The sequence below is a fragment of the Pteropus alecto genome, unplaced genomic scaffold (genome assembly GCF_000325575.1).
Source record: "Pteropus alecto unplaced genomic scaffold, ASM32557v1 scaffold25, whole genome shotgun sequence".
Lineage (NCBI taxonomy): Eukaryota > Metazoa > Chordata > Mammalia > Chiroptera > Pteropodidae > Pteropus > Pteropus alecto.
Window position 1 is genome coordinate 31,110,611 of NW_006441955.1, and position 59,691 is coordinate 31,170,301.

Genomic DNA, 59,691 nt, shown 5'->3' on the forward strand with positions numbered 1-59,691 from the left:
ATATCATTGAAAAAGAAATTGAAGAAGATACAAATAAATAGAAGCATATACTGTGCTCATGGGTAGGAAGAATCAACATTATTAAAATGGCCATGTTACCCAAAGCAGTTTATAGATTCAATGTAATCCCTATAAAAATTCCAATGGTATTTTTCAGAGAACTAGAACAAATAATCCTAAAATTTATATGGTACCAGAAAAGACCCCGAATAGCTACAACAATCTTGAGAAAGAAGAACAAAGTTGGAGGTATACTACCTGATGTCAAACTATACTTCAAGTCTACAATAATGAAAACAGCATGGTACTGGCATAAAAACAGATACACTGATCAATGGAACAGAATAGAGAGCCCAGAAATAAATCCATGCCTATACACTCACTTAATATATGACAAAGGAGGTAAGAATATACAATGGGGTAAAGACAGTATCTTCAATAAATGGTGTTGGGAGAATTGGAAAGATACATGCAAAAAAAAAAAAAAAGAGCTGGACCACCTTCTTACACCAGATACAAGAATAGACTCAAAATGGATTAAAGACTTAAATGTAAGACCCAAAACTACAAAACTTTTAGAAGAAAATATAGGCAGTAAACTCTCTGATATTACTAACAAGAATTTCTTTTCAAATACATCAGCTCAAGCAAGGGAAACAAAAGAAAAAATAAACAAATGGGACTACATAAAACTAAAAAAGTTTTGTACAGCAAAGGAAACCATCAACAAAACAAAAAGACAACCGACTGTTTGGGAGAAGATATTCACTAATGATAAGGGGTTAATATCTAAAATATATAAACAACTTATACAACTCAAAAACAAAAAAACAAACAATCCAATTAAAAAATGGGCAGAAGACCTGAAAAGATACTTCTCCAAAGAGGAAATACAGATGGCTAATAGACATATTAAAAGATGCTCAAGGTCGCTAACCTTTAAAGAAATGCAAATTAAAACCACAATGAGATATCACCTCACACCTGTCAGAATGGCTATCATCAATAAAAACAACCAGTGTTGGCAAGGATGTGGAGAAAAGGGAACCCTCATACACTGTTGATGGGATTGCAAAGTGGTACAGCCGCTATGGAAAACAGTATGGAAGTTTCTCAAAAAATTAAAAACGGATATACCTTTTGACCCAGCAATTGCACTTTTGGGTATTTATCCAAAGAAAACCAAAACAATAATTCGTAAAGATCTATGCACCCCAGTATTCATGGCAGCACAATTTACAATGGCTAAGATATGGAAGCAACCTAAATGCCCATCAACAGACAATTGGATAAAGAAGTTATGGTTCATATATACAATGGAATATTACTCAGCCATTAAAAAAAATAAAATCCTACCTTTTGCAACATGCGTAGACCAAGATGTTATTATGCCGAGTGAAAAAAGTCAGACAGAAAGATAAATACCATATGATTTTACTTACATGTGAAATCTAAGGAACAAAAAGAAGAAACTAATCAAAAACAGACTCACAACTATAGAGGACAATCTGGTGACGTCCAGAGGGGGTGGATTGGGGGACTGGGGGAATTGGAGTGAAGGGTTAAAGAAATACTAATTAGTAGCTGATAGATGGTCACGGGGATGGGGAGCACAGCATGGCATAGGGAATGCAGTTAGCATTAATATGATGGCTAGGTGGAGGGCCAGGGGAGGGAGGAAGCAATTGTGGGATCGTTTTATGAACTACGTAGATGTCTAACCAATGTACTGTATATTTGAAACTAATTTAAATAAATAAATTTCAAAAATCGATAGTTGACATTCTACCATACTTTTTGATATGCTTATATGAAAGCTAATTCTATTCATTTTTTACTGGGCAGGATTTTTTTTAATTTACTCTAATAACTTTATTAAATCTTTAATTTATCAAAGTATTTAAAGTTTTTAATTTAGATTTCAAAGCCATCTTATCTAATTTGGTGATATTTACATGTAATAATTAAATTCCTTTGTAAAACTGAAAAACATTAACATTATTATTTCCATTTGTTTTATTATGAAATTTTACCAATTTTTACATTCTACAGAAAATACAAAGTACATATCTACATTTAAGAAATTAACCAAAATTAGAAAGTATAAAATAAGCTTCTCAAGTTAAAATGTGCAATGTATTTTATAAAAAGACCCAATTACTTCTATTTTTATGATCACTTTTACAAAAATGTACAATAAAACAATCATGTAAACCGAAGTCAAATACTGTTCCACACATGTAATACTGACCTTTATACAGTCAACAAACCAAACCATAATCAGCCACACCTAATAAGGTTGAGGAGTACATATATATGGAGAGAGAGAAGATCATAGAAAAGCCTTTTGAACAAACCAACATTGAGGCCAGAAACAACTCCTGAACAATGGGGTTATTCAGGAATTGTGTCTTCTTCTTAGTCCTATACCTGCTGCCGGGGTCCAATACTTCCCTTGTTCAGCTGAATGCCAATGGCTTTGAAGGCATTATCATTGCTATAGACCCTGGTGTGCCAGAAGATGAAACACTAATTGAACAAATAAAGGTAAGAAAGAAATGAGATTTTTTTCTGCTTGAATTATAGAGAAGAAAAAAAATAGTAGTTAATAATTATTACAGAAACTTCTGAATACACCATAAAGTTTATAGCAGCATGATGCAGTGAGGATAATGCTGAAATGGATAGTGAGAATTGGAGGCTCTAGACAGGGTTCTACCCTGTCTCAGCATAAGATCAAAGACAAGCCACAGGGCCTCCCCGATCCTCAGTTTCTTCATCTGTAAATGAGCAGTCGGACTTGTCCATTCTTTAAACAATTATTTATTGAATGCTTATGGCAGGACAACAGTGAATGAAAGAGCCCCTGTCCTCTTGATGTGTTCATTCTTTTAAGATCTAGGTAATAAAAACGTGTAAATGTGTTGCGGGTTAGTTGGTAGTAAGTTGCTATGGAGTAAAATAAATCAGCAAAGAGGAATAGGCAGTATTGTTGGGGCCGGGGTAGGGGGAGAATATGGATTACTCATTCATGTAGGGTAGTCAGGGAAAGCCTCACTGTTGATGTGAAATCTAAGCAGGAACCTGAGATGAGTGAGGGAAGAGCCCATTGAAAATCTAGAGGAGGGAATAGAGGGTGCAGCAGCATAGAGGTGAAAGCATGCTTGATGTAGAAACAACTGTAAATGAGCAGGAAGAAGGGTGGGAGAGCTAAAGTTGGAGAGGTAGCAGGGTCCAGACCACTGGAAAGACTTGGGCTTTTACTCTGAATGTGATAAGCCTCAATCCATGGAAAGATTCTGAGCAGAGGTCAGGTGTGCTCTCTTGTGCATGTTCTAGGATCACTCTGACTGTAATGTTGAAGAAACTGTTGAGAGCTTCCACTTGTCATGCATCTTGTATAAGCCCTGTGCAGCACAGAGGTGCCGAAAAATACCTGATAGGAAGCTACTGCAGATGTGAAGTGATGGTGACTAGGAACAGGGATATTATGGTAGAGATCATAAAGTAGTGTGATTCTAAACATAATCTGAAGGAATCACAGGCAAATTTGCTGATGGTTTAGATGCTTGTGGAGTAGGGGAAAGTAGGAGGGAAAGACAGGAGTCAAGACTTTAAGGGTTTTTGCCTGAACACTTGGAAAGATGGAATTATCAACTGAGAAGGGCAAGACTTAAATGGAGATTATTGGGCAATTTAGACATCAGGAGTTAGTTTGAGACATTTGAATTTGTAGATGCTTACTAGATATCCTCATAGATGGAGATAGGAATCAGAGTTCAGGAGGAAAACCTGGAAGAAGATAAAAATTTGGGAATTATCGGTGTGTAGATGAGATTCAAAGCCATGAGAACACATGAGTTCATTAGGTAGTGCAAATGGAGAAGATAAAGGCTCCAGGACTGAACCAAGAATTGTATCCCTAAAGTTTATTTCAGCTATATCATTCCTTGAAATAGATTGGTTTTACAGCCATGTAAATTTGTTTCCCCTGTCCTTTACATCAACATCTACTAATTCTTTATATTTATTTCCTCCACTACCCTATCTAGAGCTTCCAATTCCCACTGTCCATTCCAGCACTGCGTTGCTAACTCTCCAACTTTAGCTCTCCCGCCCTTCCTCCTGCTCTTTTACAGCTGTTGTGTCCTTATGCTCACTGTTATATCAGCTTCTGCATGGGTGTTGTTACCCATCAGAAGCTGATAAGAATAACCTGAGTTGTGAGCAGGTGATTCTGTGGCTGCCATTTATCACTCATTCTGTATAAACACTCGCAGTATAGTGGTATTTATGTACTGATACCTTTTAAATTACAAGGTAAGGTAAATAGCCCTTTACCAAAGAACATAAGCTTGGATAGCAGTTAATACGGCTGATTCTGAGTGACGGCTTCTTAGTGTCCAGGGACAGTCAATCAGTTTCAAATAATTCTGAATCTCAGAAAGCAGTATTTGGAAGGATTATTTATAGGGGTAAAAAAAGTTTGCTAAAATGGTCTTTTAGTGAAACTATAAGTAAAAATTCAAGTTTTAGTAGACATTCCTAGATCACAAAATGTTTCATGACATTCTCTCAGCCCTCTACAAAGTTCTTGCATTTATAATATCACAAAACCATGTAAAAAGCTATCATCCACATTATACAGAAGAGAAAACTAGGATTTGGAGAAATTAAATAATTTTTCAAAGATTTCCCAGGTAGTGCAATTAGAGTAGAGATCCAGCCCATGGGCTTTGAAGACTCAGAGACCTTGGGTTTGAGTTCTGGCCTTTATGGTATGATAAAAATCATTCTTTTTTATAATTGGTGAACCAAACATGTGGACATATAACCTTATGCCTGGGCTACTACCTGACCACGATAAGTTTTATGCTGAATTGATTTATAATTTACAACCTGAGATGTCAATTGTCAACTTTCTTTATTCCTGTATTCATATATCTTTTTAGTTTGAGAGTACTTATTTTTGGAAACATTGATATCTTAATCTTCTCTGATCCAACTACAAAATTATAGGAATTCTGAAAAACAATTTACAAGGAATATTATAGGAATTCTGTTTGAAAAGTCTGCGTGAACCATTATTAGCCACTCTAGTGTGTTCCAAGAGATTATAGTCACCTGAAAGAGAGTTTCTGAAATACCTCCATGACCTGAGAACATACCATTACCCAAGGTAGTCACAAAAGGCCATGGAAACTCCAAAGTAAATGAAATCTTCTGGAATTATACAATGTACAACCCACACAACTGTATGCAGTGACCCTACTTTTCCAGTTGGTATCATAATTCAAACCACCACATACACCTTTTAAAAAATTTTGAGATGTAATTGATATGCATTAGTTTAAGGTATGTAATGTGATGATTTTATATTCATATATATTATAAAACTATCACCAAAATAAATCTAGTTAACACGCATCATAACATAGTTATAATATTTTTTGTGTGAGAACTTAAGATTTAATCTTTTAGCATTTTCAAATATGCAATACAGTATTATTAACTACAGTCACCATGTTGTACACTACATCACCATGACTTATTCATAAATAGACGTTTGTACTTTTTGACCCCCTTCGCCCATTTAGCCAACCCCACCTCCACATACATCCTAAAGCCTCTGGCAACCATCAATTTGTTCTCTGAATCTATGAGCTCCATTTTTGGTGTTTTTTCTTTTTCTTTCCTTTTTTTTTTTTTTGATTCCACATATAAGTGAGATTGTACAGTATTTGTCTTTCTCTGTCTGACATATTTCAGTGAGCATAATGCCCTCAAGTTCTGTCCACATTGTTGCAAATGGAAAGATTTCCTTCTTTTTAAGGCTCAATAATATTCCATTGTTTATATATACAATATCTTCTTTATCTATTCATCCACCTATGGACACTTAGGTTTGTTTCCATGTCTTGGCCATTGTAAATAATTCTGCAACTAACATGAGGGTACACATATCTTTTTGAATTAGTGTTTTCATTTCCTTTGTTTAAATACCCAGAAGTGGAATTGCTGAATCAAATGCTAGTTCTACTTTAAATTTTTTTTTTTTCAGGAATCTCCATACTGTTTTCCATATTGGCTGCACCAATTTACATTCCTGCCAAAAGTGCACAGGGATTCCCTTTTCTCCACATTCTTACCAATGAATTATTCATTATTTCTTGTCTTTTTGATAATAGTCATTCTAACAGATGTGAGGTGATAACTCACTGTCATCCTGATTTGCATTTCCCTGATGATTAGTGATGCCAAGCACTTTATTATGTACCTGTTGGCCATTTGTATGTCTCTTTGGAAAGTCTATTCAGATCCTGTGTGCATTTTTAAATCAGATTTTTTTTTGCTATTGCCTTTGCTTTTGGTGTAAAATCCAAAAAACCATCAGCAAGCTTACTGTTTATGTTTTCTTCAGGAGTTTTATGGTTTCAGGTTTGACATTCTTTAATGCATTTTGAGTTAGTTTTTATATATAGTAAGACAATGTCCAGTTTCATTCTTTTGCATGGATCTTTCCAGTTTTGCCAACATCATTTAATGAAGAGATTGTCCTTTCCAAATTGTATATTGTTGGCTCCTTTGTCATAAATTAATTGACCATATATGTGTGTGTTTATTTCCAGTCTTTCAATTCTGTTCCATTGACTCCTGTGTCTGTTTTTATGCCAATACCATACTATTTTGATTATGATAGCTTTGTAGTATAGTTTACAATCAAGGAATGTGATGCCTCCACCTTTGTTCTTTCTCAAGATTGCTTTGGCTATTCAGGAATTTTTATGGTTCCATACAAATTTTAGAATTGTTTGTTCTATTTCTGTGAAAAATACCATTGGCATTTTGTTAGGGATTGCATTGAATCTGCAGACTGCCTTGGATAGTATGAACATTTTAATACTATTGATTCTTCAAATCCATAAGTATGGAATATCTTTCCATTTATTTGTGCCTTCTTCAATTTCCTTCATCGATGTTCTATAGTTTTCAGTATACAGGACTTTCACCTCTTTGGTTAAATTTATTCTTAGGTATTTTATTCTTTTTCGATGCAATTGTAAATGGGATTGCTTTCTTAACTTCTCTCTCTGATAGTATGTTATTAGTGTATAGAAAGGCAATATTTTTTTCTATTGATTTTGTATCCTGCAACTTTACTAAATTCATTTGTAATTCTAATGGTTTATTGGTGGAGTCTTTAGGGTTTTCATATATAATATCATGCCATCTCCAAATAGCAACAGTTTTACTTCTGCCTTTCTGATTCGAATGACTTTTATTTCTTTTTCTTGCCTCATTGCTCTGGCTAGGGCTTCCAAAACTGTGTTGAATAAAAGTGCCAGGAGTGAGCATCCTTGTCTTGTTCCTGATCTTAGAAAGCTTTCATTTTTTTTTTCACCATTAAGTATGATGTTAGCTGAGGGCTTGTCATGTATGGTCTTTATTATTTTGAGGTATGTTCCTTCTACCCCAACATTGTTGAGAGTTTTATTATAAATGGGTATTAAATTTTGTCAAATGCTTCTATTGAGATTATCATATGATTTTTACCTTTCACTTCATTAATGTTGTGTCATGTTGATTGGTTTGCAGACATTTAACCATCCTTGTATCCCTTGGATAAATACTACTTAATTGTGGTATATGATCATTTTAATGTATTATTGAACTCAGTTTGCTATAATTTTGTTGAGAATTTTTGTATCTATGCTCATTAGGGATATCAGCCTATATTTTCTTGTGGTGTCCTTGTCTGGTTTGGGTATCAGGGTAATTCTGGCCTCATAAAATGAGTTTCAAAATGTTCCTTCCTCTTCTATTTTGGAAGAGTTTGAGAATTGGTATTAATTCTTCTTTGAATGTTTGGTATAATTCACCAGTGAAGCTGTCTAGTCCTGGACTTTTGTTTGTTGCTTGATGAGGATGGTTGATTACTGATTCAATCTCCTTACTAGTAATTGGTTTGTTCAAATTTTCTATTTCTTCATGATTCAGTCTTGTTATGTTGTACATTTCCTGGAATTTTTTCATTTCTTCTAGGTTTTCCAATTTGTTGGCATCTAATTTTTCATAATAGTCTCCTATGATTCTTCGCATTTCTGTGCTATTACTTGTAACATTTCCCCTTTCATTTCTAATGTTGAGTCCTCTTTTCTTGTCGGTGAATTCAACCACTATACACTCTCTTATCTCACGGGCATAGAGAGAGCCATTACTTCAAGCAGATGACAACAACCCATTGAGATCTAAATATCCTAAAATAAAAAGAGAGAGGAGGTATCCTTAGGGAACAGGTAGAGAATTCTTTCATCTGCTTTAGGCCAGTGATGAAGTAACCTCCAACTCACTTTGGGAGCTCTTCAAAGCACCTTTCCTTACTCCCAGTTAGTCCTCTGGGCCTTCAGTACTTTGAATTCTGGCCTTCTGACTGATCCCAGGCCTCTGAACCCAGTTACTTTGCTGTTCTCTTCAGTATATATGAGTCAGCACACTGGACTGTCTTCAACAGAACAGAGAAGAGAGCCCTGTAATTCCTGAAGGAGAACAGTTCTATTGTGCGTTTATGCTAGGTCAAGAAGCAACATGGGGAACAGACCCTCCCTCGAAGAAAACAACACCATAGACTGGGATGCTGCCAGCAAGACAAAGAGGTTGACATCATAATCCAACACCCAGGATTCCTCAATTTATTCAGTGGGTTTGATCATGTAGATTAAATTACCATAAAGCTCTTTAATCCATCTATTTCCCCCACTAGATATTAAGCTCTAGGTTAGGATTATTTCTTTTATTAATCATTATATTTTTAGGTTCAGGATACTGAACAAATATAAGATGATAATGTTTTCAGCTTGATAGTAGAGAAACAAGCTCTCCCTATGGTCCAAAAGCTCCACCTCTACTATGAATTTTTTCCATCACCTCACCCCTAGACTACAACCTAGCTGCCTCTACTGAAGGAATGGGTATGTAATGAAAATCCTCTCCCATAACTCATGCCTACAGACTGTTCTCCTCAGCTTGCATAAGCTAAGGCTGTGACTGATAAACAGTAATCAACCAGTTTTATGACTATCTTTGTATCAAGCATTTTATAACTCATTTCGTGTTTATGCCAACCTTAAAGATAGGTAGTAATAGTCCATTTGAGAGATGAGGAAACTGAGCTTCAGAGTGTATATAGATTGGCCAAGATCTATCACCCAGAAAGTGCTAATATCAGCACTGGAACCAAGCGGATGATCTTTATCATATTATGCAATTTCTCTTAACACCAAATAGATGCATTTGCCTTTTGCTGAAGAATTATGGAAGATTCACAACCTTTAAATGTACAGGACTAGGCTATAATTTTGGACTGATGGTGGCGGAGTTGGAATTCTGAAGCAGAAACTCTTTTACTAGTCAGTTGCTTTTTCTCTCCACTCTTAATCTGGGATATGCCTGTAATGAACCTCTGCTCATTTAGTCCACTGTCACTTGGCCATTCTCACATATTTTTTTCCTTTAATAATAGGACATGGTGACCACAGCTTCTACTTACCTGTTTGAAGCCACAGAAAAAAGACTTTTTTTCAAAAATGTATCAATACTAATTCCTGATAATTGGAAGAAAAATCCTCAATACAAGAGACCAAAACATGAAAGCTACAAACACGTAAGAATCAAAAAACTTCTCTTAAAACAGTACATTTTATGGCTCTCCTCAATTTTGTTGCAAATTGATTGTTTCAGAGTTTTTCAGACTAAATGTTGTCATTTTTATTTCTGATGTTTTAAAAATCTTTTTAAACATTCTCAGGCCGATGTTTTAGTTGCACCACCTACCCACCGAGGTAGAGATGAACCATACACCAAACAGTTCACAGCCTGTGAAGAAAAAGGAGAATACATCTATTTCTCTCCTGACTTTGTACTTGGAAAAAAGCAAAATGAATATGGACCAAGAGGTAGGAATTTTGGTTAACATATATTTTGCAATGCTTCCAACAAATATCTGTGTACCCAGGTTAAGCGTATATGCCCTGGAGCCAGAGTCCCTAAGTTCAAATCCTGACTCTCCTACTTCTCAGCTATGTATGACCTTGGACAAGTGAGCTAGCCTATCTGTGTTTACTTCCTGCGAAGTGGTGAATAGAGGAGTTCCTACTTTATAGAATTGTTGTGAATATTAAATTAGATAATCCGTGCAACTGTACTGAGTACAGTGTCTACAGAAATTTGAACACAGGGCAGCAATAATAAGTGTTTTCCTTAAAGCATGCTTTGTAGATCTTATCTCCCAGTTCTCCAAAGCTGGATATAAATCAATCACATGTCACCCTGATGGAAGGCAGTTGTGTGAAGAGCTGAAAGTAGCCAAGATTACAGTTCCTGGACAAGAGAAAACACTGCTGGGCTTTTAGTTGCTGATATTATCATTCAATCCATTTGGTTAAACAAGAATTTGTCTATAAGTGATAACTTTTACCTATAAAAATGGCAATTTCATCTAGTTCAATCTAAAAGTTAAGATCATGTTTCAAATGAACTAAAGCACATTCTTTCAGATAAAATGCAAATTATTGTGAAAGGAGGGCCCAACTCACACGTTGTTATGCAAGGAAAACCTTCTGAATCCGCATATTCCAAGATTACCTCTCTTTCTTCCACTGCCCCTTCAATCAGGTCTCTTGATTCTGTCAAACAGTCAGCTATCCCTGGTTCTCATCAGTGCCTGGACCTATACCGCACCCCAGTCTTGGAAGCTCCATCAACTCATCCCATCTCAATCTTAACTTTCCCTCATACTTTAGTCTGACCATGTTCACTTTGGCACAACTAATCCTTTGCTCCCTTCTAGCTATACTTTTTTTTTTCCTATGTAGCATGTCCAACAAAGTCAGTCATTTCGACTACAAGTATAAATAGCTCAACTCCCTCACCATTGTTATCCTTATGTTTTATTCTTATCAAATTAGGGTGGGTGTGGGAGGCAGGGCAACCTGCCATGAGCGAGAAAGAAGCAAGTCTGAGAGTGGACCACTATAAAAAAGAGAGCTACAGGTGCAGGCAGTTTTAAATTTTCTTAAAATTTGCCAAATTCCTATTGCAGTAACTGACATGAGGATTTTTTTCTTCCTATACTGAAGGTTATATATAATTTCACAATCACTAATTGCGTTCCATTTGCCTAGGAAATTTTAAACTAGTGTTTTTAAAGTTTAATGTGTAGAGGAATAACTTAGGGATCATGTTAATATGCAGATTCTAATTTAGTAGGTCTAGAGCGGGCCCAAGATTATGCATTTCTTGTTAGCTCCCTAACAAGGTGATTCTGATGCTGCTGGGTCAAGGAACACATTTTGAGTAGCAAGGACTTTAAAAAGAAAGATGACTTTTGCATGATACTGAAAATTTCTCCCTATTTTCAGATTTTATGAGTTAATTTGAGTTAGAGAAACATATGCTAGCAGAACAGACTTATTTGCTACTTCTCCTTCTCCATTTCTATTTCCTTTAAAGTTTTTCCTAACATTGATAAAACAAAAATTCTACTTGCTTTTCTTCCTGTATTTCAAGCTGTGGATTTATCTTTATTCTTCCATTTACCCTGAAATTCTTAGGAAATTTTTTTTTTTATTCTGACTTCCTCTCTGTAAGTTTATCCTAATGAAGGAATATAACTTACTCATCTTTATATTTCCTAGTACCTAGCATAGCACTGAATATATATAATTAATAGCAATTATTTTTATATAATTAATGTTTATATGTGTTAAGTAATATAAATTAATCACTTCATTTAGATACTCCCAACATTTTATATGGTCTATAGCAGTGTTTTTCAATCTTTTCTTTTAATTAAGTTTATTGGGGTAATATTGGTTAATACAATTATATAATTTTCAGGTGTACATTATCATTTGACATCTGTATATTCTATTGTGTGTTTACCACTCAAAGTCCAGTTTCCTTCAGCTACCATATATATGATCCCCTTAATCCTGTCTACCTCCACCCTCTTCCCCTACCCCACTAGTAATCACTAGTCTATAAAGCCTAAAGTCCATGACTATGAGTCCCTGTTTGTCCTGCTCATTTGTTGCTTTTAGGTTTATATCCCACATATAAGTGATATCATGTGATTTTCAACTTTTGCTGTATAGACATTTTTTTAACATTTAATTACACTCTCATGAAATTTTAGTGCCACAAATACATTACATATCTGTTTATGTTAGTAGAAGCGAACACTGTAGAGTTAAAAAACATTGTTATATCTAAGATTTTTTGCTCCCCCAGAACCAAAACCCAAAGCTCAGTCTATTCTGCCCATAGCATATACATAATAAATGTTTCATTGATTTAACATGTTGTAGAATAAGAAATAATATACCATTATAACATGCTATAATTCAATGTAATGCTATATGCTTTTTATAAACAAAAATATAAATGTTGGCAGTTATTTAAAAACAAAATATAATTATTTTTTTATTTAAACAACATTTCTTAAAATTTTTGAGGGGCAAATTTTGTCACTTGAATTATGATCATGTATTTGAAATATGTTTCCCACAGGTAGACGGTTTGTCCATGAGTGGGCCCATCTCCGCTGGGGAGTATTTGATGAATACAACGACAATGAGCCTTACTACAGTGCTAAGTCAAAAAAAATTGAAGCAACAAGGCATGACTATTTAAATTTTCTTCAATTACTTCGGGCTGTAACTTCTTGTTTCCTTAGTTTGATTTCTCTGAAATGCCAATCATTCATTTTGTCCCAGTGCAGATAATAGATGCTATATCACAAAACAGTGCTTTTCTGGGTTTAAGAAAATGTATCTCGAAGTAGCTGGTTGCCCATTTAAAATACTCATAACATCGAGAACATTTGGAAGTCAAGCTGACATATTTTTATATCTCTCCGCCATGGCTGCCAGAACTCATTTACACTGAAGTTGTGCTCTGTGTAAAGGACTGTACTATATGCTTGGAGATCAAAATTATTTTTATTACACAAGAATGAAAAAAATTGTTAATAAATAGTGGTAACTGTAGGCTGAGTAAAAAGTCAAACAGCTTAAGGAGCCACACAGGACAAACAAATTTCTTGGGATTTACAAAACTAACTTTAAAATACCAATCTAACATCACAGTTAATAATAGACAATCCTCTTAGTTCTAAGGTCAAGAGAGCAGATTGTTTGAAGAAAATCTATCTAAAATTGTGTGCCATCAGTTTAATCAATTTTAGATGCCCTGCTGGGGCTGGAGGCTTATCAAAAATGTGCAAACAAATGATATATGATTTTAATGAAGGCCCTCCATCAGCCCATAGCACCGGTTTCAGGACATGTAATTTAAAGAGTATTACATTGATTATGTCTATTTATATCATATTCCCCCTAATTGTCTAGTTTCTGCTGCAGAAAATTCATCATGATTGTTAACATAACTAACATCATTATATTCACTGAATTTGGGGGCAATAGAAGCATACGTATATGTAGGAGACTCCCTAAGTGACTAAATGAAATTTAATCATTGCTTCTTAAATTTGAACTGGAAACGCATTGAAAAGATGAGATATATTCACATTCCAGCATGTTTGTTATAATCACCGCCACCTGTGGCCAATTGCATGAAATGAAATATATATCTAAAATGCCTCCACCATTCTTGATTCTACTGTCCCAGGCAGCATCTCAGTCTTTTTCCTTAAAGCCACATTTCACTTTGGATAAAAATTCTCCTCAAATAACCAAAACACTTGTAGTTATGTCACATCTCATTCTTTTGGGGATATCTTCTTTGAAAAGAAACCTACAAAGAACTTTAAGCTAAGATGGTACCAAGGGTACATGGTTTCACAGGTTGCCTTGTCCAGATGCTTACAACGCATTTACCACCACAAGGCTACAAGGAGGGATGTTTGGAAAGGGGGAATCTACAGCCATTAGTATAAGCAGGTCAGCAGCAACTTTAGTCTTGATAGAGAACTCAGCCATTGTACATACTGGAGATCCCACTTAAAATTTCCTTCTGAAATTTCTTGGAAAACTGCTCTGGGAGAAACCTTTAAACTTTGCTGTCAAAATAGGATGTGTGTGATACACATATAAGAATAAAACCTTGCTATAAGGATCACTGTGAATAGATACTTAAGATTTTAAAAAAATGTTAACGGTTAGGTTGCCTCAAAGACTAACTGTCATATATTTTCAGGTGTTCCACAGGTATTACAGGTATAAATAGAGTTTATAAGTGTCAAGGAAACAGCTGTGCAATTAATAGATGCAGAATTGATTCTAAGACAAAATTGTATGAAAAAGATTGTCAATTCTTCCCTGATAAAGAGCAAACTGAAAAGACATCGATAATGTTTATGCAAAGTATTGACTCTGTGAGTATACCAATTATTACTTCATACTGTATATTTATAATCAAAGAACATATATCATATTTATAAAATATCTGGGCAGGTGACCTGAGAGATTAAACGCATTAATATAGAGTTCTTTGAACATTGACTGTTACATAGCAAACACTCAACTAGTGTTACTTATTATTACTATTATTGAAAATCCTCCTTACTAATATATGATTCCTCACTGAATCATATTTCATTAAATAAACAGCATATTTGTAGCAAATTTTTTCAAATTTGTTGTTGAATTTTTAAATTCGTCATATATAAAATCTTTTTTTTTCATTTTATTAACCTTTTAGGTCGTTAAATTCTGTAATGAAAAAAACCATAACCGAGAAGCTCCGAGCCTACAAAACAAAATGTGCAACGCCAGAAGCACATGGGAGGTGATCAGCAATTCTGAGGATTTAAAAAGCACCACACCTATGGTGGGACTACCCCCTCCACCTGTCTTCTCATTGCTGAGGATCAGTGAAAGAATTGTGTGCTTAGTTCTCGATAAGTCTGGAAGCATGGCGGTAAGTCCGTGAGCCTATTTTTCCGGGATGTGGCAACTAGTGGGTAGTTTAATACCTAAGAACACCCTGAACACTGTCTTTACTTGGGTTACTCTAACTTACATGGTGGCATAAGACCCATCGCTTCCTTTGATCATGACCACAGGACAGGCATTAAATATTGTAATGAAAGAAGGATGGCAATAAAGTTTAAAAGACCTAACTTGAGAGTCTCTGTTTGTTTGTTTGTTTTCCAGAAAATGGACAGTTTAATGAGGAGGACTTTTAGGCCCATCAGTAAAGATTTAGTTAGAAGATTAGAACAAAAGACTGAAATATGGAAATGTTTTCTTACTTGCCCCCTTTATCTACTGGAAATAATTGACAGACATGAGATTGAGTGAATTGCTGAACTCCATTCTGAGTCAGTCTTATTTATCATTTATATAAATCACCTCTTTATGATCAAAGACACAAACAAAGAGCAACACCAGAAAGAAGATATGGTCAAATTCAGCCATTCATTCCTTCTACTATCATTTAGTAAATAATAGGCATTGTGCTAGGCTCTAGGGATAGAGACCCATATCCTTGAAGGGTTCACGGTTGCATAGAGAAAACTGTCTCTCCCTTCCCATCACCTAGTTAACTCATTCTCATTCTTCAAAATTTGGTGCAGGCACTCACTTCCTCCACGAAATGGGCTGGTCTTCCAGGCTGGGCTAAATGCCTTTTTATTGGTCTCCCACAATGAACGGTGCAAACCTCTATTACTGTATGCTATATTGAAAATACTCATTTCTCTCCCATTAGACTAAGAGCTCCTCTAGTTTTGAGAACTGTATCCTCTAGGAACCATATCCTTTACTGCTTGAAAACATGTCTTATTAACCTTTGTATCCCTTTTGCTTAGAAAAGAGTTTATCACATGTAGGTGCTCAATAAATAATTGTTGAAATGAATGGAACACAAACCAGCAGATGTAATGTTATAAGGCACCTGAAAGGATGGCACATTTGAGGCAGGACTGAGCATGCTAAAGATCAGGAATAATGTCTTCAACAAATGGTTAATGAAAAGGGCAGAGAATGATACAGCTGAATGAAATAATCCAGAGAATGCTACAGCTGAATGAAATAATCCACAATAGCACATGGCTTTCAAAAGAGCATCAGAGTGCTAGACACCAGCACATAGAAGTGCTCTAGGAAGTGTCATTGGGGAGAGATGACATTCCTGATTGAGAGACTCCTAGACAGGGTGCAGGCAGAGTCAGGTTTAAAGGTAAAGCAAAATGGCAGAGAGAGCCCTCAAAGATGGGGATGTAGAAGTTTCTCACTATGATTTGTTCTAGGGAGTTCAGAGAAAAATTTGGGCATGTGTTAAGGGGAGGTACTAAAGATCAGTTGATGTTGAGGGACTGGAAAAGCAAATGTATGAAGAGGCTTACATCCTGGGCATTCACCTAGAAAAGAAGGATGTAGGTCTTAATGAGTTATCAAAGAACCAATTCCAATTAATCCATTGGTGTAGAAGTGGTTGGGAGAGGTTAGGAGCAGAAGAGGTAGTAACTAGGCCTCTCAGATTATAGCTGCAACTCGAGAAAGTTTCAACTTTTTAGTTTTCCAGTCTTCAGTGGATGGGGAGATTTCAGTCTCTAATTAGAGTCCATGGTAGTCTGGTTCGATATTGTGGGATCTGGGGAGTGGTTTCATCTTGTTCAACTAGAACAGAGGATCCCAGGACTAATTGAGAAGTCTCTAAAAAGTGAGTCATCACCCACCAATTCCACTCAACACCACCAACCTCCACCTGTAATTTGGGTGCTTAGCAGCCAAGAATCACCTGTAGTTAAAAGCCTGCGTTCCTTACTATGCTGTAAGTGTCCTGTAAAATTTAACTATATTTTTAAATTCTATCAAATAAAAAGTACTTGCTTTCTTTAATAATACCAATTACTATTGATAGAAAATTCTTTTTTTTTTTTTTTCCTACACCTACAGCACCTGGTCTTCCTAGGTACTAGGTTAGCACAAGTACTAACCAGGCCCGACCTTGCTTAGCTTCCAAGATCAGAAAGGATCGGGCTTGCTCAGGGTGGCATGGCCATAGACGATGAAATATTTTTAACAAGAAATTCTGCTTACTCATTTTATGTGATGTGCTAATATTTTCTAGTTGAAAACCACTTGATTGTTTTTCTTGTCCTTTTTTATTCAGAATTTTAATCGCCTAAATCGAATGAATCAAGCAGCAAAACATTTCCTGCTGCAGATTACTGGAAATGGATCCTGGGTGGGGATGGTGCATTTTGATAGTACTGCCAACATTAAAAGTAAGCTAATCCAAATAACAAGCAGCAATGAAAAAAAACAGCTCTTGAATAGTTTGCCTACAGTAGCTAATGGAGGAACTTCCATCTGCGCTGGAATTGAATCAGCATTTCAGGTGAAAATCATACTGCATATATAGTTTGTTTATTATTAGGACATTTTTCTGTTAGTGCTGCTGCACATACTTGCTCACTAATTTTAAGATAACTAATTCTAAGAAATACAATACTAAGAACATTAAAAAGTTCACTTGATGAATTTCTTAATGGATCAAGGCATCAGTGAACAAACTGATGAATGAGTATATTACTATAAAAATGCCACTAGTTTATAAACTCAATGAAGTCAAGGACTTTGTCTTTTTGCCTTGCATTAGTCAGTACTCAATAAAGGTTAAATAAATAATTGTGCTTTGGCAGAAAAAGTCATCAACTTTTAAAGCGATGAAACAAGTTTAATGGTATGATTCCACTTTGGGCCAATCCTCATTTCAGTTTCTGTGTCATTTAGTTACGACAATCTGATGTTTATCTAGTAAAGCATATGTAGCAGGGACTATTAGTTTGGGGTAAGGAATATTGGTGAAAGCATGAGTTTTGATATCAGACTACTGGCTCTATAATTTACTAGCTATGTGATCTTGGGCAACATTTTTGGTATCTTTGGACTCTCAATGCCTTAACTATAAAATGCAGGAAAATAAGAATGCCCACCTGGTAGAATTATTATGAGGATTGAATGAAATTATATATTTACATACTTAAAACAATATTTATTATATTACATAGTAAATATATAATTCACAACTATTATTAAAAATCTTATATTTTTCTAAATTGTCATCTTGTGCTTATAATTAATACCAAATGTGTCATTTTTCTGCTTAGAAAACTTCATCCCCCCCACAGCTTATAAAATTAAGTCTGAATTTCTTAATCTGATGTTATTCAAATATCTCTCATCCTTTTTCAGTCTTTTTTCTCAGTTCTCTCCTTCTGATGCTCTAACCAATTTACTTACACATTGTTCCCCATTGTTTCTCTTGAACTATGGAATATTTTAATTGTTTCTTTGTCACAATTATGCCTAGTTATATTTCAATGAACATTTTAAAATTTAATTCTATTCTTTTCATGAATGCAGGAACCATGTAGTTCTTCCTGTTGAATCCCCAGCAGCCAAGACAGTGACTAACACATATTAAGTGCTCAGTGAATAACTAATACAAGAAAGGGACAGGCGAAGCAGAGAGAACTCTACTTCATCTTTAGATCTTCATTTTTCAATCAAATGTGTAGGGGGAATGTGGTGCGGATGCTGTATAAATGCTGTAAATGTATAAAACAAATTTCTAGTTTTTAGTTTTGTTTTAATGCATGTCAGAGCATATTTCCCATATATTATGCAATATATAATATATATGCAAAGAATGCATATATATATATATATCATTCTTTGCCTCTAAACATGCAAAAATTGAAATGAGGCTGGTCATGTTGTTCCCTAACCCCAGATGTACTAGAGATTCCAAACCTTTTTTCTGCAAATCTATACATCTCTGTTTCAAGTCCAGGAAAGCCACTGATAATCTGTCATTTTTACCTCCTGGCCTGGATTCAATTTCTCAAAATGATATACCAAGAGGCCACTACTAATTAAACCTGTCAGAGAAGATGAAATATAGTTGCTATCCTGTGATGAATTCTCTTTATCCTTTTTTATAGGAGCCTAGATTCAGAACTCTGAGTATAAACTATTTGGCTTTGTAGAAAAAGAGTTCAAGCCACAAATAAAATTTAATAAATGTAATTCACATATTCTCTGAGCACGACCAATATACTTAGTTTCGTGCTTGTTCCTTTTAAGGGTAAAATAAAAGTTATATGTATAACAAGTTCCCTAACGTTGACCTGCTTAGAATTTTCTATATCTTTTTTTCTATGAGCATATTGAGGGTTCCCTAAGTTGGAATCGTTAACTTTTTTTTTTAAATGGTGAGGTGGATTCTTAATGCATTTAGCTGTTTATGCAACAGACTTTACATACTGAAGCCTTGTCAGAGGGAAGTCTGGTCAAGGAAAGAAGAGAAATATTTAATGCCACATTTAGGTTTTTTTTGTTTTGTTTTGTTTTGTTTTTTGTTTTTTGGTGTCTGGTTGACCTGACTTCCCCAGACTGAAATGTCATTGTCATTTAACTCAAGTAAGATGTTCCAAAGCCCTGCTCCCATATAACTTCATAACGTCATTTGAGCAAATATTCCCTAAAGCAGATTGACAGAAAATACAGACATGTTTAAATTCCCCTAGGGGTTGTAGATTACAGATTCTATCATTGTAAAACAGAAGCTGTGTCTTCTTTCCTGCGCACTATTGTTTATTTCACTGTACATTTTTTTCAAATCTCTTATAAGTCTATTTGATCTAGAAACATTTGGTAATTATGCTCTGATTATGTTTGCAGGTAATTAGAGAAATATACCCTCAAATAGATGGATCTGAAATAGTGCTGCTGACTGATGGGGAGGATAGCTCTGCAAAGAATTGTGTCGATAAAGTGAAACAAAGTGGGGCCATAATTCATTTTATTGCTTTGGGACCATCTGCTGATGCAGCAGTCATACAGATGAGCAATATAACAGGTAAAATATGACCTATATATTCTAGTCTTTTGATAGCAACACATAAGTGTAGAGGCTGACAATTCAACAACTTCTTTCAAGCTCTGTAGGTGCTATGCCAGGAGCTACAGACCAGCGTTAAACTAGACCTGATCTCTGAGTCCAGCAGGATGGAGAGACAAATAAAACCATTAATCCGATAGCATAATCAGATAACATTCCTCCTTAACAGGAGGAATATATAAGACTCAAGCACTGTGTGAGCAGAGAAAGCCATTAATTCTCCCAGGATTGTATAGAGTCAGGGAAAGAAGGCATAAAAGACAAGGTAACTTCTGAGCTGGGCCTTAAACAAGATATTGAATTTCTTTAGAGGAAAAGTGGGTAGAAAAGATGATCAGGTCATGAGTAAAAAAATCATGTTGAGATGACAACGCAAAGCACAGGGAGGCACGGTGAGAAATCCTTCATATCAGAGTTTGCTTAGGCTGCAGGGGTAGGGAAGAAAGGGGATTAACAGAGGCTCAGGCTAAATAGATCTAAACAACAGGGAAGTATCTAAATAAACATTTACTCTGGTAGCTGTTGCCTTAGATACAGAGACATATGATTAAAATGTACTACATGTTTTCAGTGCCTTCTTAAACATAGTAGAGAATTCATAATTTATAACATTATGAATATCAATTACTATATTGAATTGGCTTCTAATGGTACCAAACATATACTTGCTTTTTGAATGCTTAGTTGTGTAAGCCCCCACTGTTTTAAAGTGTTTTCATAGCCACTGTAAATTTTATTTCTATCTCAAGTAGCCCTCTAAAAGTAGTGCTTTTTTGGACTTTTCTCTATTGCTTAACATTTTTCTATATCCTCATTGCCAGCTATTGTCAGGATACCTCAATATAGCAGCTCTTTAACCATTCTAATTTTCTGAGTCTGATCCACTCTGGCTGAAAAACCTAAAGGCCAACAGTATTAGAACTATATCTTACACAAAAGTGAATAATTCCTCTAAAGGGCTGTGAAAGTCTGTGAGCTTTAATACATAGAATTGTAACATCTTTTTTTTTTTTTTTTTTTTGATATTCTATGATTACTTGATGCATTTCATCCAGCTGAGATTTCTATAAGCGAGGTAAAAAGGTAGCTTACGCTTCCCGGTTATGACATTTTTAATATTTCAGTTAATCTTTATACCTGATGGGTTTTGGTCTATTTTAGTAATATATACTAAAGTTATAATTTTGTTGATCCTGTTATCTTAAAATCATTAAATTGTGATAAGTATTTATTTTCCAGAAAGCAACCTAGTTAATGTATTTATATTTTAGGAGGAAGCCATTTTTTTTCCTCAGATCAAGCCGAGAACAACGGCCTCATTGATGCTTTCGGGGCCCTTGCATCAGGAAACACTGATATTCCCCAGCAGTCTGTTCAGGTCTGAGCTCCCACTCCTCGGGTTTCTGTGTTTGCATTTAGCCACAATCAAAAAAAATAATAATTTGGTTATTATAAGTTTTGAATTCTATGTTTTTCTCAAAGTAAATTGTAAGTATGAGATAGAAATTATTCTTTAGATATAACCAAATGAAGTAGTAAAATAGTGAAGTAAGTAATGAAATAGAAGACATATTTTTTTCTTTTTCTTTTCCCATAGAGTTTGGGTAAGGGACAACCTCAAAACCTAATAATGTTAAATTTTCATATAATAGACTTTGTCTAATAATATAGCATCCATATTTCTATGAATGCATAAAAAACTTATCGTTTCCAAGTTTTCCCCCCACCCTTCGCTGCTGTGAAATAAATGTAAATGAGATGAATGAACTCAAGAACCAGGCTTGGAAATGGAAACAAAGTATCTTAGAAATAAATTTACATGAAGAAACAGAGTGAATAATGATTGCATATCTAAAAACTTAGGGTTTTCTTTATTTCTTCAACCACTCTTTTCACTGGCTTTCTATTTTATTCACTTCTCTTCTGAACTCAACTTTTTTCATCTGTATTTAAATAACACCCCCATTTTCTGTTACTTAGATTAAAAAACTTTGACTAAACTTCGATTCTTCTTTCATGTTCCATGTAAAATGTCAACGCCAACTGTTCTGTTTCCCTCAAAATATTTTTTACAAAATTCTGTTTCTATCCATATCAATTCCCACCAAGTCTATATCATGTCACTTTATGTGAAGACTTGTCTTCTATCTTCCAGTTCATCAAGTCACTGCCTATATTAAAACTTGACATGATCACCTAAACAAACCTATTTTTCTCTACTCTATAAAGAGCATGTAAGTTATAGAATTCAGGGTTAGGATTATATGTGCAGATTGATTTAGAGATCCGGTTTGTAGCGTCACCCTGCAAAGAGATTAAAAACTGGTCTGGGATCTAGCTTGGCAGTGTATGGAGAATAAACCGAAAGAGGATAAAGCTAATTTCTGATGGTTTAAATCTGGTTGATTTAGAAAGTAATGATATTACTATCTCAAATGGATAAGTAAGGAGGGAGAACTGATTTTGAGGATATTATTTTGTGTTCTGTTTTAACCTTAGTAACTTTTAGTGGATGGAGGGACATTAAAATGGAATATTCCAAAGGAATTTTAAAGTATAAGAGCAGGATGTGGAAAATCAGCCAGAAATACGACATTTACATGCAGGAAGTGCTCAAAGTGTTTGAGAATGGATTTTTTAAACAGTATGGAAGGGGAAGAAAAAAGGTTTTGTTTCCCACACTTAAAATGGCAGCTGGAATACACAGGAAATGTTGTGCCCCACTCTTTACTCAGTTATTTTCCCCCAGTACTACTATGTAGCCAAAGCCTTCTAATTTCCTTACACTTTCCTGATGAGGAATCTAAAAGTCACTCACATTCAGATTTAACTTGATAATAATACTTTGTCCACTCAAAGATATGCCCACTTAACATAGGGCTGAGAGTTTTGTCATTGCAATGATGTTTCAATGATAGAATTCACTCTCTCCTCTCAGCATTGCTATGAAGGTATTTTTGGTTTAGGGCTGGGTTGGAGTAAAAGAGGGATTTTCCATCATTTCCTGAAATGACACCTTCCTGGTCAGTGGATAAAGTTGATTCTCCTTGACTAAGAACCATCCACAAAGACTTGAAAAACTTTCTCTGAAGTTCCTGTAATAGAAGGGTCCTAACTTTCACTTCTCAGGATTCCAACATTCATAAACATCATTTTGCCCTCTTTACACTCTTGTTGGACATGTTTATTGTCCAGTGCTATTCACTTTATCATATGTTAAAAATTATTTAAAGATTTCACATCAGGAAACTATCCAGGAGCGCTTGTCTCATTATTTGCTAGTCCCAATTTTCTCTCTTAAGGCTCCACCTTACTGTGTGTACTCAAATACTCTAGCCACCACCAATTATTTTCTTTGAAGTCATCATGAAGATAGGTAAACTTAGAGTAATACACACACACATACACACACCCCCTACAGCAAATCTTTGAGGCTGTAGCATCCTTGAACGCTAAAGTCTCAGGTGGGTGTTTACCAAAACAATTGGGAAAAAACAATAGGGCCATGTCTCTAACTGTAAAACACATTCTCCTGTTTTAATGCTTTTATTATATTCTGTCCTTTCCTCAGACCCTATATTTCCACACTTTCTAACAACTGTCATATCCCAATCAGCTTTCAGAGACATCACAAGCCTAAGGTAGTATGCTCTATATAAGCTTGTCCTCAGTCCAGAAATTAAGAATCATGTTAAAAAACAAAATAATAAAGAATAAAATTACTCTCTTCTCAAGTCATTAACTTTTAAAATATATTTAAACAGCTTGAAAGTAAGGGATTAATGCTGAACAATGATCCCTGGATGAATGGCACTGTAATAATTGATAGCACTGTGGGAAAGGACACATTCTTTCTCGTCACATGGGTCAGAGAGTCTCCCATTATTTCTCTCTGGGATCCCAATGGAACACTAACGGGAAGTTTCACAGTGGACAGAGTTTCCAAAATGGCCTATCTCAGTATTCCAGGAACTGCAAAGGTAAGCAATCAGCTTTTATACTTCCTCACAAATTTGTTTCATAGCTGAAAATTCATTGTTTAATATCCTAAATAGGATATTAAATCCTATATCCTAAATCTGTACCAATACCTGTATCATCTTCAAGATTAAAATAAAATACAATGTACTTTCTATGCCTATATGGTCCTGAAAATTGTGGTGGCAGGAAAGAGGATGAAAAACTTATGCATCTGGAGAAAGAAAGAGAAGGGAAAAAATTAAGTAGGCTAAGAATAACTTTCAAGAGGCAATATAGGGAGACTGTGAAACTTGGTGTGTAGATAGCCATTCCTGATTAGCATTACCAAATCATGGAATCTGGGAACTCCGAGGTCAAAGAATAAGGCCAAGACCAAGATGAACTTTCCAAAATTTACTTTTCCCAGCTGAGATTTCACAAAGTTTGGACAGTAGCCACTCAGTGCATGACAAGAGCCAGGATGCCCTGTCAAAACTGCCTCATCTCTCATCCTTTTACCTTCAAAACACCTCAAAATCCTAAAACCCTGTTTATTCTGCAGCACATTTACAAGATTTGTTTTAGACTCCGATCATGGAAATACAGAAAATAGCTTGATCTTGGATATTTACTATGTTTCCATTGAATTTTTAGGTGGGAGTTTGGACTTACAGTCTTCGAACCAATGCAAACTTGGAAACATTAACTATAACAGTTAATTCTCGGGCAGCAAATTCTTCTGTGCCTCCAATCACACTGAATGCTAAAATGAATAAAGACACAAATAGTTTCCCCAGTCCAATGATTGTTTATGCAGAAATTTTACAAGGAAATACACCCATTCTTGGAGCCAATGTGACTGCATTCATTGAATCGAATAGTGGAAAAACACAAGTTTTGGAACTTTTGGATAATGGTGCAGGTAATGGATTTTTTATGAATAAGCCTATATTTTCATTACTCAGGACATGTTATGGGGCTCTGTGGCAGTGTGGGGAAGTGAAAGACACCAGAAGAATTGAAGCAGATTATGGAGAAACAGCAGGATTAGAAGGAAATTCTATCCAGGTAAAACCCACAAATTGATTAGCAAGTGTCTTGTACGTAGTAGTGATGCAGGACAGGGCAAATTTCCCCAAGTCGGGCAGCAGGAGGAGACCAAGCTCTGTACTGAGAAAAGAAGAGGGTTCTTTGGCCGAGAGTGAAGAAAGAATTTAACACACACGCCAAAATTAGAGTCAAAGGAAAGTTTATTAGAAAAGGGGTAACACTCCACAGACAGAGTGTGGTCTCTTCTCAGAGACAGAGAGTGAGAGAGACAGTGTGAGAGACAGAGAGAGAGACAGAGTAAAGGCGCTGAGGGACTGAGAGGGACAGAGACACCAGAGACAAGGATAGTGTAAGAGACAGAGTAAATTAAAGGCACTGAGAGGAACCCAGAGAATTCAGTTTATGTCATTCTTTAGTTTCCATTTTCTTTGATACTGACATACAGTGAGGAAGGGGAAGACTATGCCACATGGAAAAGATAAGAATATGTAGAGTGAAAGGCCTGCTGGCAGTTCCCAGGCTTTAATCTATACGTTCCCCATGGTTTTAGCCACAGGGAATGACTCTTGGTTCGTTTTCCTGCCTCACAGGTATGGGGAATGGGTTAGTAATCTCAGCCGAAATCTCCTTTTGTTCTACAGGTTTCCTCCTGACCTGGCCGCAGGGCTGATCAGCATCTTGCAGTCTCTGAATGTGGCTTTATTAACATTTTAATACTCTTGCCTCCTCCCTACATTAGTAGCACTGAATAAATATTATTTACTGTCATCATTATTTGTCACCTAGATAATCAATGTCTCATTCAGGAGACGAGAACAGCATCAAGAACTCTGATCAAGTGTTTCTTAGGGGCACACCACCAAGAAAATCTGGCCAGAGAGAGTGAAGCATAGCTACCCCATAGGGTTAAATGGTAGAACTTGAGCCCCTGATAGAGAAGTGGAGACAGGCAAGAGTAATTCTCAATAGCCAGAACAAAGCACAAATATAGTCCTGGGAACTGAAGCCCAAGGGCAGACAAAAGGGGACATCACAAGGACATCAGATACTTGGTCTGACTGATAGGAAAGAAGACAGTGGTGGACATGCTGTCTCCCTGGTCTGTATGGGTGAGTGGTGCTTAAAGACCTTTTTCCTAGACTCTGGATTATTCTGAAAACTGAACCTTCTTTTAAGAAGAGCTCAGTAAGCAAGGAAAAAATAAATAAATAAATGTCTGAATTATCAGAGATTTCTATCTTTTGCAATGTAATTAATTCAGTCAACTTATAATCCTATCATTGAGTTGGCCCTGTGAAAAATTTAGAAAGTAAAATGATTCTTTGATGCACCACAGTGTCTTCATCTGATATTATAGTATTTTCCTCAACTCTCCCCTGACTCTTCCTTTTCCTCCAGCCCCTTCCACGTTACATTAAAACTTACCCGTATCTTGTCATTTCTCAAGGTTTTACCAGGTAGCTACTTAACTAACTTGGAATGCCTTTACCTAAGACTTGGTAATGACTTGGAGCAGGGGTTCTTAAACTTTAGCATGCAAAGGAATCACCTGAAAGGCTTGTTATAACACAGAATGCTAGGCTCTTCCCTAGGCAGCCTAAGAAATTTTCATTCCTAATACAATCCAAAAGGATGCAGATGATCCTGGTCCAAGGACCTCATTTTAAGAACCTCTGCCTTAAAATTTTAAATGCCCTGAAAAATGTGTTTGTAATTTACCAAATAACTTCAGTCCCAGTGATATCAAAAAATATATTTATGACACATTATTCCTTAACTCCCCAACTGCTTATTCTAATAACAGATGGGTCTTTCCACTATCAGACTAGGGAGTTAACGGATCATAAAGCAAGAGGTGAAAATTTTTTTTAAAAGGAGTGGTTGAAGATAAATCAAAATAAGTAATTTGTAGGTGACTATAGTGAGAAATAAATCCTATGCAAAGATACTTTTTCTTTCATGGAGATCTTTCTGATATGAACAGAGAGATGACATAATTATATATTTAGGTATAGTAAGATCTTCAAGCAAACCATTTAGCTGAGAAATGGTAAGAAGAGTATTCTAATTACCTGCATATAAGTTGATAAGGTGAAGATATACATATAGGTATCAGTGTGTGTATATGTGTGTAATATTATATATTATAAAATAATATATATAATACATATATACATAACTATATGCAACTATATAACTACATATGTGTGTACATATATGTATATAAATATATCATAACTCAAGGATATCAACTCAACAAGATAGTGGTTGATAGAGCATAATGGAAATATTCCCCAAGGAGTCAATCACAAAACAGGGAGTCAATCTAAAGGATACGCTTATTAAGAAAGGCAATATGTTTGGCTTAGAAAATGCTTATATTTCTCGTTTTCTTTACAATAATAATTTATTCCTTAATTTCTATACCTAGGTGCTGATACTTTCAAAAATGATGGGGTCTACTCCAGGTATTTTACAGCTTATTCAGAAAATGGCAGATATAGCTTAAAAGTAAGGGCTCATGGAGGAGCAAGCACTGCCACACAAAACTTAAGGTATTCACCGAATAGAGCTGCATATATACCAGGCTGGGTAGTGAATGGTGAGTAACTCATGATATCTGAAACCCTATGCTCACTGGAATAACTGCGAGTTGATATGATTAAGGCTTCCAACATTTTAGAACTCAAAGTATTGCTTTTCCCATTTCTAGAATGAAGTTCTCAGTCATAACTGGGATTTGCCTCTAAATTAACCTAAGCTTTGGTACAGTGCCTGGCATCTAGTAAGCATTCAATAAATTTCAGCCTTTATTATATTAGCTTGGAGCACCTTATCTATATTAAAAACAATATGCCAGATTTCCAGCTCAGAATGAAGGAAACAGACTAATATGTTATGTACCTCAGCATAAGCCAGTGGCAAAATTTATCCTTCAGTTTGTTATATACTGTAAAAGACACTTAAATAAGTAAAAGATTATTTTTTATTTTTTATTCAGTCGAAAGAAAAAATGTATTAGTCAAGGTGATGAGAAGGATTATGAATGCATTCCTTATTAACTTTCCTTTGTCTTGTCTCTTATCTTGTGGTTGACTTTTATGTTGACAAGTGGAATATAAACCAAAGTATTATTCCACAGTACTTGCAGCAGGGTGGAAGGGGAAAACCTGGCACAAGTGGTTGGATGGGAAAAAAAAATAAATTCTTCTTTTTTAAAAAAAAAAAAGAAAAGCATATATTCAATTATATAATATTATTCCCTTTCAGGGCAGCCTTAATTCCAAAGCAATTAACTATGCAATTATATCCTACAATATGCTGGTCAGAATGCTAAAGAAAAAAATTCTCCCGACAATTGGATGTTTAAGACTTTGTCACAAAACTTAGTAAAATGTGACTGTGTATATATAACGGAAAAAAAAAAAAAAGGAAAAGACTAGTGGGATGGTGAATTCTATTGAAAATACCAGTAGTGTTGTGCTCATTACAAACAAGGACATTTTTAATGCAGGGACAATCGAAGTGAATCCACCAAGACCTGAAATTGATGAGGATACTCAGACAAACTTGGAGAGTTTCATCAGAACAGTGTCTGGAGGTGCATTTGTGGTTTCAAATGTTTCAATATTTCCCTTGCCTGACCTGTATCCACCAAGTCAAATCACAGACCTTGAGGCCACACCTATTGGGGATGTGATCAGTCTAACATGGACAGCACCAGGAGATGATTTTGATGTTGGAAAAGGTAAGGATAAAGCGTCATGTGGCATTGATTAAGTGAAAGGTGCTCATGCAAAAGCAAGTGCATAAGGGTGGGTGGGAGGAGAATTATTTTTAAATGATAAGTTGGTAAAGTGTTAATTTTATAATCTCTTATTTTTTAATCAATCAAATATGACACATTTTAACTAGTCCCATTTTCAAACAAAGAAGGTAGAATTTGGCAGAGTTTAAACAGAGTTTAAACATAAGTTCAGCTTATACTGAAAAATTTGTAAGGCCTTTGATAGGAGTACAAGCTTGGGATAATTAAACAATATTTCTGAGGAGAATGAATAAACAGAAATTTAATATACTCTAGTTTCTAAGCTACACATAACTTTTTTTCTTAGTTCAACAGTATATCATAAGAATAAGTGGAAGTATCCTGGATCTAAGAGACAATTTTGAAGATGCTCTGCAAGTAAACAGTACGGATCTGTCACCAAAGGAGGCCAACTCCAAGGAAATATTTGCATTTAAACCAGGAAATATTTCAGAAGAAAATGCAACCCACATATTCATTGCCATTCAAAGTGTGGATAAAAGCAATTTGACATCAAAAGTATCCAATATTGCACAAGTAGCTTTGTTTATTCCTCAAGCAGATCCTGATGAAAGTGATCCAAATCCTACTCCTGATGAAAATTACCCTAATTCCAAAGTTAGCTTTTCTTTTTTGGTGTTGATAGTGGTTGGATCTGTGGTAATTGTTCTTGTTATTTTAGGTATCACCATTTGTGTCTCAAACAAGAAAAGAAATTCAAGCAGACCTAGAACACAGTTTTAAAAAACATCAACAACAAAAGTGGATATTTCTGAATTTTTAAATTTATCTTGGAAGGGATACTTTGATTAAGTATATACTTTCAGGGGTATTTGAAAAATCATAAGTCAATGTTAAAGTTTAACAATTTTATTTACTCATTATTCTATCAGAAAAAGTGATAAATAAAGACCTTTTTATATTGATACCAGGTTGTGCATTATTTGATACAAAAGTTGTCTAAAATGATACTTCAAATTTCACCAAAAAGTTAAAATTGTCTATTTAAGTAGTCAAATACAAGTGTAAGAAAGCAAGAAAAATATATTTGAGAAAAAATGAGTTTGGCCTTGGAAGTTTTAAGTATAAATTGATGTTACTGTATTCATCCAAAGTCTCCAATTACATACTACTATACACAATATGAATAAAGTCATGTTTACTGTAATTCATTGATATGGATACTAGGAAAAAAATCAGTTACCACCTGTCAAACCATAGTCTCTCTCATTTCAATTCAATATAATCATATATATCTCAGATAAAGAAAACTAAAATTTAAAGAATATAATATTTTAATTATCGCTCAGAGTCATAGCCTAAGAGTCATGACCATGATAATGAATGAGATCAATTAAAGATAGAATGTAGGTTGGGAAGAGTGGGTTCACATGGCCAGGGCTGCCAGAGACTGTAATGATGCAAACAAAATGGAACACAGAGCATGGGCCTACCACGGTGCCAAAAGAATTTCCATTCATGGAGTAGATAGACTACTGAGTCCAAGTTTATAAACATATAGGTTACCTTGTTCCCCCAACTGGTGGTTTTCTCACTTTGCACAGGGAGTTTTACCACCATAATTCAATTCCCTGAGGATTTAGAGAAGCACAAAGCTCAGCATCCATCATTTGCATCCTTATCTATTGTAGCCTTTGATAGGAATTATTCGCTGGTTTGGAAGTAAACCAAAATGAAAGCCATATAAACTGAGTCCCATATTAACAAACTTTAAACACAGACCAGACTTTTAGGCCTGGGACAATTAGTTTGGTATAATTAACAGTCTTAACAAAAAGTGTCTTGTGGTTTAAATTGGAAGTAGTTAAGGAAACAAAGGAAGAGAAGATAAGTGGGAGACCCCTAATTACTGGGAAGGTTTGAGTTACTCTCATAGCATTCATTGAAAATGAGCTGTGCAATAGCATATTTAGACACTGTGCTGTTGAAACAGAAGGTCTATCAGCACTTTAGTTACTTTAGTGGGCTGGCACCTACACAGCCAGTGCTAATGGCTATGGATGTACAGATGAACATGAAGAAAATGTATGAAAGGGGTAAGCGTAGGACACCTGGCTATAGGGTTAACTCAGAACACAGCCCCTCCACATAGAAGACTGAGAGCTGCCCGGCCAACAGCCAAGGAAGGCAGTGCATAAAGAGCTTTCAGCAGCGCCTCCTCCCAAGGATGTTTCTTATTGCTCCCATTGACGTCATCTGCTCCTGTAACCAAGCAGCACATCTCGCTCCCATCTGTCTGAGAAGGTGGCTGTCGCCCAATGAGATAACCCTACCCTCTGCTTATGGGCATAAAAAACTCCGCTTGCTCTTGGTTAGCAGCTTTATTCCTGCAATTTCAACCAGCCGTTGCTGAAGGTTCCCTCCTTTGTAAGTAATAAATGGCATTTCTCACCCCTCTGGTCCTCCAGGTGGTTCTTTCAGAATATCCAAACCCAGGTGCAAGTTTCAGGCCTGGGGCTCCTGCGTTACACTGGCCTTTTACTGAGAGGGGAATAAAAGCCTGAAATTCTGTGTTGCAACAGAAATAATACACAACAGCTAGACTTCCCCTGTGTCCTTCTAACCCATCCACTCCACAGCTCTAGAAGCAAAGCCTACCAACCTGGTTATTACCCTCCCAGATGCCCTAGTGCAATAGCTATGCTCAGGTGGGTCTCAGTACTGGACTCTATCATCACATGGCAGGTCTTGGTTTAGATCTATTTCCAGGACTACATCCAGTAGCTAATTGTGAATCAGTAGGATTCAGAAAAATAACTGAATGATTACCATTGTAGTAAGAACAAGCTACAAATTTTATGAGACCCAGTATAAAATGAAAATAAGAATCCTTGTTCAAAAATTAATAAAAATTTCAAGATAGAAACAGCAAAGTACTAAACCAAGTACAGGGATCTTCTAAAACCAGGGCTCTGTGCATATGCATAAGTCTCATGCCCACTAAGCTAGCCCTGACTATAGTCTAGAATAAACTAGTGATAGCACCTGCAATTGGAGGTTCTGTATGGGCTTTCCATAACAGCCATATAGCTGTTCGTGATTCATGATCTAATAGTTGATCTAGTTACAAAAAAATTACCAGGTTTGGAAATGGAACCTTGAGGCCATCACCTCTGGAAGGGAATCTAGCTACAGAAAATAAATCTAAGCTATCCCAGTAAAGGAAGAGAGGTAACCTTATTTTGGAAAGACAACCCCTTCTAAACCCCAGAGACTGAACTGACTGCAAAATTCCTGAATGGAAAAAAAGCTCATTCTAGCAGGCATCCAACAGGCTGCTACCCCTAAAGGTGGGGAGTTGGCAGTGTCACAAGCTAAATATCTGCCCCCAGGTGTTCATTTAAACTGTAGTACTGAGAGGTGATACATATTTACAATCCTAGCTGCTCAGCCAAGATCAAGAAAACCACCTTCCAATGCTCTTACTCATACTACTTGTAATGGTTGGTGTTGCAGGCCAGAGTGAGTTAACAGAGCACTTGCAAATAGTGGGACCCAAAGCACAGTGCCTGATGAACGTGTACTATGATATCTGTATAAAATGGGACTAGGAAGATCACAGCTCAAAGTAACAGTGAAGTGAGCCAGGCCTACTTGCAGGCCAAGCAGAAAAGTATGTAGCTAGTCTCCACAATGATCTCTAAAAATCCAAAATACCTATTATTATTATTATTAATATACTACATGGCCTTGTGTAGTCACCTCCTACTTTGAATCTGGTCTAGCTCAATGACATGCTTTAATTAATAGAATGTAGCAGAAAAGATGAAGGCTTCCATTTTTGTGTTTTTGGGACCCCTGAGCTTCCATGTACAAAACTCAACTATAATGATGCAGAAACCACTCTGGTGAGATTATGAGACCATATGGAGAATAAAAGAGGCCAAACTATCTCTGCTTCCCAATCAAGCCTCATGATGATTCCATTTGCAATTATCAAACTCTAAGCATGACCAACAAAAGAAACTCCCATTTAAGCCCAACCAACAGAATCATGAAGAAAACAAAATGGTTGTTGTTTAAAGCCACTAAGTTTTAAAATGGTTTTACTCAAAGCATTAGATTAATTAAGCCCCTAGACGATTCCATTTATGGTCACCAGACTTTAATTAAGAACAGCAAATAGCTGCTTACCTTAGCCCAGTCAACCCACAGAATCATAAATAAAATTTGTTGATTGTTTCAAGCCAACAAATTTTGGAATAGTTTGGTATAAATAACCAACCAATAATAGTATTAGTTAGAGTTTCATCAGAGAAAAAGAACAGGGAACCATTTGTGAAATTACAGAATAGGGAATTTACAATAGGAGTAAAGCTGGGGAGTAAAGAACTAAAGAAAAAAATTACTAACAAACCTCCCTAAATCACTGGAGTTGGTGTTTCATGTTAGATATTGAAAGCTAAGCAAGACCAGGAACTGGAGTGGGACCATGAAGGGGGCTGCTGTGGAAGACTGTTACCTCTGCAGAGCTAGCACTTCTGACGGTTTGTTTCTAAGCATCTTGTGGTGGGTCTGGAATCATTACAGGTCGCAAGGCCAGTATTTAGAAAGAAGAGCAGGACATGGTGTGGGGAAGAGCAAGGATGCCAGCCCTCCTGCATCTGTTTCTTACTGCCTCCTATTGACTCACTTTCAGATAGTTATGGCTGCTGTTTTACTCCTGCCTTCCAAATTTCAAGCAAATATCTCTTTTGATCGAACCCAACCCAAAATCATACAGTTTCTGGAAGATGTAGTTCTAGTTCTTCCAAGTTTCCTCAGCAAAGCCACCGCAACAATGGAAGTATACAATGACGATTTATTGTGGCATAACAAGGAATTTCCTTACATGGTAGTAAGGAGACCCTAAAAATAAAAAACGCAACAATATGGAAGCTAGGAGTTTCTGTGACCTGGTGGATTACTTCCTCCACATAAGCTACATTGACTACGAAAGCTCTGGCCCATCTCATGAGGAACTGTGGAGGCACATGGCATTGTGCCCACTTATTCACTTAAACCCATACCTTGTAAGCATTTTATACTGCTTATTTGCTGGTTCAGTAATGAACCCAAGTAAAAATAATTTAAGCTGAATCCGAGATGCCATTCTCATCAATCTTCTAAATGATAGGGAAAAATGATATACATATTGAAATAAGGAGGAGGAACTGCCAAAAAAAAAAAAAAATGCTTAGAAGAAGCCTCTGAAGACAAATGGGAAAACTTGAGTGTGAGATCAAGGAAGGAAAAGAAAAGAATGACTCAAGATGGAAGGAGCAACTGGCTGCTAGATTTATCAGGGTGATCACTTCATAAGTTATATAAATGTCTATCAATATGTTGTATATCTAAAGCTAATATAAAATTGTATGTCAACTGTAACTGAAAAATAAAATTATTTTAAAAGTGCGAAAACAAAAAAAGAAAGAAGGAGCAGTCAACCATTTTGATTAATGCTTAAATGTGGTCATTGAATTTAGCAACACAGAGCTATTAGTGACCTTAATAAGAGTAATAAAGAAAGAATTAGATGTGAGTAAATAAAGTGTGTACGCACAATTCTTTCAAAAATCTTTACTGTAAAGTACAACGTAAGAGTAGAAATTGGAAGAAAATATGTGATCGAGGGAGGTATAATTGGTAGAGCAATTATTAAATTTATTGTAAATATTCCAGAACTATTTCATATTTTAAACTTATGTATATAACTCATTTATATTTTTTTAAAAAAGAAGTCTTTGTAATCAAACTTTGGTATTATCCCAACAGAAGTAAAGCCATAGTTTTCTCATCTGTAAAAACGGGGGTAATAGTACCTACCTCCAAGTGTTATCTGAATCCCACTAGATAATGGCAGGTGCTTGGTCCATTTCTGCATATAGATAGTCTTGAGTCATGGCAGCTCTCACATTAAGAAGTTTTAAACTGCTGTCCCTGAAGCTCAGGGAGTTTAGCATTGAGGGTCACCTATCCATCATTCAGTCAGGGTAGTAATCTTCTGCTATTTATCAATACTCTGCAGCTAGGTGTTATAGATAGAATGGTGAATGCAAAAAAAAGAGATATTAAATATATCACAAGACATAATAATTACAAGTTTTCAAAGTGGTCTGAAGTTTTATTCAGTTATTGTATCTCCCATGACATTCATCAAGCACATATACAAATAAAATCTTCACCGATTCACACTACTAATTTTCCATTTAGATTCAGATTCCCCTGGAGAACACAGATTTTGCCCTCAATATGACCTTTGCTATTGGAACAAGATAGTATTTATTATCTATCAGGATTCCATTTTTCTGAAATCAATTATGCAAGCCCACAGCTTAGGAGAAAAAGTACTATGTATCCCAGAGTCAAGCTTAGAGTATTGCCGACTACATCTTCTTAAAGTAAATGAGAGATACTGGGTCAACCAAAGCTAAGCTACTACCCACCAATTCTACTACCTTAACCACCTCCAAATGTAAGAAAAAGACTAGGAGAGAAAAAGGAACAGGCCTTTGGGGGAAAGGCAGTGTTCTGAAAGGATATCCACGCCCTCCCCCCCTCCCCCAAGTAAAGTGTAAATCTCAGGAAGCCACATAAGTTAGTAAGTAGTAATCCTCTTGTACAAACATTGCTGAACCACTGGATGAGCAGAGCTCTGTTGCTGCTGAGACTGGAGAAATGGGCAGGAGAGAGAAGGTAGGGAAGACAAATTTGCCAGTGGGACAACTTTCATGCATTAAAGATATCATGCATGTTTGATACAATAAGTATAAAGTTCCTAATTGATTGAGTAGAATTGTAGAAGGGGCTGAGCATAATCCACTTGGGTTCCCTCACGCCAAGAGATTGTGCAGAAAAAACAGCCTTACAGGACCATCTAAAAACCTAATAAAGAAACAGCTTTTGGGTACCTCTCACTCTGAGAGAAATCTGAAACCACAGTACAGCAGAACAGGCTCATGAAGAGACATTGACCATCCTTTTCTTCCTCTCCAAGACTCAAGCAGAAACCCCTAGGAAAAGAGAAAAGCAATTATTTGAGACTGAGGCCATATACCCACTCTCCTACTATTTCAAGCCACTAAAGACATAAGTCTAGCCTGAGTTAGAGGAAGGGAAAGTGGAGAGCTTCAGTTCAAGTAAGAAATACAACTTTTAAAATGAATAGGACTTGGGTCTTAATCATCAAACTAAGACAATTTGAATACCCAAAAGTGACAATAATAAGGAATTTGGCTGAGATATTATTAAGAAACATAGGTCAACAGAACACAGTTCATTATAGCTACTAGAAAACATTGTTTTCTCATGTTTACGTAACAATGAGTTTAGACTACTCGTGAACTGGTCTCAGCAATCACAGTCAACATCACTGCACAAAATGTATGGTGACAAATCTACTGATATAGGCACCAAAATCCTACTTGTCTTTCTATTGCCTTCTCTCACAGAGAACACTTTTGCTCATCTCCCCATATCCATTGTTCTTCTTCAAGCAAAGGTCCAGTCATTTTTGATGCTGGACTTCTTGGCAAGTCCATGGCTTCATCTCCAGCCCTTCCTACCATTACTCTCTACTTCTGGTGCCCAGCATGGCTTCTTCCCTCGGATTATCGGCTTTATTTCCCTCTATTTCTATTTTATGTTTCTGTATAATCCTAAATCCTTTTTAGGACCATCACATACACTGCCCAAAAGAGATCCAATTAAATCATACATATTAATGGCATTCTTAGAGTTTCACAAAGTACAGTCTTTGTTTCCTTTTGTGGCAGCCCTACCCATCACATAGAATTGACATATGAAAAGCTATATATTCTTTGGAAATGGTTTTATACGGTTTTATCAAAGTAGCCCTATAATCTTAGCACTTACAATAGCCAATTAAACACCTATTCAAGTAATATTGTTGAAAATTAATCATTTGTTTTATGATCTCGGTGCCCTGCTTTCTTTAATAATCTATAATGCTCAGCACATTAGTTCCTGAGGACCCCATGAGGAATGCAACCAAAGTGCTATACATTGTGTGTCCCGTTCTCTGCTGTCACAAGGTTGTCAGGAAATATGAGGGTGGCTTTTACATGAAAATGTTATAGAAGTGTATGAAAAGAACTGAAGGATTAATATTAGTCAATGGTGTGACTGCAAAATGTGGAAGTGGAGGGGTGGTGGCAGGAGTCTTTCCTGGAAATGAAAAGCACCAACCAGCCTGGGGATGAGAGATCCTGTGAAGTAATGAGAGAAGGTGGAGAAAGCGCAGTAACCACAATGTGAGAATGTATGAGAACTTCAGTTCTTAGATTAGGTGTTACTCCCCTGGGAACCAGTCCCTAACTCTTCCAGTTCCCCTCTGAGTGGGTTAAATTCCTCTCACATCACTTTGTTCTCACCCCTGGGATAACACTTAACCCTCTGTGTATTAACTGACAATTTACTTGTACTTTATCTCCCTCTAGATGGTGATGAGCTTCCTGAGGGCAAGGGACAATCTCTTATCATCATTATATCTCCAATGTCTATCATATCTCAATAAATATTTGTTCAATGAAAACACAGTATTTGTTTAATGAAAACAGAGCTAACAAAAAGGACCACAAAAAAGAACCATTAATGACCTTACTCTGTGGGTCTAAGCCACAAAAAGATGTTATACCTTTAGACAGGAATGCTGACTCACCTCATCTAATGAGTAAAAAGTATCTTGAATTATATCCTCATTGTTACTGCAATAATAAACATTGGTTTAACATTTTCTCTTAAGCTTCCAACTAGCCTTCAACCTCTTTTAAGTTGATTCAAATTTCAAATTTCACATGAATTACTTCTGCCTAACATATTCCCCCAGTCCCAATTCTCTCTATGATCCTGTTTATACCTTCCCAGGACTTTACTTTTGTCCTTCAAAAACAGTTTCAGATATCAAGGCCAGACTCATTCAAAAGCAGATAAAAGCTTACTTCACACTTGAGAAATTCGGCCTCTCCCTACCCTGCTGTATCAGCTGCCCACTCTTCCTATACTCCTGCACAAACAGCAATACTGATTCACCCAGCTATCTGAGTTTAAAGCCAGAAGTCATTTTGTCTTTCAAATTTGTTTCCTCTACCTAATTTTTCATGGCTAACTCCTTTTGAGATCTCTGTTTAAACAACTCTTTAGCTAGATCATCTTGACAATCCAGTCTTTAACAGCAGCTCAGTCACCATATCTCTCTTTGCAAAATTTTCTCATAGCTTTTAACACTACCTGATATATTTTTAATGGAATGTTAGAATGTTAATTGTATATCTTCCCTGCTGGAATATAAGTTCCGTAATAGCAGAGACCTGTTGGTTTTGCTCACTTTATAAACTAGAACTGGACCTGGCATATAGTAAATTCTCAATAATTAACTGTCGAATGAATGAAGAGATAAAAGAAGAACAAACTAGTTATTTCATGTATTTTCTCTCATATGAGAACATAGAATCAGGCCAAGTAGGGTTGTTTAAAGTATTTATGTTACACAATATCCTGTTTATATCTTTTCCTATTGCTCTCATCCCAGACACCACCCCTTTCCTGCTCTCTTTCAGTCATTATATCCTTGAAAGATAAACATTATCTTGACTTCTAAAAGCATAAATTGTTTTTCGCTCTTTACTCTATACAAGTGGAATTATATAATACGTGTTTTCTCTGACTTCTTTTACTCAAATATGTATGTGAGATTCATCTATATTGTTGTGTGTAGTTGTACTTTGTTGATCCCATTGCAATATCATATGAGCTTTGTAAATTCAGCATTTTATTATTAACATTGTTATGGCGCGATCAATTCTAAGACCCACGGAGCCAATTGAGATGAATTATGAGCCTTTATTAGCCGGCCTGCGACTGACTCTCTACCACGCAGGGTTAAAGGAGATCAGCCCTGAGCTCCCAAAAGAGGCAGCTCATAAAGCCTAGAACAACACCCTGGTTTAACATCAAACAAACAAACAGATTAACCACATCCTAGTTAACATCAAACAAGCAAGCAGATTACAGAAGCAGAAGTTGGCTGTTTAGCATATCTTTGCCCAGAACCACACCTTAACAACATCTTAAAGTATGAATGAATATATACATTTATTTGCAGTGACCACATACACATGTAAAAAACTTCAATTAGGAAATCTAGAATCTTTCCAATTTTTCACTGTTTTACAATGATGTTCTCTATGAAGAACATTCTTATAACAAAATCTTCATTTATATCTTCAGCTGGTTTGTTAGAATTTCTAAAAGTAAATTTTCAGAGACAAAGATAACTTTTTAAAGTTTTTTTATTCACACTGGCAACTTATTGACAAGAAAGTATTAGCAACTCTTTTTATTATCAACTGTGTATGATGGTATTTGCCTCCCCAAACTCACCAAAAAGTAGATATTACTATCCCTTTAAAATTCTTGTCGACCTGACAAAAATTTGTCTTTAACTCATTTTTTAAGTGGAATATCTTTTTCTTAATGATTACTTGGGCTAAAGTTAATCCTTGATCTAATCAGGTTTCTTATAATTGATTCTATTTTGATAATTTGGTTTTGCTTGGAAAATTTTCTATTTCATTGAGACTTTTAGTGAGTGTATAATAAAATCTCATAATTCCAAGTTGCATTCTCCTAATAACTAATTCATTTACATTTAAAAGTAGATTGACAATATTTTAAAATTTTGCTCTGAATCTGACATTAACTTGAGATTGGTTTAAATCTTGCATATATAATTAGAAAGGTTATAAGCATTTGCATAGATATGAAATACATTCTGTAATCAAGTTTTATCTTTCAAATTTTCATACAGAAATTAGAAAATTAAATATGGATTAGAGAGCCATCTGGTTGTAAATGTGTCACTTTCATTGCCCTTTTTGATTCAGCTCATCCAAAGGACCACACAAGACTTTTGTAGTCACAGATGCCAAAAGTGAGCTCCATTGAAAAGTATGACCTTCTAATAGAGGAGTAGTAAAAGGAGTGAGCTGTCAGTAAATGTCAGTAAAAGAGGCTAACTGGTGGGATAAATAAAAAATGAGGACGGCTTTAGAGCCTGAGTCCAGGAAATGAAATTTCAGAGACCTAAATTATTTAAATATTTTTTCTAAGGCCAAGAAACAAAAAGTATGTTACAAATAGTATTGCTGCCATTAAAATTTTAGAGTCCTCCTTCATTTACAAAACAACATTGAACATAGTGGCAGGATGTTATTCTGTAAAATAAGGGATAAGATTTTAAAAAAATCTATTATCATTGCAATTTCTATTAAGAAAAAGAGAGAAGTGGGTTTCAATGAGGATATATTTACTAAAAATAAGGCTATTTGAATATTGGAATGTATTGCTTAAAGATCTTATGAAGACTTTTCTTGGATCGTGATTTAAAAATTACGTCAGAGATTATTTACATGTGATACAAGCTATAAGCAGAGTCTGGAGTAAGTTCAATTTTCAAATATAAATTTTATTTTTCAGGTGAAAAACAATCTTGAAGTTATTTTTGTTTAGAATAAGTGCTATTGGCAAAGTTGTTTGTCATAAGAGTTTTATGAAACTCTTATGAAAATATCTATGAATCAAAAGTAAATATCTAGGAATCAAAAATTCATTAATGAGAACAATTGATCCATTAAGCCATTCGGTGTACTCAATTTGTAATCAGAAGATATGGATTTAAATCTTAGCATTAATTCTTATTAACTATATGTCAACTTTTTCTGTAAATTTGTGTAGTAAGCAGAAAGACAGTCCATGGTATTTTGAAGATCTACATATAGATAATATCTTCAAATTTACTACCATAGGACCCAATGAATAGTAGATACTCACCAATATCAGTCATCTTTCCAAGTTCTCTTAACTGTAAAATTATGATAATAATACATACATATCTCCCAGAGTTGTCATGGGGTAGAAAAGTGAAATACCTATTATAACATATAAGCACCTGTCAAAATGTCTGGCACACAGTAGAAACTCAATCATTCTTCCATTCCCTCCTGATTTCCTATCATTTCATTTCCATATCAACGATATTTTAAGCATTGCTATGTGCACTGGATCCTGAAGAATGACGGTATACGAGACAAATGTAAACCCTGCCCTTACAGAATTTATAATCTTATACTGAAAGAAGACAGATTAATCAATTAATTATAATCAAATGGTAAAAGAGAGTAAAGAAGAAATTCTTCACTATCAGCTTTTAACTCTGCCAATGCAGTGCTAGGTAGGGACTGGGAATACAAAAGTTATACATGCTTCCTTTAATTGATTTTAAAAAATTGATTACAGAAGCCATCTATAGACTATTCACAGGTATCTCAACAAGGTCCTGACCAATGCTCAGTCCCACCTGCCATTTAGGTTCTGTTGTCTCTGTGTAGATTTTATCCTTCTTGGCTCAGAAAGAGGTGAATGTTTTTCGATGACTCTTTTGTTATAGCAATGATCACATTCTCACAGTCTGAATGGAAAATGATGCTTTTCTACAGTTCATGTAGAGGGTAGCATTAGTATTCTTGGCAACAGACTGTGACCCAGTGAAGAAGAAATGCTAATAAATCCTTTCCCTTATTGTCATAGAAAATCTCTTACAGGTTCATGCAGGTATAAAGCAGCTATCTACTAGCAGTGATTTTTGCATCACTGTGTTCAAGCTTACCTGCCTGTGGAAAGCTCCCCTATGACTTACGTTGGATGTCCTTTTCCCCTCCTAACTTATCTACTTCCCATTAGTAAATTCTTTTCTTCAGGTTCAATTCAATATGGCAAATATTTACTGAGTGCCATTTCTATGCATGGCCTCGGAAATCTAATGTTCCTTATGTGGGAGCAAAGTTCTCAGCCCTCTGACATTAGTCTATGATTTAACATAATTTATCAGAGTATCCCCCTTGGATAAACTATCTGACTGGTAAGCTTTTACGACTAAGGAAGGAGAATGATCACTCCATCTCTGTGTGTGAGGTAATAAGGTGGGAAGGGAAGGCAGGCAGCAGTCAAAGGAAAGGATTCCCTGAGGTAGTGAAAGCCTCTGAAAGACGTTGAAGGGAAGAGCATCAGCAGAGGCTTGGCAAGGTCAGTGAACAAAACAGGGAAGATGCATCAAGTAGACAAGAAAGGATTGGAAGGGATGGGCATGACTGAATCCTAGAGAATATGGCAGTGCCCAGCAGGATAATAATTTTTTTTGAGCTTTACTCCATTTCATATCTTTAAAATAAGAAGTAGTAAAATATGAAAGAATCTGTAGAAGACACAAACCAGGGAAATGCCTAAACTCCCTTGATTCGCCCCTTGTCCATGACTTTCCTTGTGGAGCATCATTGTGATTCCCTACTCTAACATGTAGCCTAAATGAGTTACTTAGGACCCTTGCCAAGGTATACACCTAACTCTGGACATGCCAATCACAAAATCCTTACACCCTAGCCACACAGATTTGTTCAAAGGGTAGACACATGGCTTAAGCGAATGCAACCAGATTCCCTTGCCATGCTTATTTAAGCCGAGGCTGGAGAGATAAGCTCTTCTTTCTCAGGTGGTAAAGCTGGAAAGATGTGAGCCTGGAACCCTCAGTAGCCAAGGTTCCTGCTTTGTGGAGAAAGACAGTCTTGGAGATGGATGTTAACATGATGGTTCCCTAAGTCGAAGATTGCCCCTCTTTCTAATAAGGTAATAAGCTTGCCATGCTCAAAAAACTGAAGCCAAGTACATGAGGAAACAGTGAAAGCAGAAGATGTTGGAGACCTCAACAATAATGAAATTTTGTGGAGGTTAATATCAATACCGGCAAAATATTAAAATCATCTGGAAGGTTTCTAAAATTACCTCTATGGATTTTCACTTACAGTAAAGGTGGATTTGATAATTCAAATCCACCTTTCCCCTTCTATTCAACATTTCTCTGGCGATTCCAGCAGTGCAATAAGATAAGCGGGGAAAGTCATTCAGTTTGGAAAAAAAGTAAAATTCTTGTTTGCAAATATGGTCAGCTATGTGGAAAATCCAACTGATTCTACAGAATAGCTATTGAAAGTATGCAGTGCTATGCAGTGCAACTTTACCAAGGTTGTAGTATATAAGAACAATCTATAATCAATTTCTATACACTAGCAAAAAATAAAAATGGAAATTTAAATTTAAAAAATATTTTTTATAACAGCAGCAAAATACAAAATATACAGAGATAATATAACAACAATTATTTTTTAAAATCTTGTACACCAAAAACTACAAAATGATGCTGAGGGAAATTAAAGGAGACCTATCTAAATGGAGAGCTATACATTGTGTTTATGTGCCAGAAGACACAATATTTTTAAGATGGTAATTTTCCCAAGACTGATCTGTAAGTTTGACAATATCCGAATGTCTCAGCAGATTTTTTGGTACAAAGTGAGAAGATAATCCTAAAACTTACATGGAAATTACAAGAAACTAAAACAACAAAAAAACTATTTTTTCTGAAAAAGAACAAAGTTGGAGGACTTATACTATCTCATTTCAAGACATGATAAAACTAAAAAATATTGAAAAATATAAAACAATGATTAAGGAAATTGAAGAGGACACAAATAAATGGAAAGATATTCCACACTCATGAACTGGAAGAATATATATAGTTAAAATGTCCATACTTCTCAAAGTAATTCAGTGTAATCCCTATCAAAATTCCAATGGCATTTTTCACAGAAAAAAAAGTCCTAAAATTTGGATGAAACCACAAAAACTCTCAAAGCAATCTTGAAAAAGAAGAACAAATCTTGAAGACATCACACTTCCTAATTTCGAACTATATTATAAACCTTTAGTTAAAAAAAAAAGTATGGTATTTGCACAAAAACAGATATATAGATCAAAGGAACAGAATAGAGAATCCAGAAATAAACCTATGCATATATGGTCAATTAATTAACCATCATAAGAATATATAATGGGGAAAAAATAGTCTCTTCAATAACTGGTATAAACTAGTATAATGGCAAAAATCAGATTACTGGTTGCCTGGGACTGGGGTTGGGAAAGGAGAACTGACTCAAAAAGGAATGCAAGGGAACTATCTGGCATAATGGAAATGTTCTATATCTTGACTGTGGTTATAGTTATACGAGTGTATAAACTTTAAAAATATACAGAAACACATGCTTTATATGGATATATTTTTGTATGTAAATCATACTTCAATTAAGTTTATTTTCTGAAAAAGATCAGTTTAGCTACCATGTGGAAACTGGATTTGGCCAGACAGGAGTAGAAACAGGTACACTAATGAAGTTATTTCAGAGATAATAGCAGCTTGGATTAGAGTGGTAATCACCATGGTAAGAGTTCACGTGTGTATGCCATTTATTATGTGCCAGGGATCGTTTTATGTACTTTATGTGTATTGATTTATTTCATCCTTCTACCAATCCTACGAAATAGGTATTGTTGTTAACCTAAAGTACAAAAGCTTAACTTACTTGTGTAGTAAATTAGAGAAGCGGATAGTCTGGCTTCAGTTCACACACTTAATCTTTATGCTCTACTGGATAGATTCCAAACAAATTTTGAAGGTACAGTTGCCAGAAGTTACTGATGTGTAAAATGTGCAATGGAAGCTAAAGAATTGAAGATGATGATGCCATAATAGGATGAAGAAAATTAGAAAGGATCATGTTTGAGGGTGTTAAAGGAAGAGGCCTCCATTAAGTAACAAAGCAAAATCTGACTTTTGCGTTTTAAGCTTAGGAGAGCTTTGTTTCTGGTGAAGCTGCTGAAGAAAACAAAGTACTGATATCTGGGGTTTCTAGGAAGCATGGAATTCAGGCAATCATGGAACATCACCGTGGGAGTGTAGGTCATGTATTAATTGACCTACAGCCACAGAAGTGTAGTCAATGGAGTGAAGCTGCTGCTGCTTGGCTGGCTTTTAGAGATGTATGTCCTAGTAGTAAGCTGTCATTGATCTATTGGGATGAGTATAAATTCTGTTCTCTCATTACTTTTTACTGTGACCAAACATCATTCCATTTCTTCCTAAGGAAATAAGAATTTATTATTGTCAAGAAAGAGAGAATAATTTTAAACTCATTTAAGGACATGTCAGGTTTGAGATCATTATTAGCCATCCCAATAAAGATATCAAGAAGATATTGGGGTACATCAATACAGAATTTCCAGTACACGTGCATCAAGTCTGAGAGTCACCACCCTATAAATGATATTTATACCTACAAGACTGGATGAGATCACCTGAGGGAGAGAAGATAGCTAGATAGAGCCCTGGTTGGGGAAGGATCTCCAAAATTGGAGATCGGGCAGAGTAGGAAGAGACAATAAAGGTGTTTGGGAAGGATTTACCAGGAAATTAAAAAAAAAATCCTAAATATTATTTATAGAAAACGTTCAAGTACTTAAAAGGTAGAACTGGAACAACTTTAAAAATTCTGACTATTCAATTGCAAGTAACTCATAAATAAAGAAAACATGTTTATAAAAATGAAATTTAATGATATCATTGAGTGCCTACTCCATGTGAGAAATTACATAGGCACTAGAAGAGTGAGATGAGTGAGAAAGTTTCTCTTAAAATGAAGTTTTAAATTTATCATTCCATTGCGTCAAGAACTATTTAGCAAATGACTGAGGTACCTGACACATGCTTAATTAGTAAAGCTGTAACCATGAACAGACATATTCATGAAGTCTAATGGAAAAGAAAGCATTGAATATACCATTTTAGTGTATGTAGTGTTTGGGGTACTTACATCAAGAAGAACTAACCTAATTTAAGGGTCATGAAAAGTCTCTCTGAGAAAGTAAAATTTTAGCTAAAACTTAACAAGTAAGTAGAGATTCATCAAGAGGTTATTAAATTGTGGCCACAATAAAGAGGACAGTATGTGCAAACAGTTTGGGAGAAGAGCCTCAGGCAGTTAAGAAAGAGAAAGACTAGTCTGATTAGAGTGGGAAATGAGGCTAAAGAATTAAGTACATGTGTTTTAATGGGGTGAGGATCTTGCAAGTTTCAGTAGGGATTCTGGACTTTATCACAGAGTAACTGAAAATAACACAATCAGAACTTGTTTTCAAAAGCTCACTGTGGTAGATGATATAATATGTAATTACAAGTGTCTGGGGGATCACAGAAAAGGGAAAGATCAACTGATCAGGGAGGCTTTCCAGAGAACAAACATTTGAGTTGAACCTTGAAGAATGAAAGAGATTCTACCAAGCAGCAAAAGAGAAAGGGCATTCCAGAAAGAGGAAACAAGGGCAAAGGCACCAGCACATAAAAAGAGCTGGGCACTCTGGGGAACAAGAAACAACCGTGAAGTGCTGTGGCAGAAAGTGAAGAGAAGACAACAGAAAACAAGGCTAAGAGGCACATTCCTAACATTTATGTATAAATGGTACGATTTGGAAAAAAGTGCCATATGCTTAAATATTTAAGTTATAAATCATGCTAACAAACTATTATACAAAACTGGTTATCCTCTCTACATATTTTTATATTCAAAATACGGTGAATGAGAGGCTGTGTAGTATAGGTAAATATGGTAAATTTACTTTCAAACGGTCCTTTATTTACACTTAACAGTCTAAGTATTACTATATTTTTACGGGGACAACTTTATGGGAAGTTTGCCAAGTTATCTAGTTCTAAATCAGAAAGTTCATTAACCAGATGACTGAGAAAGTTTCATAAATCTTGCCAGATAATAATTGACAGTCTACTGTGGGGTTCTAGGGCTAGTTGTTTTTTTCCTAATGATTCCAATAATCACTGCATATCTGACATTAGTAATCAGAAATGACCATGACACTGAAAAGACTGTTAAACTCTTTATAAATGTGAAAAGTAAAAACATTAGCCCAACTCTATAGAATTTTATAGAGTCTTATATGGTACCTAAACAAATTCTTTATTTTGCAAATCTAATTACTTAATTTTTTTATACCAAATGTGACAACATCATGGTTTCTTTCATAAATTCTGTTGATTCTTCCATATCCTTCTCTTGCTTTCCTCTCTTATCATTCTAGTTCATTTACACTCGACTGACTATAATAGTGTGATGGCTGAAACTCCTGTCTTCTAATACTTCCCATCCATGCTGTAGTCATGAACCTTTCCTAAAACATAATTTTTATCATGTCACATCTTTGCTGGAATTCAGCAGGCTTCGCCTTTCTATAGGATAAAATTCAAACTCCTCACTACATGCCCATCTTACCTACTTCTATTCCCTCCTTGTGTTATTTCCATAGCACAAATTTAGGTATCCATCTTCCAAGCCTTAATTTCAATTGTATCTTCTTAAACTAAAATAACCACAAAGTCAGTTACTGTCTGAATCACACATTTTAGCATTTAAATACACAACAGAAGAGGGAGGGGGATACACACAGACATATGTATATTTGAATTCAGAAAGCTGTAGAGGTGAATTAAACTACTAAAGCTACAACTCAGCCCTGACTCAGTGGGAATCCTCATGAAAGAAAGGGCATACCTTTTCCTTATTCCAATCTCTATAGTGCTTTTAAGCACAAGGTCCATCATACAATAAAAAGAATTGTGAGACATGTGAAAAAGTCAGAAAAATATGAACCATAACTAAGAGAAAAAAATTACAAATATGTTAAATTAATGAAAATGTGGAGAATTTCAACAGAAAAACGGAAACTCTAAAAAAAACTCTCTTAAGGCACAGCCCACTTTCATAAATGGGGTGAGGGGACAGGAGAGGTCAAAGAATATATACACTTGATCTTAGAATATATACACTTCTGTCACTTAAAAAGGTAACAACTTCAGAAGACAACCCCTTGGCAACTGTGGTCCTGATGAAGCTTGTTTTAGTGACTCTGAGGATAAAGTAAATCAAAGGGAGGAAGGACTTAGTTTATACCATTTTAGATATGATCCTGCAAGACATACCCAGAATCTCTCAGGGAAAATTTGGTTAGACTTTAAGGAGGACTGGAGTTCAAGTCTAAAGAAAAATAATTTATATTTGAGTCCTTGTCATTAATGTAATCTCATTCATATATAGGCCTAAAGGAATGTGTGATTTTATACATGTATAATAGGATCCAGCTCTTTTTCCATTTAAAATGAATAGGTTTATGGCTGGAAAATATTATTTTGCACTTGCTAAACGTAAAACCCAATAAAGAAGAAACTACTATTGGGGATCTCTTGAACTTACACTCTGGCACACATCAGACAGAAAACTGTGAAAGCAGATAACACAGGAAACAGATTGGAAAATAGGCAGAATAGGATATCATCTGATTAGAAAACTTTTTGATAACTGCCTCCCGATGACAAAATCACTACTTCATTTTCAACCATAAATTTCTTTTTTCAATTATAGTTGATATTCAATATTAGGGAAATGCAAGTCTAAACCACAATGACATACCACCTAACACCTGTTAGAATGGCTATCGTCAACAGGGCAAGTAATAACAAGTGTTGGAGAGGTTGTGGGGGAAAAAGAACCCTCATACACTGCTGGTGGGAATGTAAACTGGTATAGTCACTATGGAAAACAGTATGGAGGTTGCTCAAAAAACTAAGAATAGAATTACCATTTGACCCAGCAATCCTGCTTCTGGGTATTTATCCAAAAAACTTGAAAACATTTACCTGCAAACATATATGCACCCCAGTGTCATAGCAGCATTGTTCACAGTGGCCAAAACATGGAAATGACCAAAGTATCCATCGATAGATGATTGGATAAAGAAGATGTGGTACATATATACAATGGTACTGCTATTTGTGGCAATATGGATGGATCCTGACATTATCAAGTTAAGTGAATAAAGTCAGACCAAAAATGTTGAGAACCATATGATTTCACTCATCTGTAGGAAAACTGAAAGCAACAAATATGACAAAGAGAGATTCATCAACATGGACAGAGGATTAGTGGTTACCAGAGGGAAGGAGAGGAATTGGAGAGGTAGAGAGGGATAAAGGGGTCAAATATTTGGTGACAGAAGAAAACTTAACTTTGGTTGGTGAACACAGAATGCAATATACATATGATGTATTATTAAATTGTACACTTGACATTTATTTGATTAAACAATGTCAGTCCAATAATTTTAATTAAAACAAGATAAATATATATATATATGTATATATACGTCCAAGTTGCCACTTTACTAAATTTCTTCTCCAAAAAAAAGTTTAATTATAATGCATTATGAAATATTTAATTTTAAAAATGCTTAGTTTCCTGTACCATAATTGTCCTAACATAATGCCAATAATATTTTAGTGTATGTGTCTATATGCATGTGTGTGTTTAGACATTTCTAACTACCCAAATTAGTTAATTTCAAGTAAGTAGCAAATATTGATTCCTGATAACTAAGAAGTGATTTAATACTGTATCCTTCCCTTGGGTTTCCTCTTCTTTCCAATTTTTAAACTGTTCTTTACATGCCATGCATAAATTTGATTAACAAATATAAACAAAAATTACTTCTTGGCTGTTGTGAAATGTATGATTAAAATGCAAGCCAAGTATGGCTTCTCAGAAACAGTTCACTGTTACTAAAAGAGTTTCTTGAGTATTTTGTTTTAAAAAACACTACTAAAATCAAGTATTTATTAATTGGTATTTAAATTTAAAATGAGAGTGGTTTTACTAAAATTTTAGAAATTAGTTTTTTAAACATCCACTGATTTAGAAAAGACCTCACAAATCAAAGAAATTGATACTGTAAAATAAATGTCAACTGGTATAGCTTATATTTTGAATGGATCTTTTACACTTGCATAATTTTTTAATATCATGCATTGGTGATTTGGAAAATATTGGTTCACTGAGTTATGCAGATCTTCCAAATGTTGATACATTTCATTATACACTATCAAACCCCACATAATTAATATCACTGCCAATCTCATTAGAGAAGCCCATAAGTATTGTGAAGTGGTCAAATTTGCAATATCCATTACAAGTTCTAAAAAATTTTAATTTTAAAAGATCAAATCTTATCACTGGCAACAAATACTAATGGTTGTTTTCCTCTACATGACCTTTTGAGAAAATATCTGCCAATTACCTAAGTCAGAATAACTATAGTTTGTCAGTAGTTCTTTCAATTTAAAATGGTGGTAAGGAAAAATGTGACTTTCAACTAATACCTTTTGCGCAAGTAGTTTTCTTTGAGAATAAACATTGTACCTTGCTATGCAGAAGTGCTATTTCATCACAAAGAATATAAAAAAGACAGGTGTTCAAGGTTATATTTTGAGAGTTAATTTTTAATAATAGAGAGTTAATTTTAATAATAGAGAGTTAATTTTTTTTTCAGCTTTATCAATTCCATTCTTAAGTGAAACAGGCATTATTTTATATTGCAAGTGCTTGGCAGTGAAGAATTCAATGATTTTAAGTACAGGTTAGTGCCACTGATTATATTTGTGTTCAAGTCCCAGCAGTTTTATCATCTATATCTTTTGTGTCTTCATCAAATATCAACACATTAAAAAAATACAAATAGCTTCTTAGTATTATCATCAAAATAAAAGTCCAAGGGTCTTGGACTTTTAGGGGTCTGCAAACCAGATTTTGAGGACCATCGGCTTAGATTAACATGGATTTAGCCTTGAGGTTGAAATGGGAGTGACCTTCATTTCAGTCACATAAGAGCTGAGGATACTTGAACAAAACTGAAGTTCTATTAGCAAAAAGGAAAGGTTAAGTGGATATTGAGACAACTTTGGCTTGAGATAATGTTAAGTACAAAAATCACAATAATAATTTGCATAGTAATCAATCAGAGCATCCTCTTAATTGAAAAAATGCTCAATATTGTAGAAAGAGCAACAGAAAATCAGTCTAAATAATTGCTAGTGTCTAGGATCTCTACTAGATCTGAAACATTTTGAAGAAGGTAAGGATCATAACTCATTCAATATTATGTACCTCTGCCCAGCAGAGTGCCTGAAACATCTCAGCGTCCATTAAGTTTGCTGAATAAATGAATGAATAAATTAATAAGATTAATAAATTAAAAGGATGAAGATTAATAAATTAAAAGGATGAAGAGAGTATTCACAAATGCAGATCATAAGTATAGAATGACATTCTAAAAGTGATGGCATAAAGGAAAAGCAAAGAAAGAAGAGCTAATAAAGAAAATTCTGAGGAAGTATCTACATGGAAATTAAGCTACCAAGTCACTGTATTCTTCAACTTCGAATTTAGGTAACAGTTGGTTAATTCGAGCATAATCTCTTTAGGAATTAACTATGACATCTAAGAATGATTGTACTGGACAATGAGTGGGTGTGTGGGTTGTGATGGTTCATAAATCTCTGAATCAGTGTACCATATCCACAGCTGAGCTTTTAACATTTCCTTCTTCATATCTCACATTACAAAGAATGGCATTTGCTTTTAATTCATTTTATGTAACTCTTTGAAAAGTAGTATAACTATATAAAAACTGATTTGCTATTACCTGAACACTTGTACTCTTGAATCTTAGATCTTCCCATGATGCATCCAGAAAAATATCTTTCAGGAGGAAGAGGCAGCAGGAAATGTATAAAGAAATCAAATTTAGTAAAGATCATTTAAAGAAACTTTATTAGAGATAAAGTTTCTGGAATTTTACAACATTATTTTTATTCCTGTTGTCTATTTCAATTTCAGATACAACTTAAGAAGGATTCGTTAAAAGGGTTTTTGTCCTCAAAAATATCTGATAATGAATAAATTATGAAAGACCTGTATTGTACTTAACTCTAAATTTTCATGGCAAAACAGCCAGAAGAAAATTCCATTACTCAATCTAAACTTGAAATAAGACAAAAAAAATTATATTGATTCATACAAGTTAATCATAGCGATCCACATTCTCTTGGATCTTTTGTGAACTATTAGTTTATAATAGAAACAAAAAGAAACTAACAATAATTTTCAAGGTCGATATTGATTCATCCTTTTGAGAAGTGATATAGTCACATATACTTTAAAACATAGACTCTGAAATGGGATGACCTCCATTCAAATCCTAAATTGCCCCTTCCTGAAAGTATGCTCTAGGGCAAATTAATTAACCTCATGACTCGGTTTCCTGAAGAATGATCTGCCCCTAAAACTTTTCTGATTCCTTCCTCCATCACATGGAAGCTATTCTCCAACTTTTGGCTCCTTCGCACTGTGTTTGTAACTCTCTTATAGAACTTTTCTTACTCTACCTTCTATTTTAATCTTTTTTTACAAGTTCTTTGGAGGAAATGCTTGTGTTTTACTCATTTCTGTATTCTCTCAAGAATAGAGCACTGAGTCTGATATATAGAAACACTCCTATTTTTTCACATGAATTAAAAGGGATAAGGAAAAGCAAGAAATACACATTAATTGAGGGCCTATTATGTAACAGGCACTTATGATAAGTGTTTTCATACATCATTTCATTTGACCTTCACAACATTCCTTCCAGGTAGGTATTACTGTCTCTATTTTACAGGTAAGCAAAATTCAGGTTTAGAGAAGTTAAACTCAGAAAACAATAGTCTCTTCCTCCAAGGAGCGTACAATCTAAGTAGGGGAGGTATAATATGTAGATTAATAATAATAAATGCAATACAAATAACATAAATAAATAAATAAATAAATAAATACATACATACATACATACATACATACATACATACATACATACATACATAAATAAATAATGGAATACGTGGTTGAAAGGAGTTCAAAAAAAAAAGATTACTTCTAGCATAGAGATCTGAGAAGATTATTATGGGTGAGACCACACCTAAACTGGACTGGCAGGTAGATGGTGACAAAGAGCAATCAAAGAGCTTATAGTTTCATTCCAACAGACAGTTCCTGCTCTAGTCTTTTTTTTTTTTTAATTAATTAATTAATTTTTTTTTATAGTGACATTGGTTAACAAAATCCATTAAGTTTCAGCTGTACACTTTAACAATAAGGCATATATATGTTTCCACTGTGTGTTCACCTCCCATAGCTAAATTTCTGTCTGTCAACACATATTTGACCCCCTTTACACTGTCTACCTCCCCTCTCCCCCCACTCCCTACCCCTTGGTAACCACTAGTCTATAGTCCATGTCCATGAGTCTCTGCTTGTTTGTCATGTTCATTTGTTGCTTTTAGGTTTATATCCCACATATAAGTGATATCATGTGTTTTTCAACTTTCTCTGTCTGGCTTATTTTGCTTAGCATGATTATCTCGAGGTCCATCCATGTTGCCGCAAATGGCAGTATTTTATCTCTTCTTATGGCCAAGTAATATTCCATTGTATATATGTACCACAGCTTCTTTAGCCAATCTATCATAGGACACTTTGGTTGCTTCCATATCTTGGCCACTGTGAGCAATGCTGCTATGAACATTGGTGTGCAAACATCTTTTCAAATATGAATTTTCAAGTCTTTGAGGTAAATACCCAGTAGAAGGATTGTTGGATCATATGGTAGATCAATTCTTAGTTTTTTGAGGATCCTCCATACTGTTTTCCACAGTGGCTGTACCAATTTGCAGTCCCACCAGCAGTGTATGAGGGTTCCTCTAATCTTTTTTAGGGTAGTCTCAGAGATCCCCTCATTCCCTAGTTGAACACTGGAAGATTGTATTTAAAGTTTTACAAAAGAAACCAATGAAAATGTAGGATATATTAGGCAAAAATGTACAATGAACTTGTATTCAGAATATATAATGCTTAATAATAATAATATTTATTGAGGGCTTATTAAATGTCAGGAGTTTTATATAAAATGCTTACCATAGATTATCTCATTTAAACATCCATAATTATTCTAATGTCACAAAAGAGAAACAACTCTAAGAATCATGTGACTGTTAAGTGACCAAGGCAAGGGTCAGTTTTAGATTCATCTGACTCCAAAGCCAGCTCACAATGTTCTGTACAACTATTTCAAGCTAAGTAACATTGGTAGATTTTGTTCAATCCTCCACTCTCCAAAAAAGAAATTTTAATTGAAGTATATTTTTTCCAAGTTATACAAGGTTAAAACATTCAAGGCTATCTGAAACTAAAATACACAAGTAATCATCATGGAAGGTAACCAAAAAAACCATTCTCCCCTTGACCCATAATTGTCCCGAACACCATGATTATATCACTCTCATTTAAAGGAATAATATAAACCTTATAATTTACTGCCACTCCCACTCCATTTCCTTTATTTGTTTTGTTTTTTGTTTTGTTTCATAAACAGGCTTTTTTCACCTGCTCTTTCCTGTTGCTTTTCATTTCAATTCCTCGTTCTAAAGAGTGCTTTTCTCTTAAACATATCCCAGTATCGAAAGATCTCTAATTCTATTTGATGATGATGATGACGACGGGCCATAACAATGAGGATAATAACTACACCAAAAATCTAAAAGAATTGCTCAGTTCAATAAGTACTTAACACCTTAGTTGTTTTAGAAAGTACGATGTCATAATCCCCGTTGTTATTTAACAACTAAAACTTTAGAATGAGTAATATTAAAAAAAAAAAAAACACTCAAGATATTTAAGGAGTCATATTATGTCTATGCAAATAGTTTGGTCTAGATTCAAATTCCCAAGTTAAGCACAATATAAATACTCTCCTGATTACCAAAAGGTTTATTATAACGTGCAAAAATGCTTGGTCTGAATGTTATTCTGTTCCTAGCATTACACCTCTTGCGTAGAGTGAAAAGCTCAATGGTAAATCTGAATAACAATGGATATGATGGCATTGTCATTGCAATCAACCCCAGTGTACCAGAAGATGAAAAACTCATTCAAAACATAAAGGTAAGAAAGAAAATTTTATTACCAACTCATTTTTATTTCAGTAAGTATTTTCAACTCATGTTGCCTAGGCACATTACACACATTTGCACAGTTATAACTTTCCAAAATTGCTTTGACAGTATTTATCATTTATATAGTATGTACCTAAACTGTCAAGATTAATATGTGCTTAGTTTAAGTATAATTTGCTATATTAATAATATTCATAATTTCCCTAATAAATTATTAAAAGGCCAAACTACTAATATTTTTTCAACTCACTAAGCTAACAGAAAGACTTTTGAGTTAGTGGAGAATTATTTTCAAATTTTATCTTTATAAAGTTACTTTCACAGTGTTTAAGTAACTAACCAACACTTAAGCCCTAGAGGTTCATTATCTTACACATTTTTTCAGTTATTCATACGTGTTCAACTCTGAAAAATTCAAAACTCTTTCGTATTTGATCTTAAAGAAAATATTACATATTTCTGGAGTTGATTTACTTCACAATTTTATTTGGGTTAGTTAGAATAACAAAAAACTTTATATATAGTGCTTTAATGTATATTATCTTCTTTGATCCTCCCAATATCACTATGAGATGGTCAAGAATAGAGATTATCAACCTTATTGTATAAATCAGAGGAGCTAAGTGATTTGTAGAGTCATACGATAAATGGCAAAACTGGGACTTGAAGCCAATGAGACGTATATATTTTTTATTTCATTACTGCTTGGTAAACCTTTGCCTTTTATGAACACACTTCATATAAGATAACAAAATAAACCCAGCAAAAGGTTTTTTTCAGTCAATATGTATAAAATCTAAGAAATTTAAACTTCCATCTCAATTATAAGCACCTCTGTTTGATTAAATAAGCAAACTGCCACAGGTTCCCAGTCACCTTTATCTCTCACTGAGCACCTTTACTCCTATCTCCAAACCATAACACTGAATGCAGCTCTAAAAAGGTACAAAATCAAGTTGATTTTTGAGCATAGAAAAATTAAAACTAGAGAGATTTACAGACTAGTGAGATATGGTAAAATTCAACTTATTCGTTGGTTAGTCTTTGCCAAAATATTTGGGGAAAGGGAACTTGGATTTGCTACTTCTTGTTGGTATACACAGTTTTATATTTATTTTATTGTGAAATTGTTACCACAAGGTATTTTAAATTTGTCAGGAAATGGTAACCGAAGCTTCTGCTTACCTGTTTCACGCCACCAAACGAAGAGTGTATTTCAGGAATGTACACATTTTAATTCCAATGACCTGGAAGTCAAAATCTGACTACTTGATGCCAAAACAAGAATCATATGACCAAGTAGGGTATTTTATTTAACTAGCTCCTAAATTGCTTCTTTCTTCCTCTGCTTTTAAAAAATTGATACTCATAATACTTTAGTAAATACTAATCACTACTTTAGTAATTAAATTAGTAATGTTACTTGTCTTAATTTAGATGAAAAATTCCTTGTTTCTATTGCTCTTGAGATCTGTTTTGGTTTGTTCTGCTTTTTAGGCAGATGTCATAGTTGCTAATCCCTACCTAAAATATGGAGATGATCCCTATACACTTCAATATGGACAATGTGGAGAAAAAGGGCGATATATACATTTTACTCCAAACTTCTTGCTGACAAATAATTTGCCTATCTATGGGTCCCGAGGTAAAGACATCTACTTTATACTTCTATTTTTATTTCCACTAGAAACAAATATAACACTGTGATTAATAGTATTTTTAAAGATTTTTGAAAGATAAAAATAGGTATTAATTAATACCTTTGGAAATATATTAGTTATGTTTAACGTAATTATATTTCTTTTTCAATATTTGTTTAATAATAAAATTAGTCATTTATTAGTATGAATCCATTTCAACTTCTTTTGGTTTAATGAAAGGTATCTATTTTTAGAGTTCCTTGACTCAACTAGATTGAGGATATTGGGCAAGAAAACTTAAAATATAAGAAAACTGAATTAAATTATTGAAAATATAAATTTATAAGTGGCACTATTCTCTCATAGGCAGAGTATTTGTCCATGAGTGGGCCCATCTCCGATGGGGAATATTTGATGAGTATAATGTGGATCGGCCATTCTATATTTCCAGCAAGAACACTATTGAAGCAACAAGGTATCATTGTATTGAACAAGTCTGTTTTTAAATTTTTTCACCCAGGACTTTTAAATTTTTTATATTAGACAAACAAAGCTATGTCAGTGGTTGAATGCTCATACAGTTAATTGCAATATCCAACCTACCCCACTATATATGTGTCCAACTACTTCTGGGGATTCTACCTTGGAATCGAGATCACTGAGGAATTGGGAATAATTTCAGCATTCATGGGGATTGTATTAAAATAAGTTATTGTCAGAGGAGAAAGGAAAATGCTGTAGCCTAAACCTTAAGTTATCTAAGAATTGGAGTTCAAGTTCCTATCTAATTTTTTATTCCATTTGATTCATAATTTTTTAAGGTGAATCTGCTTCATTAAAATCAATTAAACTACTAGAGCTTCATGTTAAATATATTTTACTTTTCATTTAACCTTGAGCTTAAAAGTGGGGGGAGGTACTTGTCATAAGGATAAGTACATAAATTGATTTTTTTAAGAAATATAATTCTGAGTAGATTAAGACAAATCCTATTTGTGGATAGATGACATATTAAAAATATCAAGCACATTTTATTTGGCTTTATCTTTACTTAGCTGCTTAGGGTCACATACAGACTGGGCTCTCAACCCAGGATGCTCATTCCTCTCAACTCATCCCATGCAACTCCTTCCAGAACAACCTCCCTTATCCAAACAATATTGTTCATCTTTCAGGACCCAGTTTAAATGTTTTTCCTCTAAGTGTCTTTCCTCTCCTCTACTTGGAGTTAGATGTCCTTGAGAGTGTTCACAAAGCAATATACATGGGTTTCTCTCACACTAGGGAGTACCTGTCTGCGTAATTTTATTTTCTCCAACAGACTTTAAGATCTTGAGGACAGATTTTTTTTTTTTAATCCTCTAGCCCTGGGCCTGGTACAAAGTAAGTTAAAGCTAAACAAAGAATGTATTAAACAACACGTTTTTAATAAATCAATGAAAAACAAGTAAGTTTCTTTATCGGTCATAAAATGAGATATATTACTAAAAATAAGTAGCTAAAATAACATTTACTTAGCTCCAATTGTGTACCATGCACTTTAAGGCAGTGTAAGTTTAACTTTCAGGCTTACTCTAGAGCTAACTTGGAAAATATGACTCACCATCTCCTTTAAACCTTGCAATACAAATAAGTTTATTAAAGTGGATTAATGTTATGAAGTTTAATATTAACACAGAATGGGAGTAAATTCTGCAGATAAACAGAAACTCTTTAGAATCTTTTACTCATACCCCTACCCCCATTCCCTGAGTGGTACTTGACAATTACCTTACCTATCATAAACACTGAATGGTTTGAATACACAAGCATTTCCATGCAGGGTTTATTTTTATTTCTTTCTTCAATCTAGCCCAGTGGTTTTCAAAATGTAAACTGCAAAATGCTCTAAACGCAAAACCACAAACGGTTTTGTATGTATGGTATAAGTGCATAGATATATATATGTATACATATATATGAATACATTTAGATCACAGTAGATGTGTGTGCATGTATATGCGTGTGTGTGTATTTGTAGATGTGTACCATCTACACAGAAATTTAAGAGAGTTTTAAGCATAGTGTTGACAATCCCCTCCCCACTAGGAAGCAACTCCTCTGTATCTCTTAACTCATTTAATCTTCATAACATTCCTCTGAGTTAGGAATTATAATCTTCAGCTCAACATAACAAAGATAATTGATCTATTGATCACATAGATCGATTGAGCAATGAATGATAATAAACATGAACTGACATCATTTTCTTATTGAAATTGATGGTAAATAGGGGTAGGACATTGAGTCTACTGTCAAAATGTTTGGTACATGATCTCTAGCAATTATCATTGAGGGAAAGATTTTAGGATGTTAGTCTTCATTCATGATTTGTCTGGTATTCATATATAAATGTAAGCTAATTCTTTTATCACAGATGTTCAACTAATATTACTGGAATTAACGTGGTTTTCAAGAAATGCCAGGGAGGCAGTTGTATAACAAAGCCATGCAGACGTGACTCACAGACAGGGCTGTATGAAGTGAAATGCACTTTCATCCCAGAAAAATCCCAGACTACAAAGGAATCCATAATGTTTATGCAAAGTCTTGATTCTGTAAGTACCTTCTTTTTCTGGTCTCACAAAGGAACTCTTTGGGAAAAAAAGACTAAGGAAGCTGGATTTTCTAATATGAAATTATTTATATCAATTGAAGTGTGGGAAATTACTCAGACAATTAATGACAGCCACTTTCTCCAGCATGTGTTAGGGTATGTCTGGAAATTATTTCACCCTACTTGTTAAACTGTTTCTCATCTTCAGATGAAGAACTGTACCCACCCTTCTCATTGGTGTCACATAATTTCTTGTAACATCATTTGACTTCCCTCGTTTGACTTCTATAGACTTGTATCTAGAATTATGACCTTAATTTTCTCTCTTCTATGTGGTAGTCACACTGCTTTTCTAAAGTAATTCACTCTGTAGCTTTGGAAAGTATTAATTTTCTAGATTGTCCATTATCTTCATATTAAAGCATATAAAGCCATTACAAATGATACTGTGAAAACATACATAGTTTTGTCTCTATAGAACTGATTTGAGGAGAAAAGTTCACAATCACCTATATGTCCAATTAAAAAATAAAAACACAATAATTCAAGTTCCAAAGCTAACATTTGACCTGACATACCTAGTTTAAGTGTATAAAACTCAATAGATAAGCTTTGGAGTCAGATAGATTTGATATTAAAACCCTGTCTGTTATTTTCAAGCTGTGTCACTATGTGCAAACTGCTAAATCTGAGATTTAGTTGGTCCATCTTTTAAATGGGAATTATAATATTTGCTTCACAGTACTACTGTTGTTAGGTTTACAAGAGCTAATATAAGTAAACTATGATCACAGTGCTTAGCACAAAATGAATATAAAATAAACTTTAAATTGTTAATTTTTTAAAAATTATAAAATAT

General features: G+C 34.9%; 2 protein-coding genes across 2 annotated transcripts in view; both read left to right on the forward strand.

Annotated features, from left to right (window-relative positions):
- The first annotated feature begins 2,388 nt into the window (after positions 1–2,388).
- On the forward strand, positions 2,389–29,494 carry CLCA4 (chloride channel accessory 4). Its single transcript, XM_006919476.1, has 14 exons — positions 2,389–2,547; positions 9,521–9,661; positions 9,806–9,953; positions 12,568–12,676; positions 14,215–14,392; positions 14,719–14,937; positions 17,137–17,364; positions 19,713–19,890; positions 21,204–21,310; positions 23,697–23,912; positions 24,547–24,814; positions 27,374–27,544; positions 28,457–28,690; positions 29,058–29,494. The coding sequence occupies exons 1-14, from the start codon at positions 2,389–2,391 to the stop codon at positions 29,492–29,494; spliced, it is 2,793 nt and encodes a 930-aa protein (XP_006919538.1).
- A 24,935-nt stretch (positions 29,495–54,429) lies between these two features.
- The window catches only part of LOC102883500 (calcium-activated chloride channel regulator 1), a 21,666-nt gene continuing 16,404 nt past the window's right edge, over positions 54,430–59,691 (forward strand). The window contains exons 1-5 of the mRNA XM_006919378.1: positions 54,430–54,585; positions 55,755–55,895; positions 56,094–56,241; positions 56,603–56,711; positions 58,653–58,833. Of these exons, the coding sequence (XP_006919440.1) occupies positions 54,430–54,585; positions 55,755–55,895; positions 56,094–56,241; positions 56,603–56,711; positions 58,653–58,833 (735 nt within the window). The remainder of the gene's footprint in view (positions 54,586–55,754; positions 55,896–56,093; positions 56,242–56,602; positions 56,712–58,652; positions 58,834–59,691) is intronic.

Bases quoted from the DNA above. Each gene is read 5' to 3' on its own strand.
- CLCA4 (XM_006919476.1), top strand. From the start codon at position 2,389: ATGGGGTTATTCAGGAATTGTGTCTTCTTCTTAGTCCTATACCTGCTG. The intron at 17,365-19,712 runs GTGAAAATCATA...TTATGTTTGCAG, and splicing joins GAATTGAATCAGCATTTCAG to GTAATTAGAGAAATATACCC. The intron at 19,891-21,203 runs GTAAAATATGAC...TTTATATTTTAG, and splicing joins ACAGATGAGCAATATAACAG to GAGGAAGCCATTTTTTTTCC.